This window comes from Lactuca virosa, chromosome 1 (genome assembly GCF_052849685.1).
Source record: "Lactuca virosa cultivar CGN04683 chromosome 1, Lactuca_virosa_CGN04683_v6, whole genome shotgun sequence".
NCBI classification, from domain to species: domain Eukaryota; kingdom Viridiplantae; phylum Streptophyta; class Magnoliopsida; order Asterales; family Asteraceae; genus Lactuca; species Lactuca virosa.
Genome location: NC_136426.1, coordinates 132,348,382 through 132,420,470, shown reverse-complemented (window position 1 = coordinate 132,420,470; position 72,089 = coordinate 132,348,382). Strand labels below are relative to the sequence as shown.

Below are 72,089 nucleotides of genomic sequence, written 5' to 3'. Positions count from 1 at the left end.
CCAGGCCTCATCTAGCTTCATACATGGCCACCAATAATCAAGCCGGATATCTCTATACATCTTTATTGCTCCGAGATGAATACAAAATCTCGACTTGTGTGCCTCCTCCATCAAAACCTGATGCGCACCACCCCGATATGGAACCTACACCCTCCAATGAAGGGTCAATAATCCTCAGCTATCATAGTCTAAGGAAGCCATATGACCCACTATGCGCTCACTCTTCTAGTGCTCTTCATTCATAGCCTCAACCTGAGCCTCTCGAATCTGCTCTATGAGTGGGGTAATCATTTTCTTCCTCAAACACACACCCCTGATCGGGGCAGCAACCGCCTTGCGGTTGAGAGTATCAGCCATCACGTTGGCCTTTACCAGGTGATAAAGGTGTTGGATTAGGTATCTAAGCCCATAACTATAATTGGTATGTACTTGACCCAAGAGTAGCATGGTCCATTTGGGTTGCCTTCACCAGAGCAATTTGATAAGGATGGACTTTTGAGAAGAGGTTATTTATGATTTATTAATATATTATAAGTTCTAATATATTAATATGAAATCATGTTATTTAATTAGTATTGATCAAGAATTAATTTGGAATTAATTTAGTGATCAAAAGAGACTAATTAAATTAACGGGTACTGATTATGTAAATCAGTTATATATATATATATATATATATATATATATATATATATATATATATATATATATATATATATATATATATATATATATATATATATATATATATATATATATATATATATATATATTGTTTGGGCTATTGATCCATGTTGGGCTAAGTTTTATGTAAGTATCCATGAAGAGTTAGCCCACATGAAATATGGATTATAACCCAAGTGTATGGATTAGGGTTTACCCATGACTCCTGGATTCCTACACTATACCCCTTTGGCCTAAAATTGGTGGAACATGTATTCTTGGAGAAGCATAGCCGAATTTTAGTGCTCCATATTCTCTCTCAAAAGTCCTCCATTTGATCATGGTGTTTCTGAACCATTTGAGGCATCACATTTGAGGTGCTAATTTCTTAAAGGCCAAAACTACAAGCTACAACAAAGAGGTAATTTTATAACTCAATTCCATGTTTTTTATGTCAATTGTATGCTAGTTGTAGGCTTCATGCTTTGGAAACAATATTGCATATATAATTAGAGAAAACAGAGATCCAAAGCAATTAGGGTTGTATGTGCACCATATTATGTTGTAGTATACCAAAACCCAACAGCGGTATCAGAGCCTAGGATTGTTTTCTATTATATTTGATGCATGTCTTATTTTTCATAGCTGAAACACTGTTCTGACAGCACCTACTCGACGAGTACATGAGTGGACTCGACGAGTAGGTTTTTTTTTTCCTTGAACTCGACGAGTCCATAGTTGGGCTCGACAAGTTGGATGATCAGACAATAGTATTTCAGGTTTTTTGGCCTGTTTTGGATTAGGATCAATACCACAAAATGTTTTCGTTCATAAAATTTGATTTTGTTGGTATGGTAATGATTATACTCATCCAATCAAAAGATAATTGTCAAAATTTTAAGATTTTTATTAGTTTATATGAGAGGCTAATTTCTTGTAAATTGTTGATATGAATTGTCTTGACTTATGAGTTTAACTAGATCATAGATAAATTACATGGTAGTTTTTATTTGTTAAAATATTGATCTAAATTTTCTTTAAAGTCTTCCATAACTTGTCCTCAAGCTATGGAACATGAAAAGTTTCTCCATAAAAACCACATTAAACTCATAAGTTACGGAAATCAAAGGTTTTTCAAGAGTTACAAAACTTGCCCTCAAGTTTTGGTATTGGAAAAGTCTCAAATTAAGAAACTCTTGTAATTAAAAAGGTGTAACTCTTGGGTTCATAAATTTATAAAAATTAATTAAATAGTTTTTAATTTTGAATTTTTAATATTTAGAACCTTGAAGTATTTGAGTAGTTCAAATTGCACCTTATGGACTTTATTAAATTAATTAAAGTGTTTTATTAAAGGAGATTAATAATTCCATAATGACATGGTTTAAGTTTAATTAAATTAAGAGTATAATTTATTAATAGATTAAACCATCTAGTATTTTAAAAGTTTAAAATACACCCTTATACTATTATAAAATTAAAAGTTTAATAATTATATATGTGTCTAAGACAAGTCAGTCTTACCGTTAGTAATTCTCCCTTGTAGATGTCTAGTTCTGACAACAATGGTCTTCACAGATCTTTTGAATATAAATTTCCTTATAAAGATGATATTCCACAAGACGATCGAGGTAAAAGATTAATCCCTTCTTTGTGCTGTAGTGGAACTTCTCTTCCTCCACCTCCTCCAATAATTCTCCATGAACCACTATCTAACTCTATTAAGTTCCTATTTGGAGATTTTTAATACATGATGTAATGTAATTACATTTGGCTGTTTTGTAGGATCGAAGAAAAGAAAAGAAGCTTAAAGGAAGAGCAAGCTGATTATCATCGCGAAGAGATGGATTTCGATTGCATGTTTGATGATCAGAATTTTGAGCTGCTGCTTAAGAGTTATGATAGATTGCTTAGGAATAGATAACAACATCGTTTTCATATGTATTTGTGTTGTAAGGAAAAATTTTCCGCAATTTTAATAAATTAATTTTGATTTTATTTTATTTTAAGTTTCCTTACAATGGCATTGGTGAAAATTATTGTTTATATGTTTCCATTGATATCGATATTGGAAAATGGATTTGATTCTTGCGTTTGTGGTAGTGTCAAGATTTACCAAATAAGGAAAGATTCTCATCACCCAAGGTTCTGCTGGATAGAAACTTGGAATCATGCAACTTGTATTGTGTGATGAATGACAACTTCATCTTTGGGAAATTAAGACTAATTCCTTGTTCACATGTATATGTGAGTCAAGTGAAGGACTAAGGGATCGGGTACACTTGGTTGTGCACTGATCAGGTCCACCACAAAGAACGATAAGACTATTCGTTATGATTTACTAAAGTTTAGTAAATATGGTTATGCTTACAAGATTAAGTGTAATTCTGAATCATTGGAAAAGTTTCAATGTATGGCAGAACGCATAAGAAGAATCAAATTAAGCAGAAAGATAAAAGTTTCTCTAATCTGAGAAGAATGGAGAGTACTTGAGTATCGTGTTTTATGATTATCTTAGTGATTATGAAACCATATCACAATTGATCCTCTAAGAACATCTTAGTGCATTTGTATGGCTAAGAAGAGGGATCATGAATTGTTGAAATGGTTAAAATCAAGAAGATAAATCATACTTCGTTCCAAAATCAGCTCTTAGAGTCATACTCCAAGATTGTTACTTGAGTGACATGGTCTTAAGAAAGGTTAATAACACTCATAAAATGTAGAGTAAAATTTTTCTTACTCTTGTACATTTGAAATTGGTAAGTTGTGATGTTTTGGATAAGACAAAGACCAACTAAGACCAATTGGGTGAAGTGTTTGTCTTGATTAGAAACCGCACTAATTCTTGAATATTTATTTTTCAAGTAATGTTCCTTGACAAAGTGAATCTTATATGTCAAGAGGTCAGTGGGAGTCTTAAAGATCTTGAATAGCTTCAAGAACTAATCAAGAGTAAACCTATTGTTAAACACTAGCACACGACTTGAGGTTTGTAACCTATCGTGTTGACATATTCTTGTTTCTGTGCCCATTTCAGTTAAAGTTGAATATGCATCTGAGTTCTATGAGTGCTCAGTTGTTTACATAACAACTTGGAAACAATGGTAGGCACTTGTGCTGCCTGGTGACAAGAAATTAAAATTGAACAAGTTCAATCCATATGAATTTGGATTTGTCACTAACCTTGTCTTGTGATTATGGTTATGACAAATTCACATGGATAGGAACATATACACCATAAAATCTGAGTGTCATAAGTTTTCTCTCCGCTTCATGAAAATGATTGTGAGGAAACACTTTCACTAAGTAGATTTTAAGGAGATAGCAATTGTGATATTTGCATTCTCAAATTCGATTATGATTACGGCATCCCTCCTCATTGTTCGAATTGTGAGAAATGGCAAAAGGTCTAAACATTTGAGACTTATTGATGTAAGTTCTAAAATTATTTATGTAACAACCCTTAATTTCAAATCAATGTAAGTTGGCCTTATTCGAATAGAAGCCTAAGCTACAATTGTATGCAAGTGAATTAACATCATAACCATCACACAATGAGAACTCTAAATACCAAGGAAACATACTTTGCTATCATACTTATTTATAAGTTATGAACACTTATATTAAAAGCTACACATTTATAACACAATACAAGTCAAGATAAGTCAAAGTATGAAAGTTACAACATAAAATACCCCACCACAACGGAGTTTATGGTCCTAGACTTCTAGAACATGGAGTTTACGGATTCATAAAGTGAACAAATGGTGTTCACGGTCCAAAGATCCAAAGATCTTTGTGTTTACAGTCCAAAGATCCAAAGATCTTTGTGTTAACGGCCTAAAGGATAAAGATCAAAGGTGTTTTCGGATATAAGATAAAGAAAAAATGGTGTTCACGGCCAAGAGGTGACCGTGAACACAAACCAAAGCCCATAACTATTTTGGTATGTACTTGACCTGATTATGAGCATGGTCCTTTTGGGTTGTCTTCACCATAGCAACTGATAGGATGAACTAAGGAAAAAGAGGATTAATTATGATTTATTAATATATTATAAGAATAGTATATTAAAAGAGAAATCATATTGTTTAATTAATATTAGTCAAGAATTAGTTAAGAATTAATTTTATGGCTAAAAGAGATTAATTAAATAGAGGGGACTGATATTGTAATTATAAGATAGTTACAAAGATTGGGCTTAGGATCCATAAAGGAAGCATGGACGAATTCTATCTGAGAGTCCATATAGAAATCGTCCAAGGGCTTTCTGGAAGGTTCTTTGGGCTGCTTAAGGACTAAGCAGCTGGATTAGGATTTCCTATTTGATAACCCTAGAAGCCTAAGTATAAAACGAACCATTAAGCCTCCAAAAACGTGTCCAACCTTCTAAGAGAAACCCTATGACGTTTTTGGTGCCTACTCCCTCTCTCCTTGTTCATCTTGTTGCTTATGGTGTTTGTGACTCCATTAGAGGTGCAACACTTGAGGCACTAACCTTTCAGAAGTCGAGATCTAGAAGGATTGTGATTGTTATTGCTACATAACAATCAAGGTAAAGTTTCTAACCCTATTCTTTTGTCAATTTCGATTATTGTATGCTAGTCAATTATGGTTTATTGCTTTGGTATTCAATGTTGTATGTTTACTTAGAAAAACCTAGATCAAAGCAATTAGGGTTGCATGAACACCATAGGGATGATGTTATGCTCATAGCCCATCACTTTTTAGGGCGTAAACAACATCAATTCTTATCCCATTTAACTTCCCAATGAGATTAAATCCGTAAACACTACATACACCGCCTTAGAAACATCCTTCGTACTTAAGGAACAAATTAAATCATTTGCACATTCATCAAACGTAAACACTTCACTTTCTCTCAAAAACATCAAGCCTTAGTTCATCATTTGCTATCAAGTATCAACACATATATCCAGTGAAAATTCAAACTTCTTTCCCACGAATTTCTTCACTAATTGTAAGTAATTCATATGAACTAATATCATTTACCTTAATAAATGATTAGTTATCTAATTTATAAATGTGGTGGGTGAATCTTTAAGAGGAATGGATAAGAACTTAGAGATCAAAGGTGATGGAGCCCGATATTTCATGAACCGGATCTGGACACCAATGTTTGGTGGTTACAGATAGGTTGGCATGAACGAAGCACATAAGATGTGATACTCCATTCACCCAGGTTGAGACAAGATGTATCTGGACCTTAAGAAACTTTATTGGTGGCCAAACATGAAGGCTTAGATTGCTACGTTTGTGGGAAAGTGTCTTACTTGTGCCAAAGTCAAGGTAGAGTATCAAAAGCCTTCAGGTCTACTACAACAACCGGAAATCCCCGAATAGAAGTAAGAGCGGATTACAATGGATTTCAAAACTAAGTTACGCAAGACAACGGGTGGTCATGATACCATTTGGGTAATCATCGATAGATTAACCAAATTTGCATACTTCTTACCAATAAAGGAAACTGACAATATGGAGAAGCTAACTAGAATATACATCAGAGAGATAGTTAGACTGCACGGTGTATCGATATCTATTATCTCTGACCGAGATACTAGATTCACTTCACATTTATGGCAGACACTACAGAAATCTCTGGGAACTAGGTCGGACATGAGTACAGCCTACCATCCACAAACTGACGGATAGAGTGAGAACAATTCAAACGTTAGAATACATGTTGACAGCGTGTGTGATCGACTTTGGTAAAACATGGGATACCCATTTACCACTAGTCGAGTTCTCGTACAATAACAGTTACCATACTAGCATTAAGGTTGCTCCATTCGAAGCTCTCTACGGTCGCAAGTGCAGAACACCTCTGTGCTGGGCTAAAGTGGGTGACAGGAAACTGGCTAGAGGTCAAATTCCTGACAGCACTCTCACTGGTCCGAAGATAATTCGAGAAACTACTGAGAATATAGTACAAATTCGAGAAAGACTTAAAGCCTCCAGAGACAGACAGAAAAGCTACACAGACAAAAGGAGAAAACCCTTGGAATTCCAGGTCGGAGACGGCGTCATGTTGAAGGTTTCACCCTGGAAGTGCATGATACACTTTGGAAAGCATGGCAAACTGAATCCAAGGTACATTGGACCATTAGAGATTCTTGCTAGAATCGGTCCAGTAGCTTACAAACTCAAATTACCTCAAGAACTTAGTAACATACATCCTATCTTTCACGTGTCTAACCTAAAGAAGTGCTTATATGACGAGACTCTTGTTATCCTACTCGATGAAATCGAGATTAACGAGAACCTCAACTTCATGTAAGAACCAGTAGAAATCCTAGATAGGGAAGTAAAGAGAACCAAACAAAGCCGTATCTCGATAGTGAAAGTTCGTTGGAATACAAAACGAGGACCTGAATTCACTTGGGAGCGGGAGGCTCAAATGAAACAGAAGTATCCACATCTCTTTCCCAAATCTTCTTCTATCTCCATAGTCTTAATTTCGGGACGAAATTCCCTCTAACGAGGGGATAATGTAACAACCCTTAATTTTAAATCGATGTAAGTTGGGCTTATTCGACCCTAAGCTACAATTGTATGCAAGTGAATTAACATCATAACCATCACACAATGAGAACTCTAAATACCAAGGAAACATACTTTGCTATTATACTTATTTATAAGTTATGAACACTTATATTAAAAGCTACACATTTATAACACAATATAAGTCAACATAAGTCAAAGTATGAAATTTAAAACACAAAATACCCCACCACAATGGAGTTTATGGTCCTAGACTTCTAGAACATGGAGTTTACGGATTCATAAAGTGAACAAATGGTGTTTACGGTCCAAAGATCCAAAGATCTTTGTGTTCACAACCTAAAGGATAAAGATCAAAGGTGTTTTCGGATATAAGATAAAGAACAAATGGTGTTCATGGCCAAGAGGTGACCGTGAACAAAAACCAAAGCTCTTTTTAGGGCGTAAACAACATCAATTCTTATCCTATTTAACTTCCCAATGAGATTAAATCCGTAAACACTACATACACTGCCTTAGAAACATCCTTCATACTTAAGGAACAAATGAAATCATTTGCACATTCTTCAAACATAAACACTTCACTTTCTCTCAAAAACTTCAAGCCTTAGTTCATCATTTGCTCTCAAGTATCAACACATATATCCAGTGAACATTCAAACTTCTTTCCCAGGAATTTCTTCACTAATTGTAAGTAATTCATATGAAATAATATCCTTTACCTTGTTAAATGATTAGTTATCTAATTTATACATGTAATTATATGTAAAATATAATTAGGGTACGGTTAATCAAACGTGTTCTAACCCGAGAATCGTCACTACCACCTCGTTATAACCCAAGGACACACATACAAGGTGAGTTCATACCCCTGCGTTTTTACTATTTTTCACCGTTTTAGGGTGGGTGGGGGGGGGGGGGGGAATACAAGTCTAACACAAGAATATTGTGTTTACAAATAAATGATTTCTAAATATTTTTAAAATGACATTAAATGTTTTATAAACTCTTTTTAATTTATATTTTTCCAAAAATCATATTTATATATATATATATATATATATATATATATATATATATATATATATATATATATAAGATTTAAAGGGCTTAGTACTGATAATTCGCTTTATTTCCCTTTTCCTGGTTTGGATGTGGGCTCAGGGTAGAAATATTTGTCCGAATGTCGTTTCAATTTTAATTATATATATATATATATATATATATATATATATATATATATATATATATATATATATATATATATATATATATATAGAGAGAGAGAGAGAGAGAGATGTAAGTTCAATTGAGAAAATAAAAAAGGTTGATAATGGGGGAATCGTTCTCAGCCACTCATATATTTTTGCCGCAAAAAACCTTTGTTGTACCAGCGGAAATGGATAAGGAATACACATGTGTTTCCAACAAAACATGTTTCCTTAAACTATGTTAATCATTACCTTAATATATACAAAAGCATAGTTTTTTTTTTGTTTTCTTAATTTTAAAGAAGCTATTTATATCGAAAAATGATTTTAAATATACCAAAATTTATGATTTTTTATTCTCCACAAATAGACATCCATATTGATATACTTTTAAGATAAAATAAAAAAAAATTATATTTTCAGCTATCGTTATTCATAAGTGAATAAAAATGCATCAGATTTTTGCTACAGTACATTCGTTATTCATTTATGAATAAAAATATATAATTAATTCTTTTTACAGTTTAAGTATCATTTATACTACTCATTCATATATGAATAACAAATTAACTGTAACAAAAATCTGATAAATGTTTTATTCATATATGAATATAAAATATGACGACAACTAATACACGTTTTATTCATATATAAATATAATATATGATGAAAGATGATGTAAAAAATATATTTTAAGTAAGAAAACTTTATTGCGTGTCATATTCATATATGAACGGTACTTAAACTATAAAAAAAGTTACGCATACGTTTTATTCATAAGTGAATAACGAATATACTGTAATAAAAATCTGATAGATTTTTTTATTCACTTATGAATAACGATAGCTGAAACTCTAAAAAAAATATTTTTTTTATTTTATCTTAAAAGTATATCAATATGGATGTCTATTTATAGAGAATAAAAAATTATGAATTTTGATATATTTAAAATAATTTTTCGATAATAATGGCTTTCTAAAAATAAAAAAAAACGAAAAAAAATATGTTTTTGTGTATATTAAGGTAATGATTAGCATAGTTTAAGGAAACATGTTTGGTTGGAAAACACATGTTTATCCATTATCCATTTCTGACGGTACGCCTAAGTGTTTTGTGGCAAAATAAATGTGTGGCTGAGAATGATTCTCCCATTCTCAACCTTTTTTTTTCTCAATTGAACCCTCCTATATATATATATATATATATATATATATATATATATATATATATATATATATATATATATATATATAAAAGTTTATTTAATCAGATTCATATTCCTTTTGTAACATGTCGAGCAAAGGGAATACTTTCATGAATATTACATATCAAGCATAAAACACATATAAATTATAATAGGTATAATTTATGGAACTCTCAAACTATTTTCTCGAAGTAGTTATACAAAGTTTAACAGATTACTCTTGTACAAATACTTTACATTCAAGAATACTAGAGAAAGATCATACCATCAGTTTATCATTTGTTTAAAAATGACTTTTTATCATTTGTTATATATACGTAATCGTCAATATGCTTTTTGTGAGTCAATGTTTAGTTGCTTATTCATTTAGGCAATACAGTTAAAGTCCTGATATTATAACCAAAATCTCTAGACAGAGAGCGAGATAAATGTGTATAGATATATATGGGACTGACAATCCCATACTCAGACTGTTCGCTACAGCCGGGTTGATATGCCTATGAGTGACAAATGACGTTAACAATTCTGACGCCTTCAAAGCGTCATAGCAGGCCAGCTAGTCATAGTATGGTTATAACAACTCACCAAAAAGATATGAACAAATATGATTAGTGTATAATTAATTAAACCAAAGAGTACGAATACAAAGTACTGGTTTTACAATAATACAATTTAGAGTATTACATTACAAATAACAAATTACAGCTGGTGGAGCCCGACATAATCACTTTTACAGGGTTTTCAAAAAGTACAATTACAAAACTTGGAAAACATAAACAATACAGAAAACATTCTTTTTATGGTTTTTATTGAATTAAAGCTATGTTAAACTACTTTATAGTTTTATTGAATTAAAGCTATGTTATACTACTTTATAGTTTTACTGAACTAAAACTAAGTTACACCATTTTATAGTACATCAATACTCACACAGAACGGTTTTATGGGATTAAAACTACTTTTTAGTTACATCAGAAAATATAGGATTTTTTGGAACAATAAACATATTGTTGGGTATTATTGTGTTGCGTCATGGGCTTGTTTTTTGTATCCGGATTGGGCCTATCCATCCGTGATTATCTAGTAGGGTTATACTATAAGTAGTGCATGCATGTATACATTAGAGATGTTCGTGATTATCGTTGATTATTGTTTTTTAATCATACGACATATTCAAATCCATTCTTGTGTTCATAATTACGTTCTTAATTGTTTTGCCTGCATAGAATCTATCGATCCTAATAGAACTTTGTTCCAGCAATTGGTATCAGAGCAGGAGACTGTGTGATCAATACACATTCCTTCTGTGTTAAGAATTCTTTAGGGTTTCCGCTTTTATCGAATATAAAAGAAGTCGTCTTCTTCCTGTCGACGGTAACTATGTTTCTGATAAAACCCTAATCTCAAGGTTACAGGTCTGATTCTAGCGGCTCACCATGTCTCACGAAGATTCTCAAACAAATCCCATCAACATCTCCAACAGCATTGGATCCACTACCATGATTCCCATTCTTTATACTCAAGACTCTGAAGTATGGGCGCATCACTTTGAAGATTATGTGATTGGATCTGAAGATAATGGTTTTCTCATCTGGGAAGCCATCACGCTTGGGCCGTTTGTTCATTCTGGAACGAACACGACTGTTAAGACCCAAAAAGAGTATAACAAGCTGGTGGCGGACGTAGACAAGATGCCACAAGATGAGAAGGACAAGTTGCTGTGTAATGTTAAGGCCATGAGAATGATCAGATTCGCCTTGCAATCTGACACTTTTCGGTTAGTTGGTTCATGCACGACGGCCAAAGAAATCTGGGATAGGTTGAAAGAACTTTACTCAACCGATGAAGATCTAGAACACTCTATTCAAACCTTGCTGCTCTCAGAATTTGGAGTTTTCGAACAGAAACCAGAAGAAAAACTGATACAAACTTTCGATCGGTTCAATCATCTCCTAAGTAAGATGATCAAACATGGAATAGAAAGAAAGCTGATCGAGCAAAAGGTAACCTTCATGAACGGTCTGAGACCAGAATGGATGGTTGTGGTTTCAACAGTGAAAGCACATGCACAGTTTAAATCTTACTCACTAGCAAAACTTGTGGGAATACTTAAGTCCCATGAGAATGTGGTAACCAAGGAGGCGAAGGTAGTTTCGGGTGTAGGATCGTTGGCCCTTGTCTCAAAAGGAAAAAGTATTGCAGAAGAAGAAGAAGATTCGGATATGTCTGAGTGTGACCTTACAAGCGAAGAATATGCTATCATGGTCACCAATCCAAAGAAGTTTGCACGAAGAAAATTTCCTGTCAATAAGAACCGAAACTGGCAGGGAAGTTACAGTTCTGAGAAGGTGAAGGATGAAGCGAAGAATTCTTCTCAAAAGGATGAAGACAAGAAGGAGAGCAAGCTTACAGGAGACTCTGGGTTCGACTGTAATTACTGTCACGGCAAGAACCACTTTGCCAAAGATTGCATGCTGAGGAAAATGGCTGAGAAAAGAGATGGTGAAGACGATGAGGCGTACTACATGCGCAAGTTGGAAGAGATCAAGAAAAAGAAGGCAACTAACAGTTCTATGAATGCCTTGATTGTGCAGGAGAATGCAGATGAAGATGAGTTTGGTGGAGTTGAAGTTTGGTCAACCGATTCTGAGGATGAAGAGGTGAGAAAGCCAACTCATGGAAGAGCGTATGTGGCAAAGGAAGCAGGTTCGGCTGGAAGATGTTTGATGGTCACAGCAGGTGGATCAACCGAAAGTGCCAGTAAGGAACCGAACCTAATTGAGGACAAATGCTTTGCAGCCAAGCCCGTGAGCGAAAAGATCAACGAATGTGATCGACTGATCAAAAAGGTACAATCCATCCTTGAATCACTTAAAGTTCCAGTAACAGATTATGAAGAAGAATTAAATGACTTAAAATTTAAATTTTCTAACTTAAGTGGTAGTCTCATGCAAACTCGCTTAGCGAATTCTAACCTAACTGACCAACTCAGCAGGGCGTCTTCAAAAAGTGAGGAGAGAAGGATGTGGATTGAGCTGAAGGAGGCGGAGTTAAATAGGGCTAGGGATGAAAGTATTTATTTACAACGAGACAATTTAAAGTTTTTAAAACAAATGAATGTTTTTTGTCTAATTGCTAAGCGCTTATATACTAATATTGCTCAATTGCATTTAATTTGTGAGATAGGGAAAAAGATTCATAAGATGATCTTACCCTTCCTTGAATTTAAGGAGGATGAGGTCATTGTTGAGTGTGAATCAATAGTGTCCTCAGAAGAGACATCCATCGCTTAAAAAATTGGACTGGACAAGATAGAGACCTTCATTGACTCTAAGGAACATAAATGTATGCTCAAAAATCTTTTAGATGAAAATGATAGGTTAAAAATAAAGTCCGAAACTATTCAATCATTTGACTCGTCTAACGCCAAATTAATTTCAGAAAATAAAATGAACTTAGAAAATACGTCTGAATTTGATGAGGAAAGTGAGATGAGCGAAATCTCAGTTGAAGATGTAGTTGATTGCTCTGAGTTTATGAAGAGCGAAACCGAGAATGAGAAACCCCTCATATCTGAAAATTCGGTTGAATTCGCTCGCTTGTCAAAAGACAAGCTACAGAAACTCAAAGAGAAAGCTATGGTTTATCAAAAGGTTCAGACTGTGCCGAATTAGGTCTATGCTGTTACAGGAGTCACTGCAAGACAAACAGCAGAATTGAAAATCCTGGTCGACGAAGACAATGTTGAAGGATGCGATGATTACTTCTGGTCAGCCCCTATTACAATGCAGACGAAACCATAGGCTTATCTGAGCAAACTTCATGGAGGGTTAAAGGAAGATACGTTGCAGAACCCATCAACAAACCCTCGAGTTTCGACAAACCAAGCACAAGTGGAACAAAAGAAATCCCTAAAGAACCAATGAAAGAACCGATTGTTCCAACTAAGACAACTGAAACTCAAAAGGAGAAGCCAAAGGCTAGCTTCAATATCCACAAATCTCAGAAGGAGTTAGCTGAACAGAAACGCCAAAGAAATCAAAGATACATGAAAAATCTGAATGAGCGAAAACGTCATTGGCAGTCTCAAAATCCCAACTACGTACCTCATAAGAAAGAATCAATTGACAAAGGAAGGAAAAGCTAAAAGGAAAAGAAAATTTTAGTCCAAATTCCTACTATTCCAAAACTAGCGCACAGAACCGAACGTCTACTTTCGGTCCACACGTCAAGGCTAACAACCGAACGTCTACTTTCCGTTCCAACACCGACATTCAGAACCGAAAGTCAAGTTTTGGTCCCAAATCTAGTTTCGGTCCTTCTCACTCACAAAGCAAATCAAATTCAGTAAAGGACATCAAAGGAAAGGGAAAGCTTGATTTTGATTCTAATTTCAATGATAAGAAAAAGTCAGCTAACCCTAGGATTCAAAAGAAAACACCAAAACCTTCTAAAAACACACCATCGAAAACACCAAAAATTAAACAAGATAAAACTAAAATCAAGGTGTACACCATCAAAAGAAAAGATCAATCAACTCTAATAAAAAGAACTTATTTGGTTGATATTTCGACTATAATTCCTTTTTCTGTGAAAGACTCACCAGGACCCAAGAAACTTTGGGTTCCTAAATCTGCTTGAATTTGCAGGTGATACGTGACGAGCAGTTCGATGATGAATGGTATATAGACAGTGGCTGCTCGCGTCACATGACAGGAAGGAAGGAAGAGCTGAGGGAGTTTCGGTCCCTAAAGGATGGTGGATGTGTGAAGTATGGCAATAACTCCTATGGAACAATCAAAGGATATGGAATGATAACCAATGGAGATTTCTCGATTCGAAAAGTAGCGTATGTGGAAGGATTGCAGCATAACCTCATCAGTGTGTCACAATTAGTTGTGGGAACATGTTTGAAGGTTTCATTTGATGATGAGGGCTCAGAAATAATTGAGAAGCAATCTAAAAAGGTTCTGTTGAAGTCTGAACACAAGGGAGAGATGTGTCCTTTAAATCTCAACCCAATTCGAGGAAAACCTGCAATATGTCTGCTCTCAAAGGCGAACACTGATGAAAGCTGGTTGTGGCATCGACGTCTATCGCACCTGAACTTCAAAGACATTAATAAGTTGGTTCTTGGTGATCATGTTCGAGGCCTTCCTCTTCTCAAATTTGATAAGGAACATCTGTGTGCAGCGTGTGAAATGGGCAAACAAAGCAGAAAGAGCCATCCTACTCGGCTCAATACAAAGATTGTTGAAGCTCTTGAACTTCTGCACATTGACTTATGTGGACCTTCAGCTATCGAAATCTTCGGTGGTAGTAAGTTCATTCTTGTCATAGTAGATGATTTTTCACGCTTCACCTGCGTTTTCTTTCTTAAACAGAAATCAAATGCAACTCCCAAGCTGAAGACGTTCATCAAGCAAGTGGAAGTGCAGCTGCGAAAGCTGGTGAGGAATATCAGAAGCGATAATGGGCTGGAATTCAAGAATAAAGATTTTGACGATTTTCTGGCTGACAAGGGGATATCTCACAACTTTTCGGCCCCTTATACTCCACAACAGAATGGGATTGTTGAAAGACGAAACCGTTCTTTATGTGAAGCAGCCAGAACCATGCTAAGCTTCGCTATATAAAATAAGTGCGGAAGTAATAATAATAATAATAATAAGGTCCCAACAAAAATAACTAGTAGCGATGTCCCGGTGCTCCATGTCAAGCCTTAGCCTCTTTAATCTTAACACCTGAAAAGTTATAAGGGAAACCGTAAGCACAAAGCTTAGTGAATTCAAACACAGACATTGTACTAACATTCATATTTACTAACCCTAATCCATTTTCCATTTATAATTATATGATAAGGGCAAAGAACGAATCAATGCCTATAATACAAGAAGGACTTGTAGGTTTGAACCGCACCGGGAAGATCCCGTATCATTTGGCCCTAATCACCGCACCTCATGATGAGTATTACGTTGGTGATATTACCTACCCACCGCACCGGTAAATCCGTATCCTTTGGTGGTGTCCCCATATCCATAATTAGTTACATACAGTGCACATGTACGAATTAAAACAATGGTTATATAGCATGCCTTTATAATAAATTCAAATAATCACACACGAGCTAACTAGCAAACGCAAACATCAATACAACAGTGTGAGAGAACTCACCTTGAGTGAGTAGTAAGGATAGCTAACAATCAAATAATGCTACCAAGCTTGAGCAAACTTCAAAACCTCACCTAAGAAGGACTAAAGGTTAGAAAGGAGAAGTAATGAAGCTATGAGTTGAGAAAAGAGTAATCACAGCAAGGTCTCTAAAACAGACCTGCTGTTCAAAACGGATTTACTCCAAAATATAAAACAGAAACATAGCTTTAACAAAATTTTATACGAAACTATGGTTGTTCAGGATTCCAGAACTATAAAGAACTCCTTCTAACTCCAAAAGATGAATTAAATATGAATTTTACAAAATGGTGTATCACTTCTGTCTCCAAAAATATAGTCAAGTGATGTTGGCCAATTCTACCCAACTTTTGAGTAGAATTCGTCCAAACCAAAATTCAGAGAAGTAAAGGACATACAAATGAAAGTCTCAGAGTTGGAATTTAATGAAAAGCATCTCCCAAACTCCAGATATAAAATTCACATTGTGGACAATCACAGCACTAGCAAAAGCTGGTGACTGCCCACTGATCTGGAGTGTGGATCCATTCTAACCAATTTATAATTGGAAATAACACCCTATCTGCTCCAGATCTTAAATTCATAATATAAGGAAAATATAGAAACTTGGAATCACTCTGGATCCTTTTCCAAGCCTTAGAAATGATGAAAACAAAATGACATATCAGAACAGACCTGGATCAGACCTAACAGCAAAGATGCCATTCTTTCCCATAGATAAATTCCTTATCAGTGAGGTTGGCCTGCTTAAGAAAGTTAGCCAACTCAATTTGTGAACTTTTGGAATTGGTTTGGGGTCTGTTTGAGTTCTAGAGCTCAAGATATGAATTTTACAAAATGACTACTGATCTGATGGAAAACAGAATCGTAGCCACCCGTGATTCCTTTTTGGCTTATCCATCCTTCTCCCTTTGAAACACATTTTAAGATGTGTTCATCATCCCAATTTAGTCCCCATGATCATGGTGGTACTAAAAAGGGTTAGGTATCATTAGGATTTCATTTTGCCACAAGATTGTAATAATAATCAACATGAAAATGAACATAAAGCACATAAAATCACCATTCTCCCTTTTAGGGTTTCCATGATCTTTTGCCACATGTAATCCCCTAGATCCATCATCCACCATATATGGGGTGAAGATAGGATCTTGAGATGATGTATAACATACAATTACAAATCAAATAGGAAGGAGAAGAAGTGAAGACGAAATCATAAAACTAGAACAAGGTTATGAATCAAGTTGTAAGAAATGATAAGGAGGTTCATACCAATACGAATCAAGGCTGGAAATGAACAAGAATTAAGCTCCAAACAACAGCCCCTTGGCTGCTCTTGATCCCAAAGAGAGAGAGGACGATTTGAGAGAGAGATGGAGGGTTTAGAGTGTTTTTCTTGTGTGTGTTCCAAATGACTCAATTAACACATTAAGTACTATTTACTAGATGGACTTGCAAATAGGCCCATAGCCCATGGACTTCAATAAAAGGAGTTTACAAGATGATCAAAAGAGTCCAATAACATAAGAAATCAGACATTGGTTAAATAAATTAACCCAAGGTTACAAGGATAATTAAATTAAAATAACCAAACGTACCGAGAAAAACCGGGGCGTTACAGATGCAGTTGCAACCGCTTGTTACACTCAGAACCGATCCTTGCTCAACAAAAGATTCTCAATCACTCCATATGAGATCTTGAACAATCTAAAGCCTAACGTCAAATTTTTCCACGTGTTCGGTTCTAGGTGTTTCATCTTTAATTCAAAAGAGAACCGAAACAAGTTTGATGTCAAAGCAGATGAGGGAATTTTTCTTGGTTATTCACTCACTTCAAAAGCATACAGAGTTTTGAACAAACGCTCCAAACGAATTGAAGAAACATATTACGTAACCTTTGACGATAATTACATGAAGAAAGTTCAAAGGAGCGAAAGTGCCTTAGGATAAATATTTCCTGAATCAGGACAAGTCTCGGTTCCAATATCCAACTTGTTTCAAGAGTACATTCGGCTATTTGATGAACCAGAGAAAGCAGCACACTCAGAAGCGAAAGCAGCAAACAACAAAATCGACAATCTCAAAAAGATCATAGATAAAGCTGCCAAAGAAATGGAAAGTGAACCTCCTAAACCGACAGGTGGTCAACCCTCCACTGACTCTCCAAACAATGGCTCAATGTTCAAGGGGGAGAGTTCATCAGCACCAAAGTCAACCGAAATGTCTTTCGAAGGGGAGAATCCAATTCCATCCCCAACTCATAAAGGTCCAGGCGAGGGGGATCATACAACTCCAAACCCACCCAATAATAGTCCAATCGAGGGGGAGAATCCGACTCCCACAGAGGATGAAAACTCTGATCCTGGCACAGGTTACACTTCGCCAGTCGAGGGGGAGAAAGAGAATACAACTAACGAAGGTGATCAATCAGAACTTGAAGAGAAAGTAAATGCAGAGTTGGATCCAGCCTATGACCCAAATTATCCTCCTTTAGTGAAATGGACCAAGGATCATCCCAAAGCACAAATCATTGGTGAATCATCTGAAAAAAGTTCTCACTCGTTCTAAATTGAAAGCGAAACAAACTGCATTATTCTCTAAAGTTGAATTATGTATGTTTAATTTGTATGTCTCCAAAGTTGAACCGAAAACAGTTAATGTTGCACTTGATCATTCTGATTGGGTACAAGCAATGCAAGATGAGCTCCATGAGTTCGAACGCAATCGAGTTTGGAGGCTGATTCCCACACCAAAGGATGCTTCAGTGGTTGGATTGAAATGGGTCTTCAGGAATAAATTGGACAAAGAGGGGAACGTTATCAGAAACAAGGCTCGGTTGGTAGTAAAAGGATATTGCCAAGAGGAAGGGATAGATTATGAGGAAACCTTTGCTCCGGTAGCATGGTTGGAATCAGTTAGAATTTTTCTGGCATATGCTGCTCATAAAAACTTCGAAGTTTTCCAAATGGATGTAAAATGCGCTTTCTTGAATGGAGAACTAGAAGAAACAGTGTATATTGAGCAACCTCCCGGGTTTGTGAACGAGAAGTTCCCTGATCATTGCTATGTGCTGGAAAAAGCTGTATATGGTTTGAAGCAAGCACCAAGGGCCTGGTATGAAACTTTAACTCGCTTTCTGAAAATGTCGAAATATAAGCAAGGTTCGGTTGACCCAACATTCTTCCGAAAGAAAGAAGGCGAACATCTAATGATAGTTCAGATTTATGTCGATGACATCATCTTCAGCTCCACGAATCCTAGCTTAACGGCTGAATTCAGGAAATTGATGGAGACTAAATTTGAAATGAGCGCAATGGGTCCGATTAATTTTTTTGCTTGGTTTGAATATTAGACAGGGACCAAAAGGTATATTTATCAACCAGGAGGCCTACACAAAGAACTTGCTGGCAAAATTTGGTATGACGGGAGATTCGAAAGTGAAGGTTCCTATGGCATTTGGCACTAAGTTAACACCTTCTCTGGAAAAACCTGTTGTTGACATAACACTATATCGACAAATGATAGGGTCCCTTATGTATCTAACAGCTAGTAGACCGGACATTATGTTTTCTGTTTGTTATTGTGCCAGGTTTCAAGCTAATCCAAGAGAACCTCACATGGTGGCAGTGAAGAATATTTTCCGTTACCTGAAGCGAACCTCATCTCTCGGTCTCTGGTACCCTGCTAGATCTGGATTCTTTATTCAAGCTTTTTCTGATGCTGATCTTGGAGGATGTGGTCTGGACCGAAAGAGTACTACAGGTGGATGACAATTCCTTGACGGTAAACTTGTTAGCTGGCAGTCCAAGAAGCAAACCTGTGTGTCACTTTCAACAGCCGAAGCTGAGTATATAGCTGCAGCATCTTGTACTTCTCAAGTAATATGGATTCAAAGTCAACTAAGAGATTATGGGCTGAGTATGAAGAAGATTCCTCTGTATTGTGACTCAGAAAGTGCAATAAGAATATGTCACAATCCAGTGCAACACTCAAAGACTAAGCATATTTCACTTAGATATCATTTCATCAAGGACCATGTAGAAGATGGGAACGTGGAAGTACATTTCGTTCGGTCCTCTGATCAACTGGCTGACATATTCACTAAAGCCTTACCTGAAGCGAGTTTCAATAAAATTTTACAAGGCTTGGGAATGATGGAAGCAGAGTCGGTACCGAATCCTCAAATCTCTCACTAAAACTTAGACAAGCGAAATAGAGCGAACGCTCGGTCTATTTCGGTTCCGGATTTTTCAGGAACCGAAATGAACCAAACGCTCGGTCTATTTCGGCTCCATAATTTTTGGGAACCGAAATGAACCGAACGCTCGGTCTATTTCGGCTCTGGAATTTTAAGGAACCGAAATGAACCGAACGCTCAGCTTATTTCGCTTCATTCTTTTAAGATAAGGTTTCGGTTGTACATTTTGTTTATTCTTTTAACTCTATTTTTTTTGAGTGTTTTGTGCTACATTATTTTTGTTTTTTTTCAGATCCAAAAATATTTTATCTTTTTGTTTTTATTATTTTTCAGAAAAATTTCAAAACTCCAAAAATATTTTTCTAATCGTTTTTTTTATTTTGTTTGGTTTGTTTGTTTTGTTTGTGTGGTGTGTTTGTTTGCTTGTTCTGCTAATTAGGTCCCAAGTATACCAGTACAACAGAATTTGGAGCTTAGGCAGGTATGATTCTTTTAATCTGAACTAGTTAAGGGTCCCTAGAAGCATGCTGCTGCATGTTGACCGAAGCCTCTACGACTAAGAGCAAGGCCTTAATGATTCGATCTATACCTATCATTTCTTCCCAATCAGGCTGTTAAAATCAACTCAAGTCAAGAGCTACCTTACTCTTCTCAAATGAGTTAAGAGTTTTTCTGCTTTGTCATGTCTTTATAGCAGAAGGTACTTTCGGTTCTTTAATCACCCTCCTTACACTCTCCATCAACTTTCGGTTCACCACGGTAACCCTTGAGACTCTCGGTCTTTACCACTGAGGTTTATGGTTGCATAAAATCTGTGTTTGTGATCTTAGATACGTACACCACGTGCTGAGTGAAACCCAAAAATCAACACCTACAATGAATTGACGGTGAATCATCATATTCAAGATCTTACTTGTTACCTAAGGAAATCTCATTTTATTTTTTGAGTGGTCTTTTATGAAATTGTCTAACACCAAGGCTTTTCTTCCCTAAAAGATCCAGTTTGTTTTTGTTTTTGAGATTTCTATCACATCTTAAGTCACTATAAATTATATCCCACCTACTTGTTCAACAGACCACAATGGTCTCACAAGTACTTCTTCCAACGTTCGGTCTTATGTTAAGAACCGACGTTCGGTTGAAGATCAGCTACCCTTAGCCTATAATTTAAAAGAAGCCTTTCAATGTTTCTCTACAAACACTTGATCGTATCTTCTCAGGAATCCACACAAGCACTTCAAGTCTCTCTTGACATTGAAGGAAGCGATTCTTGCCCGGAATCATCTGCTTTATGTCTTATAATAGACATCACTCACATCGAATACACATTTTGCTTTATTTCTTTATCTTTTGTCACTCTATTGCACGAAAATTTTTATTTTCCAACATTCTGGTTGTTGTTGGTTCGATTTTTGTTTACCTTTTGGAGCAACAGGGGTTATCCTGAATTTTGGAGCGAAGCTGACTTTCAAACGACGAATTAAGGATAAGGTTTTGGGCGCGTGAATTGGAACGGTCCCTAAACCCACGCGTGCTGATGTATACCTGGGAGAAACCACCCTGTCACATCGTGCTATTTCAGGCGACGTTTCAGTGATCTCATCATTATCATGACTATTCATTCTCTCTCTTGGCAACAGTATATAAAGGGTTTATAATTACATTTGTCTCTTTTACCTACAACAAACTCTCTCTATATACACGGCGAATTACAACTGTTCAACTTCTTCCTTAACTCAACAATGGCGACTTCTTCATCGGATCACGATCAAACTGCATCGTCCACATTGCTTTCGATCAAGCCGAACCAGAACATGATCATTGAACTCAACCCTTTTCTGTACGATTCGTATATGCTACATGCGGTTGAGTGTTTGAAGTATTCACCTCTGGTTTTAGCCCTAACACAGGTAGAATCCGTCCCAATGTCCCTCCTATCGCAAGTCTACACTACCACTTCGTATGATAAGAACAAGGAGAGGATCTACTTCCAAATCTTCTCTCACAAGGCTTCGATTTCAAAAGCGAGATTTTTTTCATCATTGCAACTTGCTGTGGATTCGTCTGTGATCTCACCGGACTTCATCACCACTACTCAATTGTTCTCGATGCTCTACGAGATGGGCTACACTGATGTGCTTACCACGGTTACGAAGGTTAAGAAGTCATGCTTACCACCCCAATGGAATGGATTGCTTACTCTTCTCATCAAGAGTTTGGCGGAGAGGAGTGGTGGGTCTGATGGTACCAGTAAGGGTTTCCTGACCCTTCTATACGGTCTTTACAATGGTATAAATCTCGACTATGGGTCGATTATCTGGTCACAAGTGGTGCAAAGCCTCAACACTTCAACGAGGCACTCTGAAATTTCGTGTGGTCGATTCTGGACTCTCATTACACGAAGGGCGATTAATACTTTGCAGATTCCGGTAATGAAGGATGCCCTAGTCGCGTCTGTGGCTACGTTTCACACCAAGAAAATCATCATTTCTGATCCTACAAAGTTCCCTCACAATGGCTCTATACCTGAGACAATGTACAGGTGTGTCTCACCCGAGAGTAAGGTAATGGCTGAATATCGCAAAATTCCTCCCAAGGAACCGAGAGTCTTATCTCCTGAACAGCAGGCTGCCTTGGATGCTGTGGAGAAGCCTGGAAACCGAGGAAAAAGGGCTACTACCAAGAAAAGGACAACCGAGGATGATAAGTCTAAGTCTGCTAAGTCAAGGAAGCGAAAGTCTGAGAAAGGGGATTCTTCTAAGCCAAAGAAGATTAAGAAAATGGCGAAGAAATCCAAGAGTCCCTCTCCTTCCAGTTCAGAAAACGATGAGGAAGATGAAGAAGAGGAAATTCATCATGAATCACCGAGAGGTAACACCCCTCCCGATCCCCCACTCCAACCGAACCTCTTCATGACAAACTTCCAACACCACCTCCATCACCGAAACAGACAGTTCCTATTTTGGATGCTCCTGTTCCCCCACCTACCACATTTCAAACAATGACTTTTACACCACCACCAGTTACTACCATTCCTATTTCTACAACTCCCTTACCACCTCCTATTATTTCCCAATCAACTTCCACCACTATCCCAGAACCGACAGTACGAGTCAACGTATCTGATACGGGGGCGACTACTGAAACCGAACCTCCAGTTACTTCCAAACCACTTTCACCCTCACCTTCAACCGATTCTGGTGCCACTCTCAGTGGTGCTAATGATGAGTTTGATTCAACATACTACAGTCCCTATCGGCTTCCTACAGATGATGATGATGAAGCTCCAGTCATGAGACAACAACTGCAGAGCATTGATGAGAAACTTGATAAGTTGCTTGATGACAACAAGTCATACAGTGGTGTTGTGCTCAAAGCTTTCTTGGATACTGCTCTTGAGCAATATACTGAGTCAATTGACAAATCCACAAAGGTTGTTAATGAGTCTACTTCTTCTTCCAAGAAGGCCACTACTGATGTTGCTGAAATTGTTCACAGTTTTCAGATCTTTCTCGAGTCACTCAAAGGGCATGCTGATACCAATGCAGCCAAGGTGAATGCTTCTGTGGATTCCTTATCCAAGTCACTTCAAGAGGAGCAAACAAAGTTTGAGGCTGTTCGTTCTTCCATACAAGCAGAGAACACTTCACTTATCAGTTCTGTGAATTCTCGGCTTGAATCTCTTCATGCTGATTTAGCAAAAGAGAGCGCTCTGAAGGAAGATCTTGCCCGCCAAGCCTCAACTATTGAAGTTTAGAAGGTGCAGCTCGCTCAAGCTGAAAAGAAAATTTCTTTGTTGAAGACTGAACGAGCTATTTTTCGAAGCTGTGCTGGGGATGTCAAGGATATGCTTACCAATATTCTTGGTGCTCATGATCCTATCCTTACTCTCACTATCAGAAATCATCTGACATCAAAACTTCTTCCTGCCCTTGCAATGTTGCATGAGATGAAGGGTGTTTCGGAGAGATTCGTACCTCCAAAACAAGGGGGAGAAGGTGCTCAACCGAAGGTTACTGTGAAAACTGAAACCGAATCTGCCCAACCGAAAGTCAAAGTTACAACCGAACCGAAGGGTAATGAAGCTTCGGGTTCTGGTTCTCAAGCTAACAAGAAGGGGATTGATGATGACAGTGATGATGAAGAAGATGAGACTATTACTGAGGCCCTTAAACGAAAGAAGAGGGACAGAGAGTTGGATGAAACCTTGAGGGTTGCGAGGGAAGCTGAGGAAAGGGAAAGGAGGAACAAGGAAGAAGAAGAAGCCTTAAACTGCAAGAAGGCCTTGTTTCCCATCTGGACAAAAGAGACACTTATCAATGAGGCAATAGAGTTTCCAAGCGTCTACTGGCTGGAACCTGTCGCTTCTTTTGATTGTGATAATTCAAAGGATTCACAGTTCGATATGCCGATAACACGGAAGGCATTCACGTTTCATTGTTTTGATTCGACTGTTGAAGTTCCTTTCCCTCATCCAAAAGTTGATCGTGAGCTTATCGACTTTTATCTAAAGTATGGTCAACCGCAGTACTTGACATGGAGCGCACAGAAGATAGTTACTGTCAAGGTACTAAAACCTACGCCTGCTGGGAAGTTCATAAATGTTAATTTTAAAATCACACGAGGATCAGCAAACTCGGTGTCGATTATTTCCCTGGCAGACCTTCCGAATTTAAATCCTCATGAGTGGATCCTATTGTTTAACATTCTTCTCATCAATCCGAAAGAATATGAGCCGATACTGGATCATTTGAAGAGGATGTTGGCCTCTTACATCCATGAGGTTGCTGCTATGGATCAGGAGATAGCGAAAGTGATGAACAAGAAACCGACTGTCAAGCCAACACCGAAACCAGGAGATGTGAACAAAATGAGGATGGGCCAAATCGATTCTACACATCTTACTGTGATGTTCACAAGAGGCGAAGCCAATCGTTTTCTGTTCGCTCTTGTTGATAAACATTTATTCTCAACTGACTGCTTGGAGCACATTATCAATATAATCCATCGGTGCAAGCAGAACTCAGAAGTAGATAAGAAGAACTTCACGGACATGCTTCGGTGGTACATTACGTTTCGTCATCATCTATTGGCCATCATACCGAAGGTGTTCAAGACAATTAAGAAGTCTTTTGCAGCTCAACCGAAGTGAGCTTTTGGCTCCATTGACGCAAAGGGGGAGATTGTTGGGTATTATTGTGTTGTGTCATGGGCTTGTTTTTTGTATCCGGATTGGGCTTGTCCATCCGTGATTATCTAGTAGGGTTATACTATAAATAGTGCATGCATGTATGCATTAGAGATGTTCGTGATTATCGTTGATTATTGTTTTGTAACCCTAAGCACCTCTACAGTCGAAGTTCTTAATCTAGCTCTTCTGAGGTGTTGAAGTTTTAATCATACGACATATTCAAAGCCATTCTTGTGTTCATAATTACGTTCTTAATTGTTTTGCCTGCATAGAATCTATCGATCCTAATAGAACTTTGTTCTAACACATACTCTCTCTTTCAAGGATCAGTTAGCAAACTTTTAAACATAAATACTTATGCACTCACTCAACTTAAATTTTGATACTCTCTTTTCAAAATACTTGTATTCTTAAGGAACCAATAAATAGGTACATTCCCAAGCTTTTCAAGACGGAGCAGTATAGAGTTGCATCTTTTTTTTGTTATATCTATTTTGGTGTCAATATACAATGATTGAACACACATGTAAAACTATTATTTCTTTAATACAACGCTGGTGTACTTTGATTACTCTGGTGCATGTGTTGTGATACTTAAAGATGAAGTCATCCACCCCCGGACGTTTCCGCCGCTCTGGTTTGGGGGTGTGACAGTTTACACACACATGTGAGCTATCTAAGGAAAGGTGTATGAGTTTGAGAAGCTTAGATAAAGTCTTATTGAAGCATCTTGTATCAGAAATCTGAACTTTGGTAAGAAATTCAACAAGTATTGATTTCTAGAAGTCCAGCTGGTTTCTAGGTACATATCAAAGCTAGTGGGAGCATAAGTGTTATGCTAGTAAGATAATAATTATTATGCAAGTGGAAGCATAATTATTATGGTAAGTGTTGCGAGTTAGCAATGTTAATTATAGGAAACAAAAGTTTAAATTCGCAAAGATGCAGGGTTTGAAAAGTTGTTTTGCTATAATTAAGGGAGAGGAATTCATACTTCATTTCAAATCTAAAAGCTTAGATTGAGATTTTAATCAAATTTAGTCAAGAATATATATGAATATTATGTTTAAAAGATTCAACATAAGGAAATTATATATATGGAAACGTTATAGCAAAAGACTGGTAAAGTATCATGTCTTTATGTGAAACATTATGTATTTATGCTTCAGGTATAGGATTGATTACACATGCTATAATATTAATCTGTTCTAATTTTCCAAATGCCTAAGGCATTTGGAGGGAAAAGGGACTAGAACGAGAGGTGACTAAAATGTTTAAGCAATTGTTGAGGACAATCTGAGGTTTACCAAAGATTGGTTGCTTATGGAAAGTTGGAAGTATATTGTAAATTTTTGAAGGACCATATTGACATATTCTGAAAAGAGGCAACTCTTGTTCAGAAGTGATAGTCAAAATGAGAATATAGAAATGTTTCCATAAGTGGAAGTTACTCTTTAAATTTGTGTAAGATTAGAAAACTTAATGCAAGAAGGATGTTAAAAGGAATGTACTTTGAATGTGAGATTCGTTTCCATGGAATTGCTCTCTATTGGAATACTTTGTATAATCTGTTGCCAAGTCTCTGTGACTTTTGTACATAGTCATTACAAGAGGATCATTGCATATAAGTTTAGAATCTAAACGGATTATAGCAAATCGCAAGAATTTGGTATTCTTACATTTATGATAAGGATTTGGAATTGTGAAATGAGCATCATTGAAATGTTGTCAATTGATCTATTTCACAAAGAAAGGACCATAAGTAAACATAGTGTGCATGCTTGGAGCATGGGATAACTATTGTTTTAATTCAAGTATCAAGTTGATTAATCGAAACATTATACAATGAATAATGTGTAATCAATATGGTGATTAAATAAAAGGTGTTTTATTTATATTCACAATTTCGGAGACCATATTGGATTCGATTATTCTTGTGTTTCACTTTGCATGTTTTGACTTCCTGAATAACTAGGTTATTCAAACTATCCATAGTCGATCATACTTTGGAAGTAGTTATTGAGGCAAGACAGTCATGAATGGGTCTGTATATTGTCTAAAGGCGTTTAGACATAGCACAAGTTTGTTGCAGTGTTCATGAGTACTTTTGGAATAAGATTCGGGTATTGGATTAAACCCACGCTCATCTAAATCACTTCATGGATTTTATCATGAGTGATTGTGAGACGATAATATCTTATAGTCATGAAACGGAGAGATATGAGTTGCAGTTTACAATTCGGTTGCACATTGATAATATGAAAATGCACCAGTAAATTGGTGTTATAAAACGTATTGTTGTGTGTGATTTGATGAGTAAATAGAGCAAGCATATGCGTCGAATTTTATCCGTTCCTTTTACCCTAAGAGGGATAAAAGCGATATTTGTGGGCCCTTCGATGATTTAGTGATGACACCCTAAAGCGCTTGGCCAAGCCTGGACTGATTTGATTTGTTCAATTAGTCAGTTGTCATTAATCGGAAATCGGGAAACAATAGATGGACAGAGATAATGATTATAATCCATGTCTCAGTCCATATGATATCTTGTAAAATAGAGGAATATATGATCCCTTATCTAATCGATGCGTCATTGACTAGGTCAGAGTTCGACAGTGGCTTTTAAGAGCTACGATTGCTAGTCGGGTTGTGGAGTCATACATGCAATAATAGTTATTAGACTTATCCAAGTGGGAGACTGTTGGATTAGGTGTCTAAGCCCATAACTATAATTGGTATGTACTTGACCCGAGAGTAGCATGGTCCATTTGGGCTGCCTTCACCAGAGCAATTTGATAAGGATGGACTTTTGAGAAGAGATTATTTATGATTTATTAATATATTATAAATTCTAATATATTAATATGAAATCATGTTATTTAATTAGTATTGATCAAGAATTAATTTGGAATTAATTTAGTGATCAAAAGAGACTAATTAAATTAACGGGGACTGATTATGTAAATCAGTGATATATATATTGTTTGGGCTATTAATCCATGTTGGGCTAAGTTTTATGTAAGTATCCATGAAGAGTTAGCCCACATGAAATATGGATCATAACCCAAGTGTATGGATTAGGGTTTACCTATGACTCTTGGATTCCTACACTATATATATGAAACCCCTTTGGCCTAAAATTGGTGGAACATGTATTCTTGGAGAAGCATAGCCGAATTTTAGTGCTCCATATTCTCTCTCAAAAGTCCTTCATTTGTTCATGGTGTTTGTGAACCATTTGAGGAATCACATTTGAGGTGCTAAGTTCTTAAAGGCCAAAACTACAAGCTACAACAAATAGGTAATTCTATAACTCAATTCCATGTTGTTTATGCCAATTGTATGCTAGTTGTAGGCTTCATGGTTTGGAAACAATATTGCATGTATAATTAGAGAAAACATAGATCCAAAGCAATTAGGGTTGTATGTGCACCATAGGATGTTGTAGTATACCAAAACCCAACAAAAGGATCTCACAATAATAATCCTTCACCACATCCAACCATCTGCGCTGCCTCATGTTCAGATTCGGCTGGTCCATCAGATACCTCAGACTATTGTGATCCGTGTAGATAGTCCAACTAACCCCATAGAGGTAATGCCGCCAAATGTTGAGGGCGAGCACCACAGCCCCCAACTCCAAATCGTGTATAGGATAATTCAACTCATGAGGCTTCAGCTGCTTCGAAGCGTAAGCAATCAAATGACCCCACTGCATTAGCACTGCACCCAAACCCAAAATCGATGCATCACATTACATCACAAAATCCTCAATGCCCTCGGGCAGGGTTAGAATCAGCGCCTCACACAATCTCCGCTTCTGAGTCTCAAAAGTTGACTGCTGCTCAGGCCCCCAACGAAACATGACGATCTTCTTCGTCAAACGAGTCAAAGGAACCGCTATCTTGGAGAAATCCTGAATGAATCTCCGATAGTAACCTACCAATCCAAGGAAACTCTTTATCTCAGATAGAGGCCTTGGAACCGCCCACCTCATCACCACCTCCACTTTGACCGGATTGACTAGAATATCGTTCTAGTTGACAAGGTGCCCCAGAAATTGCACCTCGCGCAACCAGAACTCACACTTGGAGAACTTCACATACAACCTCTGTCTCCTTAGAGTCTCCAATACCTCCCTCAGATGCTCCTCAAGCTGCTCCTGGGTCTAGGAATAGACCAGGATGTCATTAATAAACACAATCACAGACCGATCCATCATAGCCCTGCATACGCGATTCATGAGATCCATGAATGTAGCTGGAGCATTGGTGAGCCCGAAAGGCATCACCACGAACTCGTAATGACCATAACAAGTTCGGAAGGCCTTCTTCTGCGTATCCAACTCTCTAACCCTCATATGATGATAACCCGAACGCAGATCAATCTTGGAAACCAAGATGCACCCTAGAGTTGGTCAAATAAATCGTCAATCCTTGGGAGTGGATAACGGTTCTTCATTGTCAGCTTATTCATCTCTCGATAGTCGATACATATCTGATGCGACCCATCTTTCTTCTTCATAAACAAGATCGACATTCCCCATGGTGAACTACTCTGTCGAATAAATCCCTTGTCCAACAGCTCCAAAAGCTGTGTAGACAACTCCTACATCTATGGGTGTGATAACCGATAAGGTACTTTGGCTATCGGGCCACACCTGGAACCAAGTCAATTTGAAACTCCACCTGCCTCTCCAGAGGCACTCCAGGAAAATCCTTCGGGACACATATGCGTATTACCGAACAATCAGTACATCACCCACAATCGTCTTACCCTTCTTCTAGGTATCCATCACATAAGCCACAAACCCATAACAACCTTGTTGAAGATAACGCTTGACCCTATCTATTGAACATAGAACCAGCCCACGTTGAATTCCCTCTCTCTGAATCACTAACTCTCCCCCCACTTGGGGTCCGAAAACGTACCAACTGATGATTGTAATCAATCATTGACCCATTGGGGCTCAACCAATCCATCCTCATAATAACCTTGCTCTCATATAGAGGAATGGGAACCAAATCAATCTGGTACCGCTCACTAAAAAACTCTAATATACAGCCCCGGTGAACCCTCGATACTTGCACAGGTCGATCATCAACAATCTCAACCTATAATGGATACTCCAACTCCCTCAGAGCATCGGCAAATCTCTTTCTCAGCACGATAGATACAAAGGATTGGGTAGCCCCCAAATCAAATAAAACCAAAGTAGAGATACCGTTCACAAGGAACGACCCTAAAAGCAAAACACAGATATAAGCAGGGAAAATCAATATAATTAAGGAGATAAGGAGAAGATAATTACCCGTCACCACATCAGGTGCAGCGCGCGCCTCCTCGGGTTTCATCTAGAATGCCCTGCTCCATACAACAGGCACCTCCGCCTTTCCCTAAAGGCCATCTGTAATCTGCAAGGTCGCCAGAGCGAGTGCTGCAACTCGTCATGCCACTGCTAAACTCGAACAATGACCTTTTTATGGCCCCTCTGATTGCAATGAAAGCAAATCAGACTCGATCCCTAGGTGCTGGATGTGCAATCCCATCTAAAGTACCCAGACTTGCCATACTTATAGCAGCCCGAACCACCCCCTGCAAGCTCCATTGTGTGACTTGCCGCACTTGCCACAGCGGCCCCGCCTTGGGCCTCTTGCCCGAGCCCTCAGAACCCTGAACCTAATCCGGCTTCCTCTTCTTCTCCTTCTCCAAGTCAATTTCCCTCTCTCTGGCTCTCGCCACCATATCCTCCAATGTCCTGCAACTGGATATACTCACAAACTGCCTGATGTCGCTCCTCTGCATATCGTGATATCTCGCCTTCTTCGTCTCCTTGTCCGCCACATACTACGGAACCAACAACGCCCTCTCACAAAACATAGTGATGATCTCCGCCACTGTCTCAGTAGTCTGGAGAAGATCCTGAAACTCCCTCGCCAACTATTGGACCTGTGTCACTGGTACAAAATCAGACTGAAACCTCGTCACGAAATCCTCCCAAGTCATCGACTCAACCACCTCACCTCCCAAGGCGTGTCCAACCTCCTCCCACCAATCTCGAGCTTTGTCTTTCAGAAGACAGGATACAAGTCTGACCTTTTCCCCCTCGGGGAAACAGCTAGTATGGAAGGCATTCGTGACATCCGCTAACCAATGCTTTCTTGCAATCGGGTCCTTCTTCCCGAAGAACTCTGGAGCCCCACACGCCTGAAACTCTCGGAAAGTCAAAGAGATGGCTCCCACCATCGCCACCATCTCAGAAAGAAAAACACCTAAGCGCTCATCTAGAATCTTTAAGATACCCTACTTGACCGTACCAAAGATCATAGGAGTCTACTCTAGAATATTACGGGTAATATTTGATGAAATGAACTCCCACATCTGATCATCCATAAACCCGGCCCCAGAGCCCAAACGCGAACCATCACCGGTACCAGAACCACTAGCAGAACCTCCTCGAGTGACCACCATACTGAAATAAACCATTCAAACCATCAGAATATATATACTCGAAGCATCCCATATTCTACAATCTTATTGGTATCATCGTGACTTTCCTTGACTCGAGTACGGATCCTCTGCTTCCAATAGTACGGGCCAATACTATGTTCCACATCTATTGGTACTTTCCTCAAGGATTGCCACGAGTCCCCCAAGTTACTTCCCTATCAATCCAAACGACCTCTAGCAAAGCAAAGCTCTTGGCACCGAATCACCTCCTAGGTTTTCATAGGGCTACCACCACACCACTCTCCGTCATTAGCTGTAGAAGGAAATCCCTATAACAACCTCTAACAAGCTTACGAACACAATTACATATCACCGACACCAGATAATTCTTTGAATGAAAGGTGTCAGACTACAACGATTAGACTCAGAAAACAGTTACGCAATAGGGTTAAACCTAACCTTTTGAAATTATCTAATCTCAGAAATATCTAACTTATCATATTCGCTTACTAGTTAGCTGATGTTAATGAGAACTCCTAAAAGCACAAAGCAAGCAACATTCGAGCATTGATTAATCGGAATCAAAGCATAACCTAAACAGACCATACTTACAAGGATGACTCAAGGGACCAAAATATGCACAAAACAAGCCCTAGACTAGATATTACATGTAGTGTTACCAAGATAGAAACTTTATACCTTCAAATGCTAGAAAAATGAATGAAGACTCTGGATCTATGAGCTCCACCCCCACCAATGCTTGAACACCAAGTTCCTTGTTCATCAAAGTGAGCAAAAACACCAAAGGTTAACCACCAAAGCTCAAGAACACTCAAGAAAAATCTAAGGTTTCATATTTAGGGTTTAATGGGAAGGATGTTGAAAATAATAGGGTTTGAAGATGAGTTAAGACCATTAAATAGCGTCCAAGACCCTAAATTAGGGTTTGCACCTGACTGGAGTACGCCCTGCGTACTCCAAAGGCCATCCGCGATCATCCAGCCTAGTATGTCCGACGTACTCCACGTACGCCCAGCGTACTAGACGTAGCCCCAAAACCACCAAACTTCTGAAGGCCATAACTTCTTCGTTCTAAGTCCGATTTCGACGATCCTTATATCCACGGAAAGATAATGAGAATCTCTACAATCATATCAACTCTCCTTTGTCTTAAAACTTTCCAAAGTTAAATACAAATTCATAAAAGGCCCGCCCCATCATTTTACCGTTATACTCTCGGGCTCCACCGCCAAATGGGTCTAAACCTCTCCTCCCCAAGGCCCGAAGCCTTATGATACCTAATCTTCGGGTCACGACCCTGAATTATGAATGACCCAAAATAGGGTGGTACTATTCTCCCCCACTTAATTTATATTTCTTCCTCGAAATCACTCCTTACTACCTTCCAGCCGCCTAACAACCTAGACGATACAAACTGACAAGTTGACCGATACTTAGAACAACCTTCCAAAGCTATAACTGAACCCAGCCTTAACAGGCCTCTCACATCCCAGTGATGAATGGATCCTTACCCCACTAGCGTTAAACTCTGAGGAATACCTATTACTACTCTGCCCGAAATCCGAATCCCAAAACCTTGTCTGAGTCCCCGACAGACAGGCCATTCTGAAGCATTGCCGGTTCGACTCCACTTCGCAATCCAATCTAAGCATAAACCCTTCCAACCCTGGATTATCTTGTTGTTTCCATTGGAAAACAGAATCCCTGACCATTCATCATTGTCGAAAACCCTTTACTCGATAACAAGGCGATTCCTAACATGACTCTCTAACGCCAGTACCATCCCAAACTCATCTTCTCGACCCATAGCTACATTTATGATCCCCAAGCGGTTGTTGTGGATGATAGTCTCACACAATCGCATCACAAGACTCTTAATCGAGGTCCTATCTGGCAAGAGTTTCCCTAGCTTGCTTGCCATAATGGCTCCAACATCCCTCCTGATCTAACTAATGGATAACATAACCAACCACTACATCGATGCAATAAAACCCACCTTGCTATAAACGAATGCTATAAGCCCAGCTGTAGTCTTATATCACCACTGGCCATAACCTTCCTTAATTCTACAAATATTGTGGCCGTCCCACAGTCTCACGACCTACCCTTCCATGGTACAATCGAACATAGAGGAAACTACGAGCCCAAATCATGGTTTTACCCCACTCTTACAGCTACTCAAGAACCAGAAGAACGCTACGGGCCTCCCCGCAGTCCTACAATATTACAGCACTACCTGCCAACCTAGTGAATGCTACGGCCACCCCCTGCAGTCTTACCACACTTCCATACTGTCATGGACCCAGTCCATGCTCTTATTGTCTAGCTACCATACCAGCTATAATCACGCACGGGACAAAACCATATCGACTGAACCCCAACCAGGTGTTCGGGTTGTGCTTCGATCCCAAAGTAATAATCAGACAAGAACAGGCAGAGAGCATCTGACATAACACTCAACTTGACTCCATCCGAAAACCCACCATGCGTCACTACTGATGCGCAATGAAACCTAAATATTCATTCTTGTGCAACCATTAGACCAAATGATTCTCCCCCACTTGGATTTGACTGCACCCTTCCAATCCTCAAAGAATTTGATGGATTCCCAATCCATCTCATAACCTTACAATTCAAACTGTCAACAACCAGGGCTTACAAGAACTAGCATTCCATTACTAGCCAACCTTAGCGACCATACACATTCCAAAACCAGATGACCACTTCCCGAAATCTCAACGAGCTAAATAATCCCAAGTACTTCCCATGATACAACTCCAAATCCTTAATTTATTTTAGCTCGTGGCGTAGAACTATAAACCTTGACCATAACGAACGAATCGCCAATCCAACTACACATTTATCGAAAAATCAATGCACTTTGTATATCTCCATCAATGTCCATTTAAATCCTCCTGAAAATCCAACAACCGAACAAACCCGAGCGGTTAATTCATGACTCACACCCTGGAGTGATGGTTGTCTTCTATTCTTTCCCTACCAATAGTAGTAATCGATTCAAGCCTTGCCACCAAACAGTCGATATCCCTCATGAGCGATACAAGCGCTCCTGAATTCTGACTTCGTTGTCCCAGATGGGGATAACCAGTTCCCATAAGATCTTCTCCTAAAATCCCCTAATGCGAGTACCGCACTTGCATCCTGAAGACATGAATTTGGCAGATACTCATCCGACACTTGAGTTCTGAGCAGTCCTTTATACCTATTAATCATGACAGATTTTCACCAGCTCGAGTTTGGATATTCCCATAAACTTGACAACTAATTATCTTACACCCACGATCACACCCATTCCCCATTGCCTCGAAACCATGAAGAATCTTTACATATCCTGCATTCCAATCCGACATGCCAGCCTTACGGATTCCTTGAATTCTTGCTGATACCATTAAATACCAGACTGACTACTGGTCTCCTAAGTGGAATACTCAATCGTCTTCTAAACACAGCCCACTTTATGCAAAATGGCATAGGAAGATTCTCAAGACCATCATGAAGAAATCTCAATTTCTAGGTGGAGTCTTAGATAGGCCACACATAGTGCGTCACACACAAACATATAATCATAAACACAATTGATAAGAACATGTAGGAAGGAATACGGCTCATACCTGAGGCGTCAACTAGGCAAACTTAGATCCCCTTGTCATGTGACCGCAATGCTCGGCTCTTCACCACAGGAACCTCCACACTGTCCGTGCGACCATCAGTACTCCTCAGAGTGGCTGGAGTAGGTGCCTGTGATATCCCGGAATTTAGGGCTAAAAATTTATAACAACCAATGTCGTTGCAATTCGACTCATTGAGTTTTAGTATGTCCTTTATAAAATAAATGGGTTCATTTCAATATATTCGATGAAAACTTACTTCCAAATATGTAACTAACGAATAAATCAAACGGCTCAAACTGCAACCCTAATTAGGGCAACTAAAAACTGAAAAATTCGTAATAAGAGGTTTTGAGTGAAGCAATTATTCTAGACTCATAGTACGTGTTCCCCTGTTTCCAAATATATAAAGAACGTCCAAAATGGAGTTCGTATGCAAAAGATACGACAATTTTAAGAAATCAAACTGGTATAACGCTGGTTTTATCTGTTTTAAGTAAATCGTTTCACACCGTTGAGGTACTGACGCATTGCCGACAAGATTTATGAAAACGTTTTTGGAATCAGACTATAGTCTATTATTTAATTTCATACTCGAAATATTTTTTGTAAAAATATTTACAAAAGTCGCGAAAACGGACACCGTGAGCCGTTTAGAAGCAAAACTTCGAACGCGATTGCCTGGAGTTCTGTAACTCCAAAAATTAATCCGTTCGGGTTTTTGAAATCCTTGAATTAAATCCAATCCATCGGTATATTCGAAAAATATTCTCGACATCCGGATCCCGACATACCCGACTATGTGTACTTTTAAGCCATTAATGAGGGTACAACCCTTGGATGAGACTCACTAGATTTGCGAAAGACAAAATCATCAGCCCTCCCCTGAGATTTTTCCCACATGCTTATCCCCCATCCCACTTTTCCTCTTTTCTTGCACTCCATCCCAAACTCTTTTCTTGCACTCCATCCAAAGGTACAAAGATTGTACCTGATGGGATTGGAGGAGCATGGCCTCCTTAGCCAAGTGAGTACTCCACCCCACTATAAATAGAGATCACCTCCTCAAGTTTTCAGTTCTCTCTTTCGCTCTCTAAAATCTCTTTCACTTCTTCTTCTCCTAGAATTCTCTCTTTACTTTCTCTCTCAAAAAATCCCAAGTCTTGCAAATCTCTCTCAAATCTCTCCCGAGTTCCTGTAAATCTCTCCCGAATCTCTTTCAGTGAACAACTCACAAAATGATCTCACTATCCTAAATCACTCCTCCCCACACTTATAAAATCTTCCTCAAACACCCATACCATCCCAACCCTTCAATTTTTTTAAAACCACTCGATATGGAGGAAGAAAACGGAAAACATGAAGCTAATTTCGGAGTTTTAGCCACTTAGGACAGGCTGACTTCGGACCCTCTCAGCTTCGGACTCTGCTGTCTCGGAGTGTCTTTTGTCTTGGAGTACCTGCTGTCTCGGACCCTCTTAAGTCTTGGACTCCGCAGCCTCGGAGCATCTTCTGTCTCAGACCTTTCAAAGCTTCGGAACCCACCTGGCCGGAAGACTGCTCACCTCGGAACCATCTCTGAACATTTTTCCCCTCTGAACATTTTTCATCTCTGAACATTTTTCACCTATGAACATTTTCACCTCGGAATTTCTACCACTTTGGGTGTTTTCCTTCATCATCAAAGGCTTCTACATTCTCATCAATCATCAAGACTAAGCTGATTTCAGAAGTTCAAACTCACGCCCACACCTCGGTTTTCGGATTTTTCAAACACAACCCGCCAACCGCATATCTAGGTGAGTGTTACGGCCCATCTTTTATATTTATTCGTTTTGGGGGAGAATACATGTGATATATAGTACTTATGATACAAATACATAAGTCTTATAAGATATGCATGCTATAAGTTTAAAGTATTTCAAAGATTCAAAGACTACTACTCTTGAATACTTTTATGCATAAGGCTTTGCACGCTTATACAAGATCGTTATGTTGAAACTACATTTCTATATAAAAGCCAGTAGTTTATACTTTTGCAAACACGACAACGATACTCGGCTTCTACGAATGCTATACTACGAAATTCATTATGCCTGGCACTTAATCTTAATTAAGGTAGGGCTGAGAGTTATTCACAGCTTTTCGTTAATGATTTTTGAGTGAGATGCTACTATTCATTAGCTGATTTTAATTACTTAGCCTACCCCACACTTCTATAATATATTTGGAGCGGGGTACATATGTATAGATCTATATGGGGTCGACAACCCCACCTACGGTTACTAGCCACAACCTTCGACTGATCAATCGGAGTAGGTGACATGTGTCTACGATCGTTACTATAACATCCAATGAAGCGTTGTAGGGCGGGGTACTTTTCGTCCATAGCTCGATTATAGAACTCACTAAAAACATTAACACACACACACACACACTCTCTCTCTCTCTCTCTCTCTCTCTCTCTCTTACTACAACCATAGGTTTGGTTGCCTTCAAACACATTTTTAAGTATGGAAATTACATATACAAAGCATTCATTTTGGCTTTCAAGAAGTCATTACAAGTACATTTTCAAGTATGGAAATTACTTATACGAAGCATTCATTTTGGCTTTCAAGAATTTATTACAAGTATACAAAGCATTCATTTTGACTTTCAAGAAGTCATTACAAGTACATTTTTAAATATGGAAATTACTTATACAAAGCATACATTTTGACTTTCAAGGGAATATTACAAGTACATTTTCAAGTATGGATTTACTTATACAATGGGTACATTTTGACTTTCAAGGGATCATTACAAGTACATTTTGAAGTATGGATTTACTTTGAAATGGGTACATTTTGACTTTTAAGGATATTCAATGGTTTACTATAAACATGGTCTAAGTATAGATTTACTTATGGAACATAACGTTTTGGCCTTTAAAGATTCATTACCAACACAGTTTTTAAGATCTGGATTTTAAGATGCATTACGACTTTTAAAGTTTCATTGCAAATGCTATTTTAACTATTGTTATACATACAAATGAAATTCTTTTGGACTTATTAAAAGTATTATTACTGCGGCTAACAGAAAACCTGGGACTCTCACCAACCTCGTGTTGACTTTCAAAATACATGTATTCTCAGGGATCAAGCGAATTCGTCCGACGGATATTCTGGAATCTCAGACGATTTAGTTTACTACTTGTTATTATATTCACCTACCTGTTTAAGGCAAACTACTAAATTATCTAGTAAGAACCCTGTATTCGAATTTAATGATGAAAAATGAATGTTGTTTTGTTTATCGTTGTACTTGTGTTATATATTCAGTTTATCTGTGATCCATGAACTTAGTCGCACAGCCCGACATGTTCCGCCTCGGCCGGGGGTGTGACAGATTGGTATCAGAGCTAAATTGGCTATAGAGAACTCGTATCCTCGAAAGAGGAATACAACTATAGCAAACTAGCTTCTAATAAAAGTATTATTAATAATAACACTTCTTCTCAACTACTTACGGTACTTCATGTTTGGCCCACATTTGTGCTTGGTAGTCGGGAAGTACAAAACAAAAATTAATAATACTACAAACCCCACCAACCATAATATATAAGGGTTTATATATACTCTGACCCGCGATGAGAACACTTAATAAAAGTTCTAAACATCCCTTCAACTAGAACTACCAACTCAACCCTTTAGGTCAGACGCCTCAATTAAAGGTTAGTATCGTACATAATCCATACCATAAATAAATTTGGAATGCGCACCTATGTTATTTATGGTCGGGTCGGTGCATAACCAACCTTGAGCAAGGAGTTTGACAGACTACAATGGTTGAAAGTTTTAGAGATTGAAGAATGTTCTCCAGACTCGCTACAGCAACCTAGTACTTTAGAATCCATATATACATTTTAAAATACTTATGCATTTCCAAAAACCATTAGCAATTAAGGTTCCCTTATCCCTATCATTTGGAATTCTAGTGGATTTCCGAACCAACACCTTTTCCGTATCATTTGGAAATGTAGAAGATTTTCGAACCAATCGCCTTCTCCTTATCAGTTGAAAATCTTAAGGATCCTCAAATCGATCACCCTATCATTTAGAATGTAGGGTTGTACTAATGCACTATCATAAAAATACTTGAAATATGGGATAACATTTAGATTTTCCTAGTTCGCCTAAATCCAAAGAGCCGACAACTCTACTACCCTCGTAGCAGGGAATTCCATAAGTTTTCAGTCATTCGTTCAATAATTTCTCTCTTGCAAAAATTTCAACCATAAGGAATTCAATTCCTTTCCTATCATTGGAAATCCGGAGGATTTCCGAATCAATTACTTTTTCCTCATCACTCGTAACTCGTCAGAATTTCAAGAATCAATCTCTCTATAATTTGAAAATCTATGAGATTATGGGGAAAAATTATATCAATGCCTTATCACGCAATATAATTCCAACATGCTTACTTATGATCAAGTAGTATAAACAACCTAAGTGTGTCTTTTCTAAACGTGTAGGATAGAGGCCTACAAAGGAATCTGTAAGATCGCCCACCATCATTCCGAATAGACTCAACCCAAATACAAACCATTATTACGCAAGGGATGGTAACAACTTTAGCTACGTATGAAACTTCCCAAAACGAATTGTCCGTTAACGGTGGGAATAATGTTGACGTTCCCACTTCTAGCAAAAACAATCACGTATCCTGTTCATATAAGGAATTATTAGCCTACAAACCCCCATCTTTCTTCAGCACGGAAGAAGTCATCGGACTATCCCGTTGGATAGGGTTGATGGAAGCAGTGTTCCGTATCAGCTCTTGTGCTAATAACAACCACGTTAAGTATGCCACATGTATGCTAATGGATTCCGCCCTAGCTTGGTGGAATAACCATATCAAGTCTATGGGAGTTGATGCATCCTATGCCATTTCTTGGGAAACCCTGAAAAAAGATGTTGATCGAGGAATATTGTCCATGAAAAGAAATTCAGGCCCTAGAACAAGAATTGTTAAACCTTTCCATGAAAGAGTCAGAGGTGGCTGCTTACACCTCTCGATACAACTACCTTGCCAACCTTTGCCCATGTATCATAGACTCAGAATACAAGAAGATGGAGAGGTACATTTGGGGACTAAAACCTCCAGTTCGAGGTCTAGTGGCGACATTCGGACCCACTGCCTTTGATAGTGCTAAGCAACTGGCCTATCATTTGACCGAACAATATCTCCATTCGACTACCACGACCCAACAGCCAGAGTAAAACCGAGCGAAGGGTACAAAACAGAAGTACCAAAAGGAGTCCAAAGGGAACTTCGAACTCCTCAAACCCTAGATAGAACCGGTGACCACCTACGACTCAAATACTCCTACTCGGTCCAAGTCCTACTCTGGAACCTTACCCCATTGTACCAAATGCAATTACCATCATGTCGGAAATTGCGAGGAGATAATCTGCAGCAAGTGTAAACTGAGAGGTCATATCTCGAGGTACTTCAGAGAGATCCAAGGAAGTCGTAACTGCTACGAATGCAATCAACCAGGGAATTTTAAGAAGGACTTCCTGAAACTGAAGAACCAGGGCGACAAAGGAACGACATAGTAATCGATGCAGGAGATGTTCACCAGGACCCAGTCATGGTCGCTAGTATTTTTTTCCTCAATAATAATTATGTTTCCGTATGATTTAATAATGATAACGATATATGCTTTATTGTCCATACTTCTAGAAACACGATAAAACCTAAATCTTGCAAAATTAATAAGACTTACAGAATAGGACTCAAAATCAGTTCAATTAGAAAACACTTTAGAAATACTCACTAATCGTCGTCTCACCTTGAAAAACCATGTCTTCACTCCAATCTAATCCATATGACCATTGAAAGTTCAATGTAATCATCAAAATGAATTGGTCATCCCCACATCGAACGAGGTTTAATAATATGAAAAAGTCGTTCGACTACCCGTACCAAACGATGAAGCCCTTGTCATTTGCGGAGACAAGGCAAAGAAAAACCTAAGAGTCACTACTTTCATGAAGGCAAGGAAGTATTTGCAGAAGAGATGCTATGCTTTATTGGCCCACATGGTGGATATGCTAGACAAGAGTAAGCAAATCAAAGACATGCCGCAAGGGTGTGACCACCAGGACGTACTTCCAGAAGACCTACATGGAGTACCTTCCGTCAGAAAGGTTGAGTATCGAATCGACCTTATCCCGGGTTTAGCACCAGTGGCACGATCTTCTTATCGTCTGGCTCCATCGGAAATGCAAGAACTATCCAGTCAACTTCAAGAAATTCTCGACAAAGACTTTATCCAGCCAAGCTTCTCTCCCTGGGGAGCCCCGATATTTTTGTCAAAAAGAAGGATGAATCGTTCAGGATATGCATCGACTATCGATAGTTAAATAAGCTCGCTATCAAGAACCGATATCCACTCCCCAGGATCGATGACCTGTTCGACCAACTACAAGGATCCTGCTACTACTCAAAGATCGACCTACGATCCGGCTATCATCAACCTAGAGTTCAAGAGACAGATATTCTAAAGACGACATTCTGAACTAGATATGATCACTATGAGTTTCTAGTTATGCCATTGGGACTGACCAACGCATCAGCCGTATTCATGGACCATATGAATCGGGTGTGCAAACCCTACTTGGAGAAATTCGTGATCGTGTTCGTCGACGACATATTGATATACTCAGGAACCAAAGAAGAACATGGCTAGCACTCGCGTTTAATTCTAGAACTGCTATGAAAAGAGATACTTTATGCAAAGTTTTCTAAATGGGAGTTCTGGATTAACAAATTTCATTTCCCCGGTCATGTGGTCAGCAGTATAGGGATTCATCACAATGTTGCGAACGTTGAAGCGGTCAAGAATTGGAAAGCACCAACAACACCAACCAAAGTACGCAAATTCTTAGGGCTTGCATGATATTATCGGAGAATCATCGATAAATTCTCCAAGATAGCCAAGCCTCTCACCGCACTAACCTATAAAGGCAAAAATTTCGGGTTAGGGAGATAGTCAAGAGTTTGCCTTCCAAAAATGGAAGTCGTTATGGTGCAGTGTACAAGTTTTGTCTCGTCTAGAGGGAACATAAGCCCTTGTACCGTTCTATGACGCCTCTCACCAAGGGTTAGAATGCATACTGATGATAATGATTACATTCATTGCATACACATCCTGACAAACATAAGACAAACAAGATACACAACGCGTTTTAAAGCCGTGAGGGTAGCAGATCCCATAAGAACTCTGTAGTTAAGCGTGCTCGGGCGGGAGTAGTACCGGGATGGGTGACCTCCTGGGAAGTCCTCGTGCCGAGTGGCCCAAAGCGGACAATATTGTGATACGTTCCAGAGGGGGATGTTTACGGTGTCATTCATGTAGAAATTAAGGGCCCTTGCAAATAACCTATTGTTGATAGGTGCACACGTTAGAGTTGTATATAAATAAAATTCTATAGACTTAGGATGTGTGATTCCGCTCTACTCCCTGTTCCTTGTTTGGTTGTGGGCTTAAGGTAGAATCACCCATCCGATCATCTATTCCATCTTGGATTATATACGACTCGTATGCACAAGGCAATCATGGAAGGACCATGTATGGGTCAAGTACCACGAAAATACATTACTATTCATCAAAACCTCGGGTACTATCAGTAAGAACTAAATTTCGGGACGAAATTTCCTTTAACGGTGAGGTAATGTGACATCCCGGAATTTAGGGCTAAATTTTTATAACAACCAATCTCGTTGTAATTCGACTCGTTGAGTTTTAGTACGTCCTATATAAAATAAATGGGTTCATTTCAAGATATCTGATGAAAACTTACTTCCAAATATGTAACTAACGAACGAATCAAACAGATCAAACTGCAACTCTAATTAGGGCAACTAAAAACTGCAAAATTCGTAATAAGGGGTTTTGAGTGAAGCAATTATTATAGACTCATAGTACGTGTTCCCCTGTTTCCGAATATATAAAGAACGTCCAAAATGGAGTTCGTATGCAAAAGATACGACAGTTTTAAGAAATCAAACCGGTATAACATTGGTTTTATCTGTTTTAAGTAAACCGTTTCACACCGTTGAGGTATTTACGCATTGCCAACAATATTTATGAGAACGTTTTTGGAATCATACTATAGTCTATTATTTAATTTCATACTCCAAATATTTTTAGTAAAAATATTTACAAAAGTCGCGAAAACGGACACCATGAGCCGTTTAGACGCAAAACTTCGAACGCGATTTCCTGGAGTTCTGTAACTCCAAAAATTAATCCGTTTGGGTTTTTGAAATCCTTGAATTAAATCCAATCCATCGGTATATTCAAAAAATATCCTCGACATCCGGATCCCAACATACCCGACTATGTGTACTTTTAAGCCATTAATGAGGGTACAACCTTTGGATGGGACCCACTAGATTTGGGAAGGACAAAATCATCAGCCCTCCCCTGAGATTTTTCCCACATGCTTATCCCCCATCCCACTTTTCCTTTTTGCTTGCACTCCATCCCAAACTCTTTTCTTGCACTCCATCCAAAGGTACAAAGATCGTACCTGATGGGATAGGAGGAGTATGGCCTACTTGGCCAAGTGAGTACTCCACCCCACTATAAATAGAGATCACCTCCTCAAGTTTTTAAGTTCTCTCTTTAGCTCTCTAAAATCTCTTTCACTTCTTCTTCTCCCATAACTCTCTCTTCTTTCTCTCTCTAAAAATCCCAAGTCTTGCAAATCTCTCTCAAATCTCTCCCGAGTTCTTGTAAATCTCTCCCGAATCTCTTTTAGTAAACAACTCACAAAATGACCTCACTATCCTAAATCACTCCTCCCCACACTTAGAAAATCTTCCTCAAACACCCATACCATCCCAGCCATTCAACTTGTTGAAAACCACTCGATATGGGGGAAGAAAACGGAAAACGGCAAGCTAATTTTGGAGTTTTAGCCACTTAGGACAGGCTGACTTCGGACCCTCTCAGCTTCGGACTTTGCTGTTTTGGAGTGTCTTCTGTCTCAGAGTGTATTCAGTCTCGGAGTACTTGTTGTCTCGGACTCCGCAGCCTCGGAGCATCTTCTGTCTCGGACCTTTAAGCGCTTCGGAACCCACCTAGCCTCGGAAGACTGCTCACCTCGGAACCGGCTCATCTCAGAAGTCTGCTGACTTCGCACCCAGTCCACTTCGGACCCCACTTCGGAATTTGGGCAGTTTCAGACTGTTCCTCATTTTTGGAGATTTTGACTTAGGAACTTCCATCAGGTTCAGATTTTTCTCATCTCGGACCTTCTAACCTTATATTTTATACCCATCTCGGAGTTTTTACTGTTTCAGATTTTTTCGTCTCGGAGTTTTCTCAAATCTCGCAGCTTTTTCACCTCTAAACATTTTTCATCTCTGAACATTTTTCACCTCTGAACATTTTTTATCTCTGAACATTTTTCACCTCTGAACATTTTCATCTCTAAACATTTTTCACCTCTGAACATTTTCACCTCGGAATTTCTACAACTTTGGGTGTTTTCCGTCATCATCAAAGGCTTCTACAGTCTCATCAATCATCAAGACTAAGTTGATTTCATAAGTTCAAACTCACGACCACACACCTTGGTTTTCGGATTTTTCAAACGCAACCCGCCAACCACATATCGAGGTGATAGTAATGGCCCCTCTTTTATATTTATTCGTTTTGGGGGAGAATACATGTGCTATATAGTATTTATGATACAAATACATAAGTCTTATATGATATGCATGCTATAAGTTTAAATTATTACAAAGATTCAAAGACTACTACTCTTGAATACTTTTATGCATAAGGCTTTACACGCTTATACAAGATCGCTATGTTGAAACTTCATTTCTCTATAAAAGTGAGTAGTTTATACTTTTACAAACATGACAACCATACTCGGCTTTTACGAATACTATACTATGAAATTCATTATGCATGGCACTTAATCTTAATTAAGTTAGGGCTGAGAGTTATTCACAACTTTTTGTTAATGATTTTTTAGTGAGACGCTACTATTCATTAGTTGTGTTTAATTACTTAGTCTGCCCCATAGGTTTGGTTGCCTTCAAACACATTTTTAAGTATGGAAATTACTTATACAAAGCATTCTTTTTGGATTTCAAGAATTCATTACAAGTACATTTTTAAGTATGGAAATTACTTATACAAAGCATTTATTTTGGCTTTCAAGAAGTCAATACAAGTACATTTTTAAGTATGGAAATTAGTTACACAAAGCATTCATTTTTACTTTCAAGAAGTCATTACAAGTACATTTTAAGTATGGAAATTACTTATACAAAGCATACATTTTTACTTTCAAGGGATTATTACAAGTACATTTTAAAGTATGGATTTACTTATACAATGGGTACATTTTGACTTTCAAGGGATTATTACAAGTACATTTTAAAGTATGGATTTACTTATACAATGGGTACATTTTGACTTTCAAGGATATTCAATGGTTTACTATAAACATGTTCTAAGTATAGATTTACTTACGGAACATAACGTTTTGGCCTTCAAAGATTCATTACCAACACAGTTTTTAAGATATGGATTTTAAGATGCATTACGACTTTTAAAGTTTCATTGCAAATGCTATTTTAAGTATTGTTATATATACAAAGAAAATATTTTTGGACTTATTAAAAGTATTATTACTGCGGTTAACAGAAAACCTGTCTCCCAACAGCCTCCCACATGGGTCCTCCCACACTTGACACAACGATCCCAGTCCTGCTGGCCTCTTAACCACGAATCCTGAGTCCTGGGCCTCTTCGCCTGGCTCACTGTTTTCTGAACCTTCTCTGTCTTCCTCTTCCCGAGGTGCCCCAAATCAATCTCCCGCTCATGGTTCCCAGCAATCACATCATTCAGGTTCTTCCACCCTGACCTGGTCACAAATTACCATGCCAACAGATGCACTACGATAGATGACGCAACCTTCGCCCTAAAATGGGTCACAAACTCTTCCTCAGACATAGCCTCCAACTCAGTAAGCATAATAGATTGTTTAATCAATTCCCAACAATTCCTTGCCGCATGATGCAAGAGATCCAATACAAACCGAACCTTGGCTCTTATGGGATATGGACTAGTTCGTAAGACACCTTCCATCTCCTCAATCCAACGCGAACTCAGAACCTTGGCAGTCCTCCCACAATCCCTAGGGGACTGATATACAACTATGTTAGTGGATGACATGAAGGACTCATACAACCGCTCACCAATTGGCTCAACACTAGAGCCTACACCTGAGCATGAACCAAAACCTGAACCTTCTCCATGCATGCTCATTACCATTCTAAAAAGCAATCGTACACATGATCAAAACCTACCCAAATAATCCTCATCCCACCGGCTTCCTAGATTCTTCGTGACTCTCCACGACTCGAGTATGGATCCTGTGCTTTCAATAGTACAGGCCCAATACTATCTTCCACACTTGTCCATCGTTTCCTTAATAATCATCACGAATCTTCCAAGTCACCTTCTCAAACTGATACTCCAAATACCCGCTAAGCAGCGCAACCAACCCACTAAAGCACTTCCTAGGATTTCCTAGGTTCCCGACCTCACCCTGCCATCAGCTGTTGAAGAACTTCCACTAACGTCAACTAACTACCTTATGAATATAATCACATATCACAAAGCTTAGATAATCGTTCGAGTAAAAGACTCAACCCTACAATGGTTGGACTCAGACAAAAGTTGCGCAATAGGGTCAAATCAGTCACTCTGAGATTATTTAACCTTTGCAACATGCGCCTTAATATATTCATTTAATAGTTAATTCACATCACTAAGAGTTCCATAAAGCACAAAGCAAGCAGCATTCGATAAATAACACTTCAAACCACAAGCCAACCAGAGGACATCTCAAGCTCACTTACTACCAATAAATATTTTGAATCTAAAATGTCATTCAATTCCTCTTAGGCTACAAGGCATCACATATCAGGTCAATCCATACAATCATCTGAAAATCCATACTAGCATGCAATTCTAAAAGCTCAAAAAATTAGGCATATAAAGGCATTTCTCCTAGCATAAAATCCTGAGCAGGTCCCTAGCCCTAATCTAGCATACAGTTCTCATATTATATAACATAATAAACATGTATGAGTATTTTGGGAATCACTTACTTGAGCTCGGCTGATTACACGCACCACCCCCTTTCTTTTATTAAAAAATCCTTTAATGAAACATTTATATTATGAAAAATCTACCAAACCATCAGTTTGAGTTCAAACACACACGAGAGTACGCCCGAATCCCTCAAACCAAGGCTTTGATACCAACTTCTAACGGCCCAAAAATTATAACGTAAAATTTTCATTTTTAATTTAAACATATACACCATTTAATCATTTCAATCATTCAAAAGTATATAAGAGTAAAAGTAGTTATCAAAGTACAATTCCCGAAATTGTAAAATACGGAAACATGGGTGGATGTGTTGCGATCAAGCCGGACCCTTCCCTCTCAAACTGGGAGTACCTGAAAACATTTTAAACATAAACCGTAAGCACGAAGCTTAGTGAGTTACCCAAAATACCGTATACCATACATATCTTCCAGCTCAAGGCTATGTCGGGTCTATTTCACCCCGGGTCTATTTCATCCCCGAGTCTATTTCAACTCATGTATCGACCCAAGGCCATATCGGTTCTATTTCACCCCAGGGTCTATTTCACCCCCGAGTCTATTTCAACTCATATGTCAGCACAAGGCTGCACCAAGTCTATTTCATCCCCATATAGATATAGCAAACAGGCACACATGCATACATACACACAACATTAGTCACAAAGAGTACAAACACATACAATCCTAGTGTCCTACAGTATAGTGAGCAAACTCACCTTAGTCCGTTGTCAATCCAGCTGATGCTCAGTCCACTGAAATGGAGAATCCCCGTACTAACCAATCAGATAAAACCTGAATTAATAATTGGGTCATAAACCATAACCGGGCTTAATATACTAGTCCCAGCTCCTAGGGTAAAATACTATTTTACCCTTCCCCTCAGTTGGCCGAATTGACAGCGGTGCAGAATCAATGGCACTTAAAGCCCAATAATGACCCAAATCCAAAAGATACTCAAGGCCCAATACAATCCCAATTCCATAAAGGCCCAAGCCTAACAATGGCCCATCTTAGCAATACTTGTGGCCCAATATAAACCCAAAACCCCAAAGTCCAAAAAGGTGGCCCAAATAAAGAAAGGCCCAATCAGAGTACGCCCTGCATACCAGACTTGTACGCCCGACGTACGACCCTTTAATTCACAAGGTACAACTCGACAAAGTAGGGAAAAAGGGACTTCATGCATTACGTTGAGCGTACTCCTATGTACACCTAGCATACTCACCAGGTGTCCAAGACCTCTCATTAAGCACTTAATGCTTAAGCCCAAACGTCCAAACTCAGATCTAACTTCATTTTAAGGTCTTAATACATAAAGATGGCGGCTTTACTCCTTTGTATGTCTTAATCGGACCCAAAACCCGTTTTTATCCAACTAAGTCTGTAACATGAACACCAACTCACACATGGTTCATCCAAACTCATCAAGATGACACTTTTTATGCACTAACAACTTCAGAATTGCTTATCTCCAACATTCTATGCTCTTGGAGTTGCTCATACTCACAAGGATGACTCAAGGGACCATAATATGCCCAAAACAAGCCCTAGAATATATATATAGCATGTAGACTTACCAAGATAGAAACTTTATACCTTCAAATCCTAACAAAATGAATGAAGACTCTGGATCTATGAGCTCCACCATAACCAATGCTTGAACACTAAGCTCCTTCTTCTTCAAAGTGAGCAAAAACACCAAAGGTTAACCACCAAAGCTCAAGAACACTCAAGAACAAGCTAGGGTTTCGTATTTAGGGTTTAATGGGATGGAGGGTGAAGATAATAGAGTTTGCGCATGATTTAAGGCATAAAATAGGGTCTAAGACCCTAAATTATAATTTTCACCTGACTGGAGTATGCCCTGCATACTCCTGGTATGCCCAACGTACTCCAAAGGCCATCCGCGATCATCCAGCCTAGTGTGCCCGACGTACTCCCTGTACGCCCAATGTACTAGACATAGCCCAAAAACCACCAAACTTCCGAAGGCCATAACTTCTTCGTTCTAAGTCTGATTTCGACGATCCTTATATCCACGGAAAGGTAATGAGAATCTATACAATCCTATCAACTCTATTTTGTCTTAAAACTTGCCGAACTTAAATCCAAAATTCATAAAAGGTCCGCCCCATCACTTTACCGTTATACCCTCGGGCTCCAAGTCACCAACCGAACACGAGGTACCCACAACCTACATTATCCACCACCAAATAGGTCTAAACCTCTCCTCCCTAAGGCCTGAAACCTTATGATACTTGATCTTCAGGTCACGGCCCCAAATTATGAAACAACCCAAAACAGGGTGTTATAATTCTACCCCACTTAATTTAGATTTCATCCTCGAAATCACTCCTTACCACCTTCCAACTTCCTGAGAACTTGGACGATACTTCCACAAACCCGATACAAACTGAAAAGTTGACCCATACTTACAACAACCTTCCAAATCTATAATCGAATCTAGCCTTAACAGGGCTCTCATATCCCGGTGACGAATGGATCCTTACCCCACTAGCGTTAAACTTTGAGGAATACCTATTGCTACACTGCCCGAAATCCGAATCCCAAAACCTTGTTTGAGTCCCCGACAGACAGGCTATTCTGAAGCATTGCCAATTCGACTCCACTTCGCAATCAAATATAAACATAAACCCTTCCAACCCTGGATTATCTTGTTGTTTCCACTGGAAAACGGAATCCCTGACCATTCATCGCTGTCGAAAACCCTTCACTCGATAACAAGGCGATTCCTAACATGAGTCTCTAATGCTAGTACCATCCCAAACTCATCTTCTCAACCCATAGTTGTATTTACGATGCAGCCCAGACCTCCCTAGTCTCAAACTTACCTACTGTTTAACCGGTAAACCTGATCCCTAAGCGTTTGTTGCGGCTGATAGTCTCACACAATCGCATCACACAACTCCTGATCGAGGGCCTATTTGGCAAAAGTTTCCCTAGCTTGCTTGCCATAATGGCTCCAACAGCCCTCCTGATCAAACTAATAGATAACATAACTAACCACTACATCGATGCAATAAAACCTACCTTGATGTAAACGAATGCTACAACCCCATTTGTAGTCTTATATCACCACCGGACACAACCTTCCTTAATTCAACAAATATTGTGGCCGTCCCACAGTCTCACGACATGCCCTGCCATAGTCCAATCCCACCTATAGGAAACTACAAGCCCAAATCATGGTTTTACCCCAGCCTTACAGCTGCTCAAGAACCAGGCGAAGACTACGCGACTCCCCGTAGTCTTACAATATTACAACACTACCTGCCAACCTAGTAAATGCTACTGCCACCCCCCCCCCCTACGCGTGCGCGCAGAACTTCATTACTTCCTTTCGAGAAACAAAGGCTACAGACTTTTCCTTAATGATTCCTTCATTATTTCTTTACGAAGAGCTTTAGTCTCTTCGTAATTTCATTGATTTTCAAATAAGGAGCTCAGATCCATGACATTGATCTTTTCACTGATCTTAAGGACAACAGTGTGATGTTCCCAACTTTTCCCAATAGTTTCCAGGAACTTTAGAACCAACTAATAAGAATGCTTAACAATTCCCAGGCTGAACATATCGTTTACCAAATAGTTAAACTTGTTATAAGTTTGGGTTAGTGGCTCACCTTGTTGAGAGAAGAAATGATTGTATCTCCGATTGAAGGTTGTTGATGGTAGTGGATTGAACTTCCATAGTGCCTTCATAAGCCACTGTCAGTGTATCCATCTCTCTTGAGTTGACTCATAATTTTGTACAAGATGATATACATGATAAGGAAGAGATTTTCCTATCGCTGCTCTAGCTTTCACATCAAGACTAATCAGTTTCTTGTCATCGTCGTCATAACTAGTCTCTGGTTTTTGCTTCAAAGGACTAACGAGAGCATTTTTTACCATGGGTTGATACATAGGAACGTTTGGACCCTTCTCAAAAATTTTAAGCATCTTATAGTCCATGGTTTCAAGAACAACCATAGCCTTAGTTTTCTACAAGGTGAAGTTGTGCTCATCGAAAGGAGGAATCTTGTTGAGACCAAAAGATTTGGGATTATAGGAAGTCGACATGATAACTTGAGTGTTTCAAAAACCCGCTCTCATACCATTTGAAGGTTTATATCGATCGGATACACTTCAAGTATAATAAACAAGAACAAACCAACTAAGCAAAAAAAGGAATAGAAAAAGTAAAGAACTCGAATGAATCACAAAGATGTATTTCACCAAGAAAGGGGTTGTTTTCACCACAAAAACGATTGTCACAAAGATGGTCACCAATACTATTACATTAGAGTTTCACCCTAATGTTGAATATATACTAAACTATACTTGTATATCCCTTCAATAAAGGGATTATATCTAATCGATACTAAGAACCGATCCTTATCACAAAGATATCAGATCTACTATCTATTCTATATATATCTATATAGTTACCTAATATACGAAGATTACATATGATCACTATCTACACATTGACTCTGATAAGGTCTTGAGGCGTTAACGTTGGTGTTGATGTTGGTGTTGGCGTTGGCAGTCAGCGTATAGAGTGTTTGCCTCATCAGATCATAAGGCGTGACCTTACAAGTTTACTTCAACAAAAACGAAGGCAAGGTGATTGATAAAAAGAATGTAACAACTCTCAATGAAAATCATCAAAATGACATATATGTCTTGGACATGTTTTATACGGATAACACTCTTAGGTGCTGCTTCTTCTCTCGTTCACAATCCCATCTAAATTGGTTGTGGCACAAGAGACTCTCTCACTTAAACTTCAAGAACGTTTACAAGATATCAGGAAATCAGCTTGTGAGAGGGATACCTAAGATAAAGTTTGTAAAAGATAAGTTGTGTTCAACATGTGAAAAAGGGAAGCATACAAAATCTTCATTCAAGCTCAAGTCCTGTTCTTCTACCACTGAACCCTTTTACCTTCTTCATATGGATTTGTTTGTCCCTATCAAGTCTAGATCTGGGAAGAAGTTCACACTAGTCATTGTTGACGAGTACTCAAGATTCACCTGGGTTGTCTTTCTAAGAAAGAAGTGTGAAGTTTTGTATGATCACAGAGTTAGGAAACAGCGAAGTGGTCATGGCACTGAGTTCATAAATTCCACTTTAGAGGAATTTTGTAATGCTACAGGGATTACTCAAAATTTTCTGTTGTCCGAACACCACAACAAAATGGTGTCGCTGAAAGACGAAATCGGATTCTCATTGAAGCTGCTCGAATTATGGTTGTAGAAGCTGGTCTATCCCTATCCTTCTAGGCTGAAGCAGTTAATATTTCATGTCACACACAAAATAGGTCTATCATTGTGAAGTGTCATGGGAAAACTGCCTATGAGCTGCTAAAAGGGAGAAATCCTTATATCTCCTATTTTCATGTTTTTGGGTGTGTTTGTTATATTTTGAATCAGAGGGATCAACGTTCAAAATTTGAAGCAAAGGATGACAAAGGTTTCTTATTGGGATACTCAAACGAATCTAGGGATTTCAGAGTATTCAACATTTCAAGAAAATTTGTTGAGGAATCTATTCTTGTCACATTTGATGAAGATGCATTCATTCAATACCGAACGAATCACCCCGCCAATATTCTTAGTGAGCTGGTTCTTAGTCTTTTCGTATATCTTACTGGTCCAATAGTTCCATTCGTTGTTCCTACTCCCAACCCTATCTCTGACGCTGAGGATGTTGACGATTAATTTGTCGCAAAAGATTAACCTCGGGTGCAAAAGATTAACCTCGGGTTGAGGATCAATCTCAAAATATTGAAGAACTAATCCCTGGTGTAACTTCTAATCATGAAGAATATCTCTATGATGAAGAACCGATCAGTAATAATGATACAAATCTTGGATTTCATCATGATCACCCTGAATCTCAGATCATAGGAAACGTTAACTCATGGGTTCTTGCTCGTACCAAGGCTACCAAATTTTTTTTGCATGTTCGTCAATTATGTGTCAATGATTGAACCCAATAAGGTGGTTGATGCATTAAAAGATGATGATTGGATCAAGGCAATATAGGATGAGTTGAATGATTTTGAACGACACAACTTTTGGATGTTGGTTCCACGTCCTCAGGGGAATATTATCATTGGCACTCGTTAGATTTTCAGATGCAAGATAGATGAAGATGGGGTTGTCACAAGAAACAAGGCAACAATAGTTTCTCAGGGCTTTTTTCAATTGAAAGGCTTGGAATATGATGAGACTTTTGCTCCTGCAGCAAGACTTGAGGCAATAAGATTGTTTTTTGCATATGCATCCTACATGAACTTTAAATTCAATCAAATGGATGTCAAGACTGCTTTTCTGCATGGAAACAAAGGAAGTCCAAAAATGCCAAGTTTCTTCTTCCTTTTGGCACTGTCTACATCAACAATAGATTGTTGGTGGGTGTTGAGCCAATTCAGCATCTGTTCCTTCGAGAGCCTGAACATGGCATTTTCTGTCTCGATGAACAAGATCAAATATGCTTTCAACGCACTGAAGAACTTCACACTGCTCCCACTGAACATATGTTTCATCTTCGTTTGGATTGCATGGGTCATGAAGAAGTCGAACAAGATTATCATTGGCTGATCTCACTAGAACTAAGCAAGCGCATTGAAGATCTTAAAAGAGATAACTTCCAGTAGATGAAACAAGAAATTTTGGATGAAGCTGACGATTGCAATTAGATTTAGTTTTGAGATCATCAGATGGGGGAGATTGTAAGATCGAACCTTATAATATGATGAGTCAAGTACTAATTCACGCTGATCATTTACTCCAGCGCCAACGTCATCTTATGTTCCTCGAAGACAGCGTCAGCATGTTATCTTTTGTTACTTCTATTTGTACTATGTAATTATAGTAATGTTAGCGGTTAGCTAACTGTACCTCAATCTTAGTGCTTAGGATCAGTTTGTATATTTATATTAGAATCAATCTCGTTAATATCGGGATTGATTGTTACTAGCTACTATATATTCATGTAATCGGGTTGTTCTTAATGCAACCCTCATCGTCGCTTTGTGTTGATTCTCTTTGTGAGAATCATTTCTTAGTGAAAACATATTTTGATAATTTTGTGGCATTCTATATTGTTCTTTTACTTGATTGTATTTGATCTACAAACCTTCATAACCCATTAAGCTGTTTTGGCCAATCTCCATGGCACGGTGTGTAGCTCGCCACGGCTGGGTAGCAGATTTCATCCGCGATTGTTTTGTCGTATGGTTGCCATGGTGTAGTCAGTGGTTGGCAACGGCGTGGTGGCTAATTGTTGACTTGACCTTTGACTGTTGACTTTTTGACGAGTTTGAATTTTGGTCAAACTATGATAGAATTGAGTGTTCAAATAAGGACTAGTTCCGGTTTCGTTTTAGGTAGCTTGTGTTAGCTATTTTGTTGTGGAGTTTTGTTGTTGAGTTTATGTTGTTTAACTCATGTGAGTTTTCTCACTATATCTTGTACTGCATTATTTATCCTTTGTATGTTAGGATGTTGATATGTTGTGGTGATCTGTTAGACAAGTAGATTTTTTATGATTAGTTGTGTTTGCTTGTCATTGTTTATTCGTATATGTCAAAATATTATGGTTGGATTGAGGCGGTCCTGTTGTGTGCTAAAGGCCAAGAGGCCCAGGCGGTCCAGTCCATACTGTAAGCCCAATGGGAGCAGCCCGACTTGGATGTTGTTGAAGGGTTTTGAGCATTCTAACACTCCTATGGTGCACATGCAACCTAAATACCTTGGATCTATGTTTTCTCTATTATACATGCAAACTTGAACTTTCCAAGGTATTACCCTAACTAGCATACAATCTTTGATACTTAGGTAGTATAAACAAGTTAGAAGACATACCTTTTTATGTAGCTTGATTCCATGGAGCTTAAGAGCCTAGTGCCTCAAGTGTAACACCTCAAATGGTTCACACAACATCACCAACATCTTGGAATAACTTGAGAGAAAAGGTTCCTATGCTCAAATCGGCTAGCCCTCATGTGTACACACACTAGTGCCAATTTCTTGAGCCATGAGGTCCTTATATATTGTGGCTATTAGGGTTACACCATGTAACCCATGTATTTCCATATTCTTCATGCTCCATGGGTTAAAACCTCCATGGAGTATCCATGGGTTTAGCCCAACATGAAGAACTATGGATCATAAGCCCACATATATAAGAATGAATGATTTACACAATCAATCCTCATATATTTAATTAGTCTCCTTTTGATCATAAAATTAATTCCAAATTAATTCTTGATCAATACTAATTAAATAATATGATTTCATATTAATATATTAGAACTTATAATATATTAACAAATCATAAATACCCTTTTCTCACAAAAGTCTATCCAAATTGTTCTGATGCCATGCAACCCAAATGGACCATGCCAATCGGGTCAAGTACATACCAATTATAGTTATGGACTTAGACACTAATCCAACAGTCTCCCACTTGGATAAGTCTAAAACTATTATTGCGTATGACTTCAAAACCCGACTAGCAATCGTAGCTCTTAAAAGCTGTTGTCGAACTCTGAACAAATCAATGACGCATCCATTAGATAAGGGATCATATATTCCTCCATTCTAGATATCATATGGACTAAGACATGGATTATAATCATTCTCTTTGTCCATTTGTTGTTTCCCGATTTCCTATTTATGATGACCGACTAATTGAACAAATCAAATCAGTCCAGGCTTGGCCAAGCACTTCGGGGTTTCGTCACTAAATCATCGAGGGGCCCACAGATATCGCTTTTACCCCTTTAAGGGTAAAAGGAATGGATAAACTTCGACTCATATGCTTGTTCTACTACTTGTTGAATCATACACAAAGGCACGTTTTATAACATCGAGTTACCAATGCGTTTTCGTACAATCAATGTATAACCAACTCATAGGCAACAACTCATATCTCTAGGTTTGAAGAATATAAAATATTATCGTCTCATTATCACTCGTGATAAAATACATGAAGTGAGTAAAATGAGCGTGGGTTTAATCCAATACTCAGAACTTATGAGCACTCATGAATGTTGTAGCAACTCTTGCTATGTCCACTACCTTAGACATCTACAAACCAGCTTCATGACAGTATTGATTCATATCTATTTCCAACATATGACCGACTGTGGATGGTTTGAATAACTTAGTCATTCAGGAAGAACGACCTAGTTATTCTGGAAGTCAAAACATGCAAAGTGAAACACAAGAATAATCGAATCCAATATGGTCTCAGAACTTATGAATATAAACAGAACACCTTTTATTTATCACCATATTGATTACCCATTATTCATTTCATACTGTTTCAAACTATCAACTTTATACTTGAATTAAAACAATAGTTGTCCCATGCTCCGAGCGTGTACACTATGTTTTCTAAACACTAGTCATGCCATACACCAAGTATACATACTATGTTTTTCCAAACATTAGTTATGCCATACACCAAGTATGCACACTAAGTTTGTCTATGATCTTTACTTTGTGAAATAGATCGATTGAACATAATTCCAATGATTCTCATTTCACAATCCCAAATCCTCACCGCAAATGCAAGAATTCCAAATTCCTGCCATTTACCTAAATCTGTTAGATTCTAAACTTATATGCATTGATCCTCTTGTAATGATTATGCACAAAGTCACAAAGACTTGTCAACAGACATTACAGAGTATTCCAATGGAGATCATTTCATGGAAACGAAGTCTCAAATTCAAAGTACATTGCTTTGAACATCCTTCTTGCATTAAGTTTCCTAATCTTACACAGATTTAATGAATAACTTCCACCTGTGAAACATTTCCATATTTCCATTTTGACTATCACTTCTGACCAAGAGTTGCCTCTTTTCAGAATATATCAATATGGTCCTTCCAAAATTAACACTATACTTCCAATTGTCCCTGAGCAACCAATCTTTGGTAAACCTTAGATTGTCCTCGACAGTTGCTTAATCAAATTAGTCATATCCAGTTCTAGTACTTTTTCCCTCCTAATGCTCTAGGCATTTGGAAAAATTTAGAACAGATGAACATAATAGCACATGCAATCGACCCTATACCCGAAGCATATGGGACACGATTCATGATGTCTCACATAAAAACATGATACTAGATCAGTCTTTTGCTATAATATTTCTATTTCTATTTTCCATGTTCTCATAATTCAGATTATGAAAAGGGATGCCGTAATCATAATCAAATTTTAGAACGCAAATAATGTTCCCATATATAGAATTTCCTTATGTTGAACCATTCCAACATAACATTCATATATATACTTGACTAAATTTGATTAAAATCTCACGATCTAAGCTTTTAGAATTGAAATGAAGTATAATTTCCTCTCCCTTAATTATAGCAAAACAACTTTTTTCCAATTGAAACTTTTGTTTTCTATAATTAATATTGCTAACTTGCAACACTTATCATAATTATCATGCACCTACTAACATGATGATTATTAGCATAACACTTATGCTCCCACTAGCTTTGACATGTACTCAAAATCAGCTGGACTTATAGAAATCAATACTTTATTGACTTTCTTACCAAAGTTCAAATTTCCGATACGAGATGCTTTGATAAAACTTTATCAAAATCATACACCTTTCCTTAGATAGCTCACATGTGTGTCTAAACAATTTTAGAACTATGAAAAGGGATGTCGTAATCATAGTCTCAATTGCTTAGACCTTTGCCATTTCTCACAAGTCCATGTTAGTGTGCCGGTTAACCACACACGCTTCACTAACGACTTTGAGACTGCAAATTTCATAATTGCTATCTACTTAAAACCTACTTAGTGAAAGCGTTTCCTCACCATCATTTTCATGAGTCGGAGATAAACCTTATGACACTTAGATTTTATGGTGTATGTGTTCCTATCCATGTGAATTTGTCAAAAACCATAATCACAAGACAAGGTTACTGACAAATCCAAACTCATATGGATTGAACTTGTGCAATCTTAAATTCTTGCCACCTGGCAGCACAAGGGACTGCCATTGCTTCCAAGTTGTTATGCAACCAATTGAGAACACTCAGAACTCATATGCAAAGCCAACTTTAACTGGAATGGGCACAGAACTAGGAATATGTCAACACAAAAGGTTATAAACCTCAAGTCGTGTGCTAGTGATAAACTACAGGTTTTATTCTTGATTAGACTCTTTCAAGATCTTTTAGACTCCCACTGTCCTCTTGACATATAAGACTCTATTGCCAAGACCCAATCCTTGACAAACAAATATTCAAGAGATAGTGCGGATTCTTATCAAGACAAACACTTCACACAATTGGCCTTAGTTGGTCTTTGTTTTATCCAAAACATCACAACTTACCAATTTCAAATGTACAAGAGTAGAACACATTTTACTCTTACATTTGACAAGTGTTAATAAACCTTCTTTAAGATGTGCCACTCAAGTTACAATCTTGGACTATGACTCTAAGACTTGTTTTAGAACGAAGTATGTATCACCTTCTTGATTTAACCATTTCAATAATTCATGACTCCTCTTCTTAGCCATAAGTATGCACTAAGATGTCCCTAGAGGATGAATTGTGATATGGTCTCACAATCATTAAGATGATCATAAAACATGATACTAAAGTACTCTCCCATCTTTTCAGATTTGAGAAACTTTTATCTTTCTGCCAAATTTGATTCTTCTCATTCGCTTTGCCATACATCGAAACTTTTCTAATGCTTCAGAATTATACTTAAACTTGTAAGTATAACCATTTTTACTGAACTTTAGTAAATCATGACGAATAGTCTTGTCGATCTTTTGTGGTGGACTTGACCAGTGCACAAGAATGTGTACTCGATCCCTTAGTCCTTCACTTGACTCGCATATACATGTGAATAAGGAATTAGTCTTAATTTTCCAAAGATGAAAATTATCATTCATCATACAATACAAGTTGCATGATTCCAAGTTTCTACCTAGCTGGAACTTCGGTGATGAGAATCTTTCCTTATTTGGTAAATTATGACACTACCACAAACGAAAGAATCAAATCCATTTTCCAATGTTGCTATCAATGGAATCATATAAACAACAATTTTTCACAAATGCCACTGTAAGGATATTTAAAATAAATAAAAACGAAACTTTTCTTTTATTTAAAACTTGCGAAAAAACTTATCCTTACAATGCAAATGCATACGAAAACTATGTTGTTATCTATTCCTAAGCAATCTATCACAACTCTTTAAGCAGCAGCTCAAAAATTCTGATCACCGAACCATGCGATCGAAATCCATCTTCGCGATCAGAATCAGCTTACTCTTCCTTTAAGTTTCCTTCCCTTTGCTTTGATTCTTAAAACTTCAACATGTGACCCAGTCACATGATGTAATAAGAATCTCCAAATAGGAACTTAATAGAGTTAGATAGTGGACTTACATATAGCAGAGTCAAACTTTTTGACTTGATCTTCTCTCAAATCTTTCAGGTAGTTAGGGCAGCTTCGCAACCAATGCCCCTTCCTTTGGCAATAGAAACATATGGACCCTTTGGGAATGGTACAAGGGACTATCTCAGACTTAGCCTTTCTCTTTACCATTTGGTCAACCGAGTTGACTATGGCCGATCCCTTTCCATTGGGAAGAAAAAGCTTTTCTAGATATCTAATGTTACCAATTGTCAATGTCCATGGTAGTTTGGGAAGTTGATCTACTAATCAAATTTGCTTTACCAGAGCTCCAAATCATTGCTGATTCAGCAGCACCAAGCAAATAGATAAGATCATTAGGTTCATGTCATAGTCTGTTACATAGTAGTCCCAAAGGAACTCACTGTGTGACTTAGAAAGTGATTGAACAACCAGCTTTCTCAAGACTTTGACACCCAACTCTCCCGGCTTGTCAATATGTGACTTCATCTCCAAGATGTGAGCACACATATCCCTTGCTTGCCAATAGGGCTTGAGTGACCTTGAACTTGTGGGTTATGGAGAATAATTGGAGGAGGTGGAGGGAGTGAAGAATGATTTCCGGAACATCATCTTCATTAGGAAAGCTTGTTCCAAGAGTTTTGTGAAGATCATAATTGTCTGAACCAGACATCTTTTGGGAGATATTCAAGATAGTTGATTTAAAGTCCTTAATATAACACCCAATATGAAATATTAAGGCTAGGACCCAACACCATACTTTATAACTTGGAAGAGGGATGAAGTAATCCAAGCTATAAAATATTTGAAGGTAGGCGAATGACGATTCACCAATTTCCACCATGAAAAACAAAATAATTTATTAGGTTTTAATTGGATTTGAAACTCGTAGATCTTTTGAGATTCATTGAACTTTTCCATGGCATGTTTCAATCTCGATTGTGCCCTCTCAAATTTTGTGACTGGGATGCTGAGGATCACAAAACAAGATGTGAATAACCATGCAAATATACTTGGTACCCTTAATATTTACCACTCAATCGATGTGTCGGTTAACCACACGCGCTCCACCGATACTATGATAAACATTAAGTTACCCTTTGCCTACCTTGTTAAATCCAGGTTAGTGTGCCGGTTAACCACACGCGCTCCACTGACGACTTAAGCAAAGTGCAAAGTGTAATTTCATGGGTTAGCACCAAATTCACATTTTCCTAAGTAACTAAGATTGGGAATTTATAAAAGGTTTAGTTACTTAGTATTTATCATTAATACTTTTAATGAAGGGAGAATTATAGTCCTTGTCCTACCCGTTCGGCTAACGACCCTCCACCAGTCAAGGAAGCGATGGGTGAAAGTGGACACCCATTAAAGTGCCATTTTATAGGTAGTAACCTTATACCCCCCTTATAGATCAGCTTTTTGAATGAGGCCTACTAATAGTAAGACTGACTTTGTTCTTATACATATATATATATTACTAACTTATAATACTATAAAGTATAAGGGTTAAATTTTAACTTTTAAAATTCTAAGGGCTTAACATGGAATTAAAGTATCCATGAGGGGAAACTTTACAAATTCCAAAACTTGAGGGCAAGTTTTGAACTATTCAAGAACTTTTCAATTCCATAACTTATATGTTTAAAGTAGTTTTAATGAAAAACTCTTCAAGTTCCATAACTTGAGGACAAGTTATGGAAGACTTTAAAACATTTAAAAATGAGACTCTCCTTTTTTCATAACTTATGGAAATCCTATGAGTTTTAATAATCATAAATGTGACTTTTCATATAACTTGAGGACAAGTTACAAAAACACATATTATGAACAACTTTTAGATCAATTTGGATTGAAAACATATTATCACATAACTTTTCTATTAATCTAAATCAACTCATAAGAACAAGATAATTCAAATCAAACACGTTTCATGTAATTAGCCTAACCATTAAACTAATACAAAACATGAATCTATTGACAATTATCTATGAAATTGGATTAGCATGAACATTACCGCATCAAAAACAGGTTTACAAGTTCAAAAACAGCTTAGGGTAATGTTCCTAGTCCAATTCCAGCCAAAAACTCGAAAATCTGCCAACTGGAAGCCAAACTCGTCGAGTTCCTTACAAGAACTCGTCGAGTTCATGCCATAACACATGAACTCTTCGAGTTTATAGCCAGAACTCGTCGAGTTTTCAGTCTGGGCAGATTCTCAGCTTTGAAAAACAAGTTTGCATCAAGTATAAATTAAAACAAGCCTAGGCTCTGATACCACTGAAGGGTTTTGAGCATTCTAACACTCATATGGTGTACATGCAACCCTAAATACCTTGGATCTATGTTTTCTCTATTATACATGCAAACTTGAACTTTCCAAGGTATTACCCTAACTAGCATACAATCTTTAATACTTGGGTAATATAAACAAGTTAGAAGACATACATTTTTATGTAGCTTGATTCCATGGAGCTTAAGAGCCTAGTGCCTCAAGTGTGACACCTCAAATGGTTCACACAACATCACCAACATCTTGGAATAACTTGAGAGAAAAGTTTCCTATGCTCAAATCGGCTAGCCCTCATGTGTACACACACTAGTGCCAATTTGTTGAGCCAAGGGGTCCTTATATATTGTGGCTATTAGGGTTACACCATGTAACCCATGTCTTTCCATATTCTTCATGCTCCATGGGTTAAAACCTCCATGGAGTATCCATGGGTTACTCCATGGGTTTAGCCCAACATGAAGAACTATGGATCATAAGCCCACATATATAAGAATGAATGATTTACACAATCAATCCCCATATATTTAATTAGTCTCCTTTTGTTCACAAAATTAATTCTAAATTAATTCTTGATCAATACTAATTAAATAATATGATTTCATATTAATATATTAGAACTTATAATATATTAACAAATCATAAATACCCTTCTCTCACAAAGTCTATCCAAATTGTTCCGATGTCATGCAACCCAAATGGACCATGCCAATCGGGTCAAGTACATACCAATTATAGTTATGGACTTAGACACTAATCCAACAGTTGTAGGCTCCGATGGGGGGTCCAACATTGTGTTGGAGGCCTGGTGTGCATGCATTGTATGTGTATTTTTGTGTGAGGTGTTTTATGGAACTCATTAAGCATTAGTTTACAGTTGTGGATTAAATGTTTTTCAGCTACTTTAGCTGTTTATGGGAAGGCGAAAGCATGACTGTACACACCCATCATCAGTTTAATGATTTGAGATTTCACGACACTTTTCTTGATAACTCTGATTTTGAATTACGGTTTAAAAATAAAGGGCTTTGTCTTGAACATATCTTTATAAAAATGTGTATTTATTCTAGTTCAAAATTGAAAAATATATATATTCAGAATATTGGGATGTTACAATGTTGTATCAGAGCCCTGGTTTGAGGGATTTGGATGAAGACTCGTGAGAATCCAAAATCAAACTAGGATCCGAGAATTTTCACAAACGTTTTCAAACAGAATTTTAAGAAAATAGTTGTGTTAGAAACATGAACTTGTTCCTTGTCATGTTCATGTCTAATTTTTGGCATGGGATTGTGAACATGGATCTCTGAGTCGACTTTAATTTTAGCGGGGAAGATGCGATGTGTACAGTCAGCTAGTGCTCGAACAAGAAAGTGGTTTCCAACATATACATATTATATATATATATATATATATATATATATATATATATATATATATATATATATATATATATATATATATATATATTATATGTCCTTATATGTGGATTGTTAGAAATACATGCTAGGCTAAGGATCTCTTCAGGAATTGCATGTTAGAATTGTCTGATATATGTGATGCCTTGTAGCCTAGGGAGTTTCTTGTTATGTGCTACTTAAAGTTTAGACTGATATTGTTAGTTGTTGTGTGCATGCTTTATACATGGTTAGGATTGTATAGCCTTAGAATGCTTGATTTAGCCTTATTTCTTGTTCCTTGTTTGGTTTTGGGCCTAAGGTATTATCATTTATTCGACCGTATATTTGATCATCTATTATGTACGAATTGTATACACGAGGAAACCTACAATGTTAGTAGATACTTCTAGCGGTGTGAGAGAGTGGTCGAGGAGAATCAAGGAATTGTAGCTTGTGGCTCTTTCGAACGTATAGGTGTGTATTAGTACACCTAGTTGTGGTCGAGTGTGGAGACCTAGAACTTTAGGATTATTCATGAGACAAATACGGATAGGTGTGGAAGGTAGTATAGGCCCGTACTACCGGAAGCATAGGATCTGTATGAGGATCATGAAAGTCATGAGGCTACTAGGGAGTTGGTTGTGGGTAAAAATGGTGGTATATGACTAGGTTTAGTTGCAACCCGTTTCCATGTCTATCGGTCTTTCGGTAATGGTTGCTCTAGATGAGGACAAATGTGGTGTTTGTTCGGGTCAAGTGGCCATGGCAGTTTGGGCCTGAATGCTGCATACATATATGAGTTAGTTGATCCTAAGGTGTCGAAGACCTTTTTTGAAATAGTGAAATTTTGAGTCGCAAGACTTAAGTAGGAAATGATTGTGTTGATCGCCTTCAGGATTACAACATGAGGCTGCGTGGTTGACCGATGGTTTGGGATGTCATTTTCTACAATGAGGTTATCTTCTTCTAGGCTATCGTGTTCGAGGGAGAAGAAATCAGATATGTTGCATTCGATAGATATAACAAAGGGATGGTGTTCTCCGTATTGGTTTCTGTCATAAGGGTTCACAGTAAATCATTTTTCTTTCAGTATAAGAACGTCAATATTCATTATTCTCCGGTTCGGTGGCTAGAATGGAGATCATGTCACGTGTCGAGCTTTCGACCCGGTTTTGAGAAGATCGGGTGTCTCCGTTGCAGATCGAGAGATTGATTCCAAATGTAGGGCTTGAAGTTCGAAGGAGGAAGAGGGAGCTAGTAAGCAGTCAGGCACCGCCGACGAATAAAAGAATTTTATTGTTATTCTAGGTTTGTTAGAGTTATTGTTAGAGCATCTGTAAAGGATTCTTGAAGTTTTAGGAGTGTGAGGTTGTGGTTCATTCCTTCGAATGAAAGTTTTGATTGTGTGAGATTCGGTTCTTAAGGTGCCTCGTCAATGAAATGTTATCATATTCGACTTCGCTATAAATAAGGCGGCAATTATGTGGGAGGTTCTGTGGTATCCATATGAAATTCGGAGTTTCCTAGAGTTCGGTTGATTATTATCCGAAGGTTTATCGTATTTCATGTTATGCACTCTAAAAGTCAAGGTTAATAGGCATATGGTTGAGCCAGTCTAAGGCTTTGTTGTTTGAATACGTCGGTCGATGGTGGTTCGAACCCTACGTGGGGGAGAACTGGGTATTATGCTTAGAGGATCATCAGACTATTTGATTTTGAGGGTTAAGCATAATGGGTCAGTGAAAATTGTAGTTCAGGTATGCAAGGTTTTTGGTCCAGTAGGCTACCATCGAAGTGATGGTGGTTAGGAAGTTTTTTCGTTGCGTTTGTCAAGGATCCGTTGAAATCCTTAATGGTTAGGAAGAATTTAAGGTATGTTCAGATCGTGAGTGCAAAGAAAGTTATCGTCAGGATTATGTCTTCAAAGGTATATAAGTTGTCCTCACAACATGAAGTTGTTGGGTAAGGAACTCGTAGCGGCCAGTAGTTCCTTTCGAAAGTGCCAGGAATCTTGATAGAGGAGAATTTGATCCGCTTAGGTTGTGTATTGGATTTAGAGAACATGGTTAGCTCGCGGTATGGGTTGGTTATCTAGGGTCAAAATGGGTAGTGGTTAATTTATTGATTAGCTTCAAAATCTGGTATATATTTGTGTATGGGATTCATTCAGCAATATATCAGATCATTTGGTTTAGTGTCAGTTCATTTTCGATCGGTTGGTCATCCCACTCCTTGTCAGCATCTGGGGGTCGTTCGAAGGTTTTCGAGCAGTAATAGTTAAAGTTGTAGTTGGTGCGTCGGCCTTTCATTAAAGTGTTGTTAGTTGTATATCTAGATTTATGGGTATGTGTACACTAGTTGTTTGGTTTTGGGATCTTTGTTTATAGCAAGATCGGATTTTGGTGGTTGTCCTTGGTTAGTGGAAGTTCGGATGTTGCAGCGACGTTGCTCAATTTTCCAGGTGTGACCTCGGGTCTACACAGAGTTCAATTTAGGATGTCACGTCTATGGGTTTGATATTTAGGGACGATCTAGATCATGGTTATGGCAGCACTTTGGGTGATTTTAGAATGTTCCTCCTATTTAGGAAGTTTTATTGGGATAATTATGCATTGGTGGGACCTGTTCAATTTTATTTTAGGTTGGGATCTTGTTTCGGCTATCAGGAGAATGTTTTTGTTAATGGCCGAGGTTCGTTAATTAGTTGGATCTAATTGTATTTCACCCTTTGGGTAAAGTTGTGATGAAAAGGGAACACAGTCAACTTGAGGAGTGTTGTGTGTTTACATGGGGAATGTGAAATATTGGTAGTTCGACAAATATTTCTGTGAGGGGTGTACGTGGACTAAGTAAGATAGCATAAGGGCACTTGGTCCGGCTTTATGGCATGGTTCTTTTTTGATTTATTTCTTTTGATTTAGATCAAGTATTCAACTGTCTATCTTATTTTTTGGTTGCACACGACCATGTTTTGTCTGATGATGCATCAATGGCAGTCTAGACTGTGGAATGGTGTGTTGTGGAATTGTATGGCTCGTGTTGTGTTTGTTAAGTACCGAGTGAGATGTTGACTAGGTTCCACAGGTCGGTAGGATGATGGTCATGTGCATATAGGCCCACTGAGGTGCTAGTCATGAGTCTTCATACCCATGGTGGGATGTTGGCGAGAGAGTTGTAGAATCGTGAGCTTATCATTCTAGTGGTTGGATGGTGTCACGGGGTATCCAAAACCATCATGTATTTAACTTATGTGAGTTGGACCCAACAGTTATGTAATGGAGACACGTAGGTTGGTTCCTTAGTCGTTTGGCATAGTTGGGTCTTTGAGCAACATGGTATTGTTGCTAATAGCGTAGTAGCTAGCAAGTTTGGGCAAGCATGTGTTGGATATGACTTGTTGGAATGGTCACGATTGTTTATTTACGGTTCGTTATTGATTTCCTTCTTAGTGGATCCTTGTTCGTTTTGTAAGAATGGTTTGCGTGAGTTAAGTTACCCGTGATGGAGTTCTTGGATGATTTGTTAGATGGTGGTGTACCTGTGCTAGTGTAGGAGTTTGGATGCCCCGCAATATTTTCTTTTGAATTGACCATTGTTGCGCTTGTGGGAGTAATGGGTTAGTGATGACTTGTCAGGAAGTCAAGTGTGCATTTGAGGTCTTTTAGGCGTAGTTTTTGGATTTGGGATTGGTTGTAATTCACGATCGAAATGGTTTGAGTATTTATTTTATGCGGTTTTGTGGTGTTCCTAGTCAGGGACTAGGGGTAGGTATGACGAATGGATGATCGCCAGTCATTATGTATGTATCCTGAAGTTTTAGGCTGATGGATTCCCGATTTTGTGAAGTATGTTGTAAGAGTTAGATTATAGTAGAAGTTTCGAGAGTTTTCCTATTTTAAGTGGTTTTCGTTATGAGTTGGGTTGTACCTTTCGAGAAGGAAAGAGAGTTGTTGCAATTGAATGTTTTCAATGAATTGGGTTGTTGATTGGCAGTGGTTGGGTTCTGATTGGTCTCTTGAGTTTTTTTCTCTCTTTGGATGTTTTGATTTTATGAAGCAGTTGGAGGAAGCATATGGATTTTGTTGGTGTTGTTTTTAGATAACCGAGTCGGATTTCGATGACGAAATCCAATTTAAGTGGGGAGAATTGTAACATCCATTTTCTGGGATGTTTCTGATTTCAACGTAGCGGGCCATAATTTGATAGAATAAAGATCATGGGATTCAAAGGAATAGAGTTTAGACCTTATTGGATGTTGATAATGTTTGTTAAGTGATTTAAGCCCTTGAATTGTGCTTTGGAGCCAAAGGGTAGAATGGGAAAAGTGATATTTCAGTCTTCCTGCACGGAATAATGAATTCAGTTCGGTGTGTATTAAGTCAAAAGTAATTAGATGGAATTGTGGGGCTTGTCAATACATTCACGTGCATATAAAGATCACTGAAAACGGAGTTGAAACGAAGAAGTTATGATTGTTTGAAGATAGAATGGATTTGGGGAAAAAACCCTTCACCAAGGCTTGGTGAGGAGGTCACTACGTAGTGGTGAGCTATGTGGCCCATTCCCATTAAATTAGGGTTTGGTTCATATTTAAAGGCTTCAAACCCTTGTTTTAGGTCATTTTGTAACATCCATTGCATCAAGAACCTCTCTTTCTAATAAACCCTCACATCTCTTCATAGATTGAGCTCTTCCTCTCTCCTCTAATCGATTTTTATGGTGTTGTTATGGATTTTGAGTGTTTTGTTATTCAAAGACTTGGTTTTGAAGCTTGGCAACTAAAGAGATCAACCTTCATCTACCTTCTGGACCCTTGTGAGTTGCAAAGATCCTTACTTTATTGTGTTTCATCATCAGATCTATGAGTATTTTGTGTTTTGATCCATTCTAATGAGTTTTGGTCTCTTTGTGACTTGTTCCATGGAGTGTGAACAACTCCATGAGCTTTGGTTCATGTATAAAGTTCAAATCTAGTGATTTTGTGGAGTAAAGAGTGTATTCAAGAACTCTCCTTACTCCATGCATGAAGAAAGTGGGTTTTTGGGCATTTCTTAGCTTAGGGTTTTAGATCTTGGAAGTTTGTGGTATTATTATGGATAAATTTGGAAACTTTATCCATCTAAACATCATGTTAATTTAGATATGAAGGTTGGAGACTTGGACTTAATGGATTAAGTTGAGAATGATGCATTTTTGGACCCTTTAAGACTTAAAGTTTAGATATTGCTTGTTTGGACCGTCCTAATGGATAAAGTAGGAAAATTTATCCATTAGGAAGCTATTAAGTACCAGATCTGAAAAGTTGGAAGCTTGGGCTTAAGGGTTAAGTGTTTAATTCATTAAGTTGTTTTGGCCAGTCTCCGCGACGCGGTGTGTGGCTCGCCACAGCGTGGTAGCGGGTTTCATCCGTGAATATTTTGTCATGTGGTTGTCACGGTGTGGTTAGTGGTTGGCCACGACGCGGTGAGCTGACTGTTGAATTTGACCTTTGACTGTTGGCTTTTTGACCAGTTTGTCTTTTGGTCAAACTATGATAGAATTGAGTGTTTAGCTAAGAACTAGTTCCGGTTTGGTTTTATGTAGCTTGTGTTAGTTGTTCAGTTGCGGAGTTTTGTTGTTGAGTTTCCGTTGGTTAGATCATATGATTTTTCTCACTATACTTTGCACTGCAATATGTATCCTTTGTAAGTTAGGATGTTGATATGTTGTAGTGATCTATTAGACATACAAATTTGTTATGATTACTTGTGTTTGCTTGTTATTTTTTATATTTGCATATGTCGACATATTATGGTTGGGTTGAGGCGGTTCAGCTGTGTGCTGAAGGCTAAGAGGACCTGGCGGTCCAGTTCATACTGTAGGACCAAGGGGAGCGGCCTGGCTTGGATGTTGTAGGCTCCGGGGAATGACCCATCTTGGATGTTGTAGGCTCCGATGGGGCTCCAGCCTTGTGCTAGAGGCCTGGTGTGTATGCATAGTATGTGTATTATTATTTGAGGTATTTTAGGGAACTTACTAAGTTTTTGCCTACAGTTGTGGATTAAATATTTTTTCAAGTACTTTATTAGTTCATGGGAAGGCGAATGTGTGACACCCATCAACAGTTTAATGATTTGAGATCTCGCGGCATTTTTCTTTATATCTTTATGATAATTTGTATTTATTCTAGTTCAAAAATGAATATTTTATTTTGAAAATTAGGACGTTACATTTTCTATACATTTACTTTTTAAAATATCACATTCACTCCATCCACCTTCAACTTTATAAAATGTCATTTCATCTCTTCATTTTCTAAACTTTCGTATTTATCCTCGTCTCCGTAGTGTTTATATATATATATATATATATATATATATATATATATATATATATATATATATATATATATATATATATATATATACAAAGTAGAGGAGGGAAAATCATATAATATATATATATATATATATATATATATATATATATATATATTATATGATTTTCCCTCCTCTACTTTGTAAAATGCATTTTTTACTGCTCTATTTTTTTAAATGTTACTTTGACCCATCAAGTTTGAACTTTGTAAAATGTCACTCTTACCACTTCCGTTTTCTAAATTTTCGTGTTTACCCTACGTGGTATATATATAATATGATTTTCTTTAATAACTTTCGTTCCTTAATTTAAAAAATTATCTTATATGTATGGCAATGCAAGAAGCTCTAATATCTATATTGCTTTAATATATATATATATATATATATATATATATATATATATATATATATATATATATATATATATATATATACCATTTTAAACACCTTTAAATAACACACTACTTTCACCTTCAAAATCACACATTTTTCTATCACTCTATTTCTTTAAAAAAAATGAACCCCAACAATCCCAAAAATCCAACCCCAAAATTCGATAGAAGAAAAAACCAATGTTTCGAGTTCAAGTACCCCAACTCTAAACATTTTTGCCTTCGATCTATCCCAATCGGTTTATCGTCCCCAACTTGATGACCTCATTCAATCTCCTCCACAATTTCAATACCAAAATGTTAGGCAATACTACCCTATGCAAGTACCAAATGTTAGCTCAAATATTTTCAACAACTTTATCGTTTTTCCGGATCAACTTTCAGCAAATCAACCCGAAATCCAAACCACACTCTATCAATCTCAAACCCAAAGCCAAACCTCACCCTTTCACAATCAACCACAGAACAAAAGCCTCGTTGAGTCGAACGATAAAATTATACGGGAAACTCACCCCTCCCCCTCCCCCTCCCCCTCCCCCCCCCCCCCCCACCTTACCACGCCGCAAAGGAAAACAACAAGTGCAAGAGAAGACAAAGCAGAAGCCTCAATCATGGACTCCCCAAGAAGATCTAGTGTTGACACAAGCTTGCGTTGACATTTCGGAGGATTCAGTGCAGGGATATGGACAAGCGCATGGACATTTTTGGATCCGCATTCTTGAAAGATTTTCGCATGGAGTTGGGTAGAGAAGACAAGTACCGAACCAAGCACAAACTTAATTCAAACTTTCTAAGAATAACGAAAGCCATTTAAAAAATGAGTGGGTTGTACAACAATCTAAAAACCCAAAAGAGAAGCGGCAAGTGAGATGAAGAAATACTTCAAGAGGCTTGCATTTTTTCGTGAGGAAACGATAATGACATTCATGTTTAATGAGCCTTGGAAATTGTTAATTCTTAGTCCAAGATGGAAAAAATATGAAGCCGACTTCATACTAGGAGCACAATCAAAAAGAACAAAAACATGCTTCATTGGATACACAACTTCTTTTGATGCTCATGTCGGGGTAGATTTAAATGAGGACGACGAACTCGAGCTAGAAGAAATTGTCCGACCGATGGGTAGAGACAAAGCAAAAGGAGGGGGAATGGGTCTTCTTCCAATGCATCAGGCATGGACGCAGACGAAATGTGGAAAATAACAACAACATGTGATCGATACAATATGAATTCTGCTAAACGTTTGACATTCGACAAAGGAAAAGAAGCCGGAAAAAAAGGAGCGCGCGGAAAGGCAAGAAATAGACGATATGAAGGTCTTGATGAAAAAACCGATCATCTTTCAGGACCAGCCCTCGATCTAGTTTTGAAGAAGAAGTAGAAAATCATGAAAAAAATATTTCCCCTAGATCGTTTCGTTTTTTTAAATGTAGGTCGTTTTTTTAGATGTAGGTTATTTTTTTAATGTTGGTTGTTTTCTAGGTTTTTTTAATCTTGGTTTTTTTATGTAATTTTTATTTTAAGTAATGAAGTATTTCTATTTTAATTAGTTATTGTGTTTATTAATCATTTTTAAAGAATTATATTTATTTTTTGAATTATTTTTATTTAAAATAAAAATAAAAGTGAAAGGTGGTAAAATGTAATCATTGTCTATTTATTGATGAATGAAAGATAAGGGAAAGGAAACCTAATATGACACTGAAAATGTAAGGGGTGAAAGATG

The 72,089-nt window shown here is 37.9% G+C and overlaps 1 pseudogene; it reads left to right on the top strand.

Moving 5' to 3' along the window:
- Positions 1-14,745: 14,745 nt before the first annotated feature.
- On the top strand, positions 14,746-53,209 carry LOC145120860 (uncharacterized; annotated as a pseudogene).
- Positions 53,210-72,089: the final 18,880 nt, after the last annotated feature.